At 38.6% G+C, this 72,089-nt stretch overlaps 1 protein-coding gene across 2 annotated transcripts; it reads left to right on the top strand.

Moving 5' to 3' along the window:
- Positions 1–14,855: 14,855 nt before the first annotated feature.
- LOC121984370 (probable inactive receptor kinase At5g58300) lies at positions 14,856–55,997 on the top strand. 2 transcript variants are annotated; one of them, XM_042537271.1, is made up of 3 exons: positions 14,856–15,011; positions 16,910–18,257; positions 54,991–55,997. In XM_042537271.1, exons 1-3 carry the CDS (start codon positions 15,006–15,008, stop codon positions 55,599–55,601), a joined length of 1,965 nt encoding a protein of 654 aa, XP_042393205.1. In that variant the 5' UTR covers positions 14,856–15,005; the 3' UTR covers positions 55,602–55,997. The 2 variants fall into 2 exon arrangements, with proteins under 2 accessions (XP_042393205.1, XP_042393206.1); XM_042537272.1 differs by lacking the exon at positions 14,856–15,011 and adding an exon at positions 16,615–16,632.
- The last annotated feature ends 16,092 nt before the right edge of the window (positions 55,998–72,089 follow it).

Below are 72,089 nucleotides of genomic sequence, written 5' to 3'. Positions count from 1 at the left end.
GTGTCTTGTTGTAAGTTTCGTGGTTCGTGTGGTTGAGGCTTAATCAATGGTAAAACATGGTGATCGATGGATCCCAAGCCCATATTCTCGTTGGTATAGCGGGGTGTGGAACCTCATAGACTTCTGGCATAGCTATTTTTTCGATGATTAGCTGAGCAATATATTGTTGTGATGATATAAATATTGGAAGGTTAGTTCTATTGAATAAAAGAACCTGTACCTCCCCTCGAAAATCTGAATCTATTACTCCAGCTCCGACCTCAATTCCGTTCTTCCATGCTAATCCAGATCGTGATGCTATCCGGCCATAATAACCGTATGGAATCTCTATCCGAAGTCCAATATGTATAAGATCCCTCCCGTGTGGTTCAATAATAGAGGCATGGCTTGCTGCTATATAGTTACTGAAGCTCAGTGATATTCATCCATCCATCATAGTCTGACTATTTACTTCAGCTGGCTGCATAGGAATTGCTATTTGAGTTGGATTGATGGTCCAATTTAAACCTTGAAGTCTGCTTGTTGAAAAGCTTCTTCCGGGTAGGGCTTTAACTCCATGAGATGTTAAATAATCTACGACACCTTGAATTTCATAAGCAAAACCAACATTAGGTGTGTTTGAAAGCCTACCTACCAGTCCTCTGGTGATTAGCAGATTAGCTTCACTATTCTGCCAGGCTTCATATCCTCTTGTGAGAATGGATATTTGGATATTTCGATAGAAATCTCCAATTGTCATCTTAATTTCTGGAATAACATAAATCATCTGACTTCCATGAGTCAGATCTACCTCCATTGTTACCAGAATTGCTTGGTCGCCTTGCCATCTATTGTCTCGAAAGACAATAAGTGCCATCGTTCCTTCTCATTGTCTATGCAGTATTTGTATTTGTACCTGAAGAACTCCCAGGTGGATATATTGCATTCCGCTGCGTCGTAATTGATTAAAGCTTTCTTCTGAATAAAGCTTCTGTCCGCTTGGTGGTTGTCAGTAACAAGCATGGCTTCTTCCGATCTATGCATATATACTCTGTGGTGAGCATCATCTCTTCGTTAATGGTAGAGTACTTCTGCAGGTACTATAGAGGCTCGTTCCTACATAGATAATTGTAATTGTGCCTCTGGTTCTATTTGTTGCTCAAGAGTATGTCTTGTGGAAGTACCACCAGTAAGTGCTTGCCCAACGCGTCTTGTCGCCTGCTGCGCGTTATATAATCTTCGCTGATTTCTTCTGTACCCTCTTTTTGATCTTCAAATAAAGGTGTTGTGGTTACTTGTTGCTGTTCTGTTCTTGTGGCTGCCATGATCCCTTTAATTTCTCCTGTTCTTCCTTCAAGATTTTATAAGGATCTTTGAAAACACGAAGTTTGCCAGGTTTTTCCTTGAGTTTGGAAGGTGAAATAGATAGGTTTTGGAGTTTGGCAATTAGGTCTTGTGGGAAAGGGGTAGGGTTTTGCTTTTGTAAAGTGGACTGAATTTCTTTCAAGGTTTCAGCTATTTGGATGAGAAGTTGAATTTGAGTGTTATTTTGCTTAATGATTGTTGCTATACTAGGTGTAGTTCCCTGGTAATCACTTGGTTTGGCAAATCCAGTAGAAGGGGGTTCTATAGAATCAGTTGTAGAAATAGCTTCTCTATAAGAGGAAGTGTTTCTTGAAATAATATAATTATTCATAAAAGGATCAGAACTTATAGGGATTCCTGAAGCTCGGGCGAGGGCAATTCCTTCCCTGAGAATCTCATATAGATGTGACCTTGGTTTTCTTTCAGGCCTCCTTGCCTTCTTTAACCAAGTTAAGATCTATCCTTTTTCTTCTCAAAGTTGCTTAATACCAACAAGCCCAAACGATCAGAAATATGTATAGGCTCTGATACCAATGAGGTTGCGCAGAATATGAAGAATAAGAATATATCAAGAAAACACAACACACTTTCATAAAATTAGGGAACACAAACTTCATAAAAGTAGGGAACACACAATACTAAGCAAGCAGAACACTCAAGTAAGGTTCAGGTTATGCGTGAATTCCTTGCAAGAGTTCTTCTTATAGATGATGTTGGGTGCTCATTGGGCCCCATCATCACGTTCATCAGTAAGAAGATAAGAAGGAATTTAGATAATTATTGTTACATGTCTACTAAAGCTACTTTCATAAAAGTAGCTTTACTTAAAGTAAAGCTGACAGCTTGTAATGATTCTTCTTCTTTATGTCATTCATTGGGTCCACCATGTTGCTGCATCAAACTTTAAAGTTTCTCATCCGAGATACGCAATCTTGCAGTAGGTATGCTGCTTGTGAAAGCTGATCATCACACTGTTTGATAGCTGGCGGTGGTGAATGATCCCATACCCAAGAAGGACTAGTGCCTCGCCATGCAGTCCTGGAAGCCAATTTTGGAAATTAATATTTAATTGAATTTATAACATAGGTGGATTTGGATCAATAATGTTAAGCATCGTTTGCGATCCAAATCTAAACCATTAAGAACAGATAAGTTAAATTTGGAATCAATAATGTTAAGTTCCGTTTGTGATTCCTAATTTAATTTCTAAAGAACACAATAGGTTGTTTAGGAAAGGTTAAACACTTGTACAAAATTTTTGTACAGTGGAACCGGTATGATCTTCCTAGGACCAACCAACAGTTAAGTCTTCCGCTGTGCATGTTTATGAAATATATTTTTAGTACACACCGCATCGGTATGTTCTAACAGTCATATCAGAGCCCGATCGTGCTTTGACTTGATCGTAAAATTATTTTATAATTTGTAATTACTATTATAATTAATATTTTGGATATTTTATAGAATAATTAAGATTTTTTATTTTTGGAAGTTTCCTAGATTGTTAGGAAATTCTACTTTTAGAATGTTTCTAAAATTATTTTATAAAATTAAATTTAGAAATATTTTATTAATTTAGAAATTATCATTTCTAAAATTTTAAGAAATATTCTATTTTTTTTAAAAAAAATCTACTTAGTTAGGTAATACAAAATTTAGAAAGATTCTAAAATTCTTTAAAAATCTAGATTTGAGATATTATGAATTAAATTATAAACATTATTATTTTCTAAAATTTTAGATTTATTAAAATATTCTATTTTTGGAAAGTTTCCTAAATTATTAAAGTATCAAATTTAGAAAAAAATGTAGATTTGAATTATTCGTAATAAATGAACATCGATTAGATTGTTGAACAGTCTGCACTTGTTTTTTTGCTTCCAAGGTACTTACAGCTTCATATAGGAATGTTTATTAAATTTTGAATGCCTGACCGAGCACATGTAGACACTTTGATGTTCGCTCGGCCTTCGCTCGGCCAATAGTATACTACAAACTTCTATAAGGCTAAATGCCTTTATGCTCGGTCGGACTTTACCCGACTGAGCGTGTGCAGGCACCTTGATGCTCGCTCGTGTTAGCTAGAGCCCTAGAGCCAATCATTTGATGATTGTATTTTGGACTTGTTGTATCATATTCTATATAAATAAAGGCATTTGGTTTTTGGTTATTATACTTACTTGTAATGGTGTCAAATAAACTAAGTATAATAACGTCCTTGAGTGAGGTTATTCCTATATTAATCGGTTAGTTGAACCGATAGTGAGATGATATAGGGAACACTACTCTTAATCATTCCTAGTCGAGTATTAACATTCAGGGATAATGTTAATGCAATAAGACTAGCATGTAGGTCAACTCGATGACTTGATCTCACAAGTCATGGATATAGAGATATTAAGTTGACACATGGGTATGCATTGGAGAATGTATACTGAATGACCCGCCATGAGAAAGTATCATGGATCGTTATATGAGTGTCATATACTTTCTCATGTGGCTATTAGTATGACTACTAGTCCTTAGACCTGAAGTCACCATGGATCCCTACATAAGGAGTTATATACTTTGGTTTCGTCAAACGTCACCCGTAACTGGGTGGACTATAAAGGCGATTACTGGGTATGTATCGAATTATGCAGAGGGATGTGAGTGATGTAGATGGGATCTATCCCTCCTATATTACGGGAGCGACATCGATATTCTTGATAGAGTGAGACCACGAAGTGCATGTCCATGCCCAAATGAGTCACTATAGGATATTGAGCTCATTTGATTGAGTGAGTCTACTTGGAGTTTAAGATTTAGATTGATTAGAGGATGACACGGTCTATGCCTCACATTGATCAATCTAGATGTCTAGGATAGAAGGACACTTGTCATATTTTGTGAGGAGTCACAATTAGTAGTCACAAGGTGATGTTGGATCTCAACATTCTTGTATCTTGGGTAGTAATGATGTGTTGCTAGATACCGCTCATTACTTATGCTCCTAAATGGGTTTAGGGGTATTGTCAATGTTACAAGAACTTATAGGGTCACACACTAAGGGCAATTAGATGGAAATTAGGTTCATTAGATGAACCTAAATGATTACGTTCATATGATGAACCAAATCGGATTAAGAGTAATCCAAAGTAGGCTAATTGAGTTGGACTCAATTTGGTTCATGTGTTAAGTGAGTCTAATTTGGATTTAGACTCATTTAATTAATTTAATTCAATGAATAGAGATTCATTAAATTAAAATTGACTTGAACCAATGGTTAGATTAGATCAACCAAGGGAGAGAAGTGGTCAAGTTTGACTTGACTTAAGTAGGAAGATGAAGAGTCAAGTTTTGACTTGACTTTGACTTGACCAATGCCACATCATCAAGGCTTCTTCATTTGGTCAAGTTTGACTTGACCAAATGCCACCTCATGGAGGAGATCAAGAGACTTGACTCTTGATATTCCATGGGGGTTACATGCCTTGAAGTGGCCGGCCACTTTTAGGTGGAATGAAAAATTGATTTTTCATTCAAGTGGTTGTAACTTCATCTTCTTCTTCCTCTTGAGTTTTTCTTCTTGCTCTCCCTCTCCTCCCTACTGATCTCTAAGGTTGCTAGCACATCCTTAGAGATTTTTCTCCATCTCTTGCTTGTGTGGATACACATAGAGAAGTGTCTACTTTGACACTTTCGAGATCCGGCGAACCGAGGACAAGCGGGATTGCGAAGGGCTTCGCATCAAGGGTATATTCTTTCTTCATGTAGATCTAGGAGTAGATCTAAGTTGTAAACTCGTATTCGTAAATTTTGTTCTATATTCTTCGCACGAGATCCGTTGGCTAGGGTGATTCGGGGTTTCCGCGACGCGAAAAAGCGATTTTCGCGGCCCGAAAAACCCAACAGTGGTATCAGAGCCACGTGCGAAGCGAGTACGAGTTTAGATTCATATTTTTATGAAAAATATAGATCTGTAAACTTTTTGTAAATTCATGTTTTTATAGTTTTAATGGGTATTTTTCTCGTAGAAGCGAAGCTCAAGTGTTTAGACACTTGTAGGCTTCGACTACCGAGAAGAAATTTCTGAAACGGCAATGTTTGGCCCCAAATTTTTTGGGACAGCGGGCTTAGGCGCTGTTAGATCGCAAAGGAACCCTCGCGATGGTTAGATCGCGGGTAGGAGTGCTGCCCCTAGCCCCGCAAGGGGATTCGTTCTGCGATTGCGCCCGAAAATGCTAAACGAGACCGTCGGGAAAAATTTACTCATAAAATTGTAAAAATTATGAAAATTACAGAAAATTATGAAAAAATATATAATTTAGAATTTTATATTAATTTTGTGATAGTCATGGCCCAAACGACCCAATATGATTGGAATTGTGTTGTAATTCATATTACGGCCTGCGTGGGTTATTTGTGTGCTGTCTTTGTTTTTATTTTATTTTATTTTCACGACCTGCGCGTCGTGCCTTTCTCTTATATTCTGGTTGTAAATTAGATTTAGACTCGAATGTAACTCGAGTTTCAAAATTGTAATGTAAATTTTGAAGCGGTGGAAGGTCCACACGAGACGGAGTTACGAGGAGGGCACGAGCAACACGAGGTGGTCAACGGAAGGAGCTTGAGAAGCTGTTGACCTTAGGTTGACCATCAGATCTTCTCATTGGCTTGAGAAGATGTAGTAGGGCCATGACTAAATCACAAATTAATTTAATTAATTGTTTTTGTGTGTATGTGATGCATGCTAGTTAATTAAGTAATTAATTAGTGCCTAACGATTAGATTAGATCTAAGTCGTGCACATGATGCACCCTTCGATTAGATTAGATCTATCGAGTATATGATACGCATCATCGTTTAGATTAGATCTAAATCACGTCAACTCGAAATGCCTACCATGTCGTGATACCTACCACTACCTCGATCGCATGTAGTTGTTGAATCTGCCAAAGCAGAGCAACACATACTATCTTGGTAGGGTACGGAGGGACAATCTTGGTTCCGCCTATCAACGCATGGGTGAGTACAACTCAATTAGATTGAGTATTCCTAGTTAACTTGGTTGGATCGAGTATAACTATAGGCATTCTTCCAACGGTTGGAAAGTTAGGTCAAAATCACATATATATTAACTCTCGGGTGTATTAGCCAAAGTTAACTCGAGTTTTAATATAAATGCGGATTTTGATTCTATAAACAAGAGTTGCATAGAGATGTAATTGGTAATTGTTACCTACCGATAATACTAAGTCTTGGGTGTATTAGCCAAAGCTAACTCAAGGGTTAGTATGATGTGGATCTTGTCCCACATGAATTATAGAATTCAGTGGGAGCACCATTTAGTTAAAGGCCTAATTAAATGATTAAGAATATGATATTTATTTCTGCTTTTATTTTTGTTGTAGATTACCATGACGTCGAATACGAACACCTTCTCCCTGCGATCTGTCCTCGAGAAGGACAAGCTCAACGGAGCAAACTTTCTGGACTGGTACAGGAACCTGAGAATAGTTCTCACCCAAGAACGTAAACTGTACGTTCTGGAGCAGCCCACCACTGCCCCGCGAGCTGACCGAGATGCTTTCAAGAAGCATCAAGATGACGCATTAGATGTGTCTTGTCTAATGCTCGCGACCATGAACTCTGAGCTTCAGAAGCAACACGAGTTAATGGGCGCTTACGATATGGTTGAACATCTTCGTCAACTGTATCAAGGTCAAGCGAGGCATGAGAGATTTGAGATCTCAAGGGCACTATTTCAGTGCAAGATGTCAGACGGGGCTCCAGTAGGCCCATATGTACTCAAAATGATTGGGTACATAGAGAACCTACAAAGGTTGGGGTTCCCTCTTGGCCAAGAGCTGGCTACTGACCTAATCTTGCAATCCTTGCCGGATAGCTACAGTCAATTCGTTCTAAACTACAATATGAATGAGATTGACAAGCCACTGCCCGAGCTGCTTAGCATGTTAAGAACTGCTGAGCTAAACCTTAAGAAGGCTAAACCCAACACTGTTCTGATAGTTCAGAAACATAAGGGCAAGGGCAAGCCCAAAGGCATGGGAAAGTCCCAAACCAAGGGCAAAGGTAAGGCACTGAAGCCTAAAGGAGGGGTCGCCAAGGATGCTACCTGCTTCCACTGCGGTCAGACCGGGCACTGGAAGAGGAACTGCAAGGTATACTTGGAGGATCTTAAGAAGAAGTGAAGTGAGACTTCCACTTCAGGTATATATGTTATAGAAGTCAATCTATCTATTTCTACATCATGGGTATTAGATACTAGATGTGCTTCTCACATTTGTACTGACGTGCAGGCGTTGAGAAATAGCAAGGCATTGACAAAGGGCGAGGTGGACCTACGAGTAGGCAATGGAGCACGGGTTGCTGCTGTTGCTGTAGGGACTTACTTTCTATCTCTGCCCTCTGGGCTTGTACTAGAGTTAGTCGATTGTTGTTATGTGCATGTATTAACTAAGAACATTATATCAGTTTCTTGTTTGGACAAGAAAGGTTTCTCGTTTACTATAAAGAACAAATGTTGTTCCGTCTATTTAAACGATATGTTCTATTGTAGTGCACCTCTGATAAACGGACTCTATATTCTAGATCTTGAGAGCCCTATCTATAACATAAATACCAAGAGGTTCAAGTCAAATGACATGAACCAAACCTACCTCTGACACTGTCGCTTAGTCATATAAATGGCAAGAGATTATCCCAGCTCCATAAGGATGGTTTGTTGGACTCATTTGATTTTGAATCATATGAGATATGCGAGTTATGCCTACGAGGCAAGATGACCAAGACTCCCTTTAGTGGGCATAGCGAGAGAGCAACTGATTTGTTAGGACTCATACATAGTGATGTATGTGGCCCTTTCAATGTCGCTGCTAGAGGTGCTTATAGGTACTTCATCACATTTACTGATGACTTCAGTAGATATGGTTATGTGTACTTGATGATACAAAAGTCTGAATCCTTTGAAAAGTTCAAAGAATTCAAGAATGAAGTACAGAACCAGCTTGGCAAGAGTATTAAGATACTTCGATCCGATCGAGGTGGAGAATACCTTAGCCATGAGTTCCGTGACTATCTAGCTGAGTGTGGGATTCTATCCCAACTCACTCCTCCTGGAACACCACAGTGGAATGGTGTATCCGAAAGGAGGAATCGTACTTTATTAGATATGGTACGATCTATGATGAGTCACACAGATCTTCCGGCATACCTTTGGGGCTATGCTTTAGACACGACAGCTTTTATACTCAACCGAGTTCCATCCAAGGCCGTGATAAAGACACCATATAGGATATGGACTGGGAGAGATGCCCAGGTGTCTTTCATGAGGATTTGGGGTTGTGAGGCTTACGTTCGACGTCAAGTCTCAGATAAATTAGGACCCAAATCTGAAAAGTGCTTTTTCATTGGATATCCAAGGAAACTAAGGGATATTACTTCTACATTCCCAGTCAACACAAGGTAGTTGTGGCAAAGACTGGGGTTTTTCTAGAAAGGGATTTTGTTTCTAGAAAGACTAGTGGGAGCGCGTTCGATCTTGAAGAAGTTCAAGATGCAAACAATAGCACTAATGCCTCGATGGAAATTGAACTGGAACCACAAAGTGTTGTGGATGATGTTGTTCCACAAGGAGTTGAGGAACAACAACCGGTTCAAGTAGACATACCTCTTCGCAGGTCTGATAGGGTACGTCGTCAGCCTGAGAGATACTCATTTCTCTTGTTTGACCATGATGACGTTATGCTCATAGAGGATGAGCCTACCACCTATCAGGAAGCTGTGATGAGACCAGATTCCGAGAAATGGCTAGAAGCCATGAGATCCGAAATGGAATCCATGTACACCAACCAAGTATGGACTTTGGTTGATCCACCTGAAGGGGTAAAACCCATTGGGTGCAAGTGGGTCTTTAAGAGAAAGACTGACATGGATGGACTTATCTATAAGGGTCGCTTGGTAGCTAAAGGTTTCAAGCAGATTCATGGTATTGACTATGATGAAACCTTTTCTCCAGTAGCGATGTTTAAGTCCATTCGGATCATGCTTGCTATTGCAGCCTACCATGACTATGAGATATGGCAGATGGATGTCAAAACCGCGTTTCTGAATGGAAACCTGCTCGAGGATGTGTACATGACATAACCTGAGGGTTTTGTAGATCCACAGCATACTAGCAGAGTATGCAAGCTGCATAGGTCCATTTATGGACTAAAGCAAGCTTCTCGGAGCTGGAATCTTCGATTCGATGATGCAATTAAACAGTTTGGTTTCATCAAGAACGAAGATGAGCCTTGTGTCTACAAGAAGGTTGTAGGGGATATAGTTGTCTTCCTCATATTGTATGTGGATGACATACTACTCATTGGGAAGGACATCCCTATGCTTCAGTCTGTCAAGACCTGGCTAGGGAGTTACTTCTCAATGAAGGACTTAGGTGAGGTATCCCACATTCTAGGGATACAGATCTATAGAGATAGATCTAAGAGATTGCTTGGCCTAAGTCAGAGTACATACATTGACAAGGTACTCCTACGGTTTGCCATGCAGAACTCCAAGAAGGGATTTCTGCCGATGTCACATGGCGTGAGTCTTTCGAAGACTCAAGGTCCCTCTTCTAGAGAGGAGAGAGACCGCATGGATCAGATCCCTTATGCCTCAGCCATAGGATCGATCATGTACGCCATGCTATGTACTCGACCTGATGTCTCGTATGCTTTGAGCATGACGAGCAGATACCAGTCAGATCCAGGTGAAAGTCACTGGATAGCGGTCAAGAATATTCTTAAGTACTTAAGAAGGACTAAAGAATATTTCTTGATATATGGAGGCGATGATGAGCTAGTTGTAAAGGGTTACAGTGATGCTAGCTTCCAGACCGACCAGGATGACTATAGATCGCAGTCGGGGTTCGTATTTTGCATTAATGGTGGTGCTGTCAGCTGGAAGAGTTCGAAACAGGATACAGTAGCTGATTCTACAACAAGAGGCAGCAAAGGAGGTAATTTGGATCCGCAAGTTCATCACTGAACTTGGGGTGGTTCCTAGCATTGCTGACCCCATTGAGCTCTATTGTGACAACAATGGAGCTATAGCACAGGCGAAGGAACCTCTCTCACACCAGCGGACCAAACACATACTACGGCGCTTCCATCTCATTCGAGAGATCATCGAGAGAGGAGATGTGAAGATTTGCAGAGTACCTACAGAGGCTAACATCGCAGATCCCTTGACCAAGGTTTTGGCATAGAGGAAGCATGATGGTCACACTAGGTCATTGGGGCTTAGAGCCTACACTGATTGGCACTAGTGCTAGTGGGAGATTGTTAGCTAGAGCCCTAGAGCCAATCATTTAATGATTGTATTTTGGACTTGTTGTATCATATTCTATATAAATAAAGACATTTGGTTTTTGGTTATTATACTTACTTGTATTGGTGCCAAATAAACTAAGTATAATAACGTCCTTGAGTAGACGGTTCTCGCCTATATTAATCGGTTAGTTGAACCGATAGTGAGATGATATAGGGAACACTACTCTTAATCATTCCTAGTCGAGTATTAACATTCAGGGACAATGTTAATGCAATAAGACTAGCATGTAGGTCAACTCGATGACTTGATCTCACAAGTCATGGATATAGAGATATCAAGTTGACACATGGGTATGCATTGGAGAATGTATACTGAATGACCCGCCATGAGAAAGTATCATGGATCGTTATATGAGTGTCATATACTTTCTCATGTGGCTATTAGTATGACTACTAGTCCTTAGACCTGAAGTCACCATGGATCCCTACATAAGGAGTTATGTACTTTGGTTTCGTCAAACGTCACCCGTAACTGGGTGGACTATAAAGGCGATTACTGGGTATGTATCGAATTATGCAGAGGGATGTGAGTGATGTAGATGAGATCTATCCCTCCTATATTACGGGAGCGACATCGATATTCTTGATAGAGTGAGACCACGAAGTGCATGGCCATACCCAAATAAGTCACTATAGGATATTGAGCTCATTTGATTGAGTGAGTCTACTTGGAGTTCAAGATTTAGATTGATTAGAGGATGACACGGTCTATGCCTCACATTGATCAATCTAGATGTCTAGGATAGAAGGACACTTGTCATATTTTGTGAGGAGTCACAATTAGTAGTCACAAGGTGATGTTGGATCTCAATATTCTTGTAACTTGGGTAGTAATGATGTGTTGCTAGATACCGCTCATTACTTATGCTCCTAAATGGGTTTAGGGGCATTGTCAATGTTACAAGAACCTATAGGGTCACACACTAAGGGCAATTAGATGGAGATTAGGTTCATTAGATGAACCTAAATGATTACGTTCATATGATGAACCAAATCGGATTAAGAGTAATCCAAAGTAGGCTAATTGAGTTGGACTCAATTTGGTTCATGTGTTAAGTGAGTCTAATTTGGACTTAGACTCATTTAATTAATTTAATTCAATGAATAGAGATTCATTAAATTAAAATTGACTTGAACCAATGGTTAGATTAGATCAACCAAGGGAGAGAAGTGGTCAAGTTTGACTTGACTTAAGTAGGAAGATGAAGAGTCAAGTTTTGACTTGACTTTGACTTGACCAATGCCACATCATCAAGGCTTCTTCATTTGGTCAAGTTTGACTTGACCAAATGCCACCTCATGGAGGAGATCAAGAGACTTGACTCTTGATATTCCATGGGGGTTACATGCCTTGAAGTGGCCGGCCACTTTTAGGTGGAATGAAAATTGATTTTTCATTCAAGTGGTTGTAACTCCATCTTCTTCTTCCTCTTGAGTTTTCTTCTTGCTCTCCCTCTCCTCCCTACTGATCTCTAAGGTTGCTAGCACATCCTTAGAGATTTTTCTCCATCTCTTGCTTGTGTGGATACACATAGAGAAGTGTCTACTTTGACACTTTCGAGATCCGGCGAACCGAGGACAAGCGGGATTGCGAAGGGCTTCGCATCAAGGGTATATTCTTTCTTCATGTAGATCTAGGAGTAGATCTAAGTTGTAAACTCGTATTCGTAAATTTTTGTTCTATATTCTTCGCACGAGATCTGTTGGCTAGGGTGATTCGGGGTTTCTGCTACGCGAAAAAGCGGTTTTCGCGGCCCGAAAAACCCAACAGCTCGTCCTTCGCACGATTGGTAATATACTACGAGCTTCTATAAGGCTAAATGTCTTTACACTCGGTCGGGCTTTGCCTGACCGAATGTGTGCAGACATTCATTGGTACTCGCTCGACCTTCGCTCGGCTGGTAATATACTAAGAATTTCCCTAAAGCTAAATGTCTTTACGCTCGGTCGAGCTTTGCCTGACTGAGCACGTGCAGGTACCTTGATGCTCACTCGACTTTCGCTCGGCCGATAGTATACTACGAGCTTTTTTAAGGCTAAATGTCTTTATGCTCGATCGGACTTTGCCTGACTGAGCGCGTGTAGACACCTTGATGCTCGCTCGGCCTTCGCTTGACCGGTAGTATACTACGGGCTTCTATAAGGCTAAATGTCTTTACGCTCGATCGGAGCCTGACTGAGCGCGTGCAGACACCTTGATGCTTGCTTGCCTTTCGCTCGGCCCGTAGTATACTACGAGCTTTTATAAGGCTAAATGTCTTTACGCTTGATCGGGCTTTGCCTGACCGAGCACGTGCAGGTACTCATTAGTGCCCAGTCGGGCTTCACTCGGCCGATAATATACTAAGAATTTTCCTAAGGCTAAATGACTTTATGCTCGGTCGGACTTTGACCGACCGAGCGCCCTCAAAAAAACCTTTTATTTAGTCATTCATTATTAATTATACATTTGCCTGGCTATATACTTCTCCCATCTTTCTCAATTCTAACTCCCTCTTCATTTAATAGGTTGACCTATCATAACCCGTATCGTGTCAATCAATTAATTGTAATTTGATATCCTCAGTACGCTAATGGGATGCCAAGGTATACGAATGTGAGAGTACTCTCTTGGAATCCAGAAATCTACGTCAAACTAGTTCTATCATCCACCTCAGCCATGAAGATCTTGGACTTGAGTTAGTTGGCGTGCAGTCCTGCTATGTTGCAAAACTGCCTCAAACAATGAACCAAAATGCCCGCACATGAAGTCTCATCTCTGACAAACAAAAACAAGTCATTAATATATGTAAGGCGTGTCATCCACAAGGTAGCACATTTGGAATGATAATAGAATGCTGAATCTGAAGTGGCCTGATATAGTAAGCATGAGAATACCTCCATGCATAGTCCAAACAATATCACCTTGCCTTAGCCCTAAGCCTCCTATGAAGTTTCCATGAATCACTCTATTGACATCCATTGAGAAAGCTGTGGTGATGACACACTCCATGATCCATGCAACAAATTGATATGGAAACCCAAATCCAATCAATGCTTCATGTTAAAAATCCCAATCCACTGAGTCGAATGCGTTTTGAAGATCAATCTTGAAGATGCGTAGAAGGAATATTCTCTTTCTTATATACCTTCTTAGTAGCTCTGTGGTAAATGGATGTTATCAACAATAGATTTGTCATGAACAAAAGCAATTTGTGCTTGATGAAGTATGCGTCCCAATAAATCTCCCAATCTCAGGACTAATATGATGAGTGTGTGGATAAACTTCCATTTGTTGCACGCACATGTTAACTTTCTTGAACATAGACAGCTGTGGGGGCAATTTTGCAAGTAATTGTTCGCTTCAATTTAAAATTCGAAATTTAAATGTGTTTTTTTTTTCATAAAAATATTTCGGTAAATTAGAGAAAAATCCTCAATCATAATGTTAACTTTGCATGCAATCTCCATGTTCAAAAAACTTTGTTTCCACTCCCTGCATGCAAAGTATTACTTGTTTCAACTCCCTCATGCAAATATTGATACCTAAATTGCCCCTCAGATTTTTTAGTACAAAAATTTCAAAATTGACTACAAAAAGTCCAAAAATGAGTATAATTCTTCTTAAAGTCAGTACTTTATATTAAAAATCGAGTATATTTTCTATCAAAATTGTTCCTCTTATTTTTTAGGATTTAGGGTTTAGGGTTTAGGGTTTAGGGTTTAGGGTTAGGGTTTACGGTTTAGGGTTTAGGGTTTAGGGTTAGGGTTTAGGGTTTAGGGTTTAGGGTTTAGGGTTTAGGGTTTAGAATCGTACTCAATTTGATAGAAAATATACTAGATTCTAAGTTAATATACTCAATTTAAGAGGATTTATACTGATTTTTAGACTTTTTTACCTAAAACTATCATGGGCAATTTGATAAAGATGCTTAACTGGGGAGTGAAAACAATGATTTTAATGGGTGGAAACTACATGCAAAGATTTATTTGTCAATAGGGATTACATGTAAAATTTCCCAAAATATTTTGCCTGATCATTTTTTTCTGACAGCTCTGATCCAACCATCAGAATCCACGTCACAGCGACCATCGTAATTAAGGCGAAACGCGGACGTCATTTCCTTTTCACTGACTGCTCTTCCTTGTTCTGTCGCGCTCCATCCGCCGGCACACTCGCCACTCCAAAGCAAGTCATCGGACTACTCCCAGTCCCTACTTTAATTCCTTCTCCGTAGCACAACGAGGCAAGTTCTACGAGCAGAGGCGTCACGCTCAAAGCTCACTTTGTGGGTTATCTAAGGAATGCTGGTACTATTTTGCTAAGAAATTAGTGCCGTTGTTCATTGCTTGGGTTGAGCAACAATGCCAGCCCCTTTCGCTGCAAATGTGGTGCTTAGCGAGTATTCTTGCGTTGCGCCTTCTAGGTCGATGTTTACTTTAATATTCTCCATCTCGGAGGATGCTGTGGGATTAGCCGCTGTCCTAAGTCCTAGGGAAATGTTGTAATGCTTAAGCGCCGTGTGCTGGGAAGGCGTATGGTAGTAGTAGTAGTGCCCTTTTCTGACCTGGGTTTTTTATTGTGCTTTATTGTCGTTCAATTTTGATTCGTAGCGAGCTTTTGAGACTGAGACTTTTTCTGTTCTCGGGTAACCTTTTTATTTCAATTTTGATTTTGACCTCTCTTTGTATTCCACATAATTATCTGCTGCCTCTTAGAGTTTCGGGATCAGATTCTTTTTCCTGTCATGAGGTAACAATTTGGTTTTTTTTTTTTTAGTATTTCCGTTCCAACTTAGAGTTTAGAGCAGAGGTCTTCAATTAGTAAAGGACAGAAGCAGGTTTATTTAGGGTTTTTTTTCTTACTTTTAGCCGCTTATAATCTTGCAAATGTTACTTGCGATCACTTGATTCTGTTAATTAATTGTTTTCTTTTTTGTCATCTAGTCTTTCTTTCTTTATTCTTTTGATGGGGAACATGTTCTTGCTTTTATTTTGCTTCGTGGATGGCCTTGGGCCGCATTTAATCTTTTGGCAGACTTTATTTCAAGCTGCTTCATTTAAATACGAGAAAAAGTAGATAATGTAGCATTCTGTGCCGTTCCTCTTTATGGAAAAAGTTGCTGAGTTGTTCTTATCTCGCTCCACTTAGAACTAATAAGCATCTAATTCCTTCTAATCCATGTCTTAAGTGCTATTGTTCTTTTTATAAACCGTGCCTTTCATAAAGCATCCCGCTTTCTTTTAGTAGGGAAAGTAGGGTGTGTAGATTGAAAGGAAGAGAGAAAATTAAGAGGGAGAAATTTTGATGTTGCTTATTTGAGTCGAGAGACAAGTGAGAATATAAAAAACCTGAAATAATTAAAAGCCAATTTTATCTAATATAATTCTAAAATAAAGTCAAAAGTAAAAAAGGAGAAAGATGATGAGGCAAATGCCATTTGGAATGATTTCCTTGATTTTCTTCCTGATTTTAGGAACGTTGATTTAGGTGACAACGAGATATTTTGATCTTCCCACGTTTTTTCCCTCCTATTTTCTCTCCAAGTAAATCTTTTCTACTTAAAATCTTACTTACTTTCAATCACCTCTACACCCCTCAGTAAACAGGCCCTGCTGAGTGTAATTTCCTTGAGAAACTCCTGAGCTAACTATTACAACTATCAAATTTTGCCAGCATTTTCACCCAAGTGCCCTAGATTTGCCTTCACAATGAGTTCTTATTTGATATAACTTTAGCATAAAGTTTGTACAAGTGCTTGGAATTTTTAAACATAATTTAAGTCAAGACAGTGTTAAAAGAATCATCTCCTATATCAATATTACATTGAGGAAGCAACAGATGTAATGGCCCCTACCTAACCATATTGAGTAAATATATTCTCCGTGATTCTGAATTATAATTGCATCTTTCCTAGTTCAAGTTTACTAGGTCTGTATAGATTTTACTCCAACTCAAGATTTCTAACTATAGATTTTTATAACTGCATTGTTCTTCTGTTATCTAGGATTCTTGCTATTTTGGTTTTGTCTTTTCCTTATTACAGGGAAAACTCTTAGCCTTTTTAATGTTTTACTGCCATTGTTTTTCTTGTGCTTTGCCCATGCTTGTCAGAGATGCAGGAGATGCTTTTGTATCATAGCATATACGCACACAACTCTTTCTTTGTTCTTTGCAACTAATACTTGCTCTTCTGTCATTGAAACAGCCAAGGGAGTTTGAGGCCAGCTCCATGTCTCTGTTCAAAACAGCTACGCTCGAGAATAGATGCTTTCCACTGTCATCCCTTCACTTGGTTTTCATCATCCTGTGTGTTCTCAGTGGTGCCAAAGCTGATTTGAGTTCAGATAAGCAAGCTCTTCTTGCTTTTGCTAATTCAATTCACCATGGAAGCAAGCTTAATTGGAATTCCAGCATCTTGATCTGTTCTACATGGGTTGGTGTTTCATGTTCACCAGATCAAAGTCATGTTCTCTCCCTCCGGCTTCCTGGGATTGGGCTTTTGGGCTCAATTCCTGAAAACACACTTGGCCAGCTTGATCATCTCAGAGTCTTAAGCCTTCGGTCCAATCGCCTGACTGGAAATCTTCCATCTGATATCTTCTCCCTTGCCTCTCTGAAGTTTCTCTTTCTTCAACACAATAACTTCTCTGGGAAAATACCAGCTTCAGTCTCTTTGAGCCTTAACTCTCTTGATCTTTCATATAACTTATTAACTGGGGAGATTCCTACAGGAATTCTTCATATCTCTCAGCTTTCTGTCTTGAATCTGGAGAGCAACCTTCTGTCTGGACCTATCCCTGATCTGAATCTTCCTAGGCTGAAACATTTGAATTTATGCAACAACAATCTGAATGGTTCAATCCCATCTTCTCTTCAAAACTTCTCTAAATTTTCGTTCTTAGGAAATTCTCACCTTTGTGGGCCGCCTCTATCCAAATGCTCCACAATTCTTCCTTCACCATCACCTTTTTACCTTGTTTTGACACCCCCACCGACAATACCTGAGAATCAAGAGAACAATCTTAGGAGGAAAATAAATGCAGGGTTCATTACCGCAATTGCTACTGGAGGATTGGCTGTATTTGTTCTATTAGTAGTTGTTCTTTTTGTATGCTTCACCAGAAAGACAGATAGAGGAGGTGGTGATGGAGATTCAAAAGAGATGGGTCCGAGTGGTGGAAGGGGTGCAAAGCCAAAAGAGGATTATAGTAGTGGGGTTCAAGCTGCTGAAAGGAATAAGCTTGTTTTCTTTGAAGGATGCACCTATAACTTTGATTTGGAAGATTTGCTGCGAGCTTCAGCTGAAGTTCTGGGCAAGGGGAGTTATGCAACTGCATACAAGGCTTCCTTAGAGGATGGAACTACTGTTGTAGTCAAGAGGTTGAAGGAGGTGGTGGCAGGAAAAAAGGAATTTGAGCAACAGATGGAACTGATTGGGAAGGCTGGGCAGCATCCAAACCTTAATCCTCTTCGTGCTTATTACTACTCCAAGGATGAGAAGCTTCTTGTTTATGACTATGTTCCAAGTGGCAGTTTCTCAGCCCACTTACATGGTATGCTCTGAATCTCTACTCTCCAATTTGTGCATAAACATAACTCTAGCATTGTCTCCTAAGTTGATGATGAAATTAGAAAGTAAAGCCTAATTCATGATTTTCATGATATGATAACTATTAAAAATTATGCATATATTTGGATGAAGTTAGCTGAGAGGATTAAGCCATTTGACCAAGCACCACGGTTAGTTAACATTCGGCCATATGTTTTTATTTTAAACATAAAAAGAGGCTTTTCCTTCCATTGTCTGAACAATAACACAGTTATAGTACAATTAGCTATCACTTGTGTTATTTTTTTCACAGTAGAAAATAGATTATTCGTTTTGTATCAATATGGTTAGATATATACTTAGATGATCAATAAATGTTTTTGTTAGGTGATGTGAACGTATCACAATTATGCACATCAAACGAGGAAGATAAAAAAAACTTGGTTAGCAATAATAAAATAAAATTTATTTAAATATAGATGATGATATAGTAGGGAATAAAGCCCAATAACGTAAAAGGGGCCAATATAGTAGCGCAATATCAAGGTTAGTATGATAATAATAAAGTATTCACAAAATTGAAAAATTATGTGGAAAATACCAAAAATGTAGGATCGAAAAGAGTGTTAGAGGGGGGGGGGGGGATGAATAGCGTGTGTTGCTTTTTTACTTTTTCAAAAACTTGTTTCTCTCATTTTAGAGTTAACAACGGAAATAAAAACAAAACACAGCATTAACACACTTCGTTTTTACTTGGTTCACTGCCTATGCGGCTAGACCAAGGCCTGAGTCGTTGATCGCGTCTGATGGACAATCCACTAAAAATCTACTCCGAATAACGACTCGGAGATTTGTCTTTTTACAAAGATGAGGAATGGTAACAAGTTTACCGTTCTTTAAAAATCAAGCATGAAAAAGACGGGAAAAAAAATATGATGCCGATAATGAAATGAGATCTGAATTAGAGTATCAATGTCGGGGCAGCATTTTGGCATCGTAACGATGTTTCTGGAGTGTGGAGAACTTGACAGAAGAGTTGTCGAATGCTGCTATGCAGTTCTTCTTTTATTGACCATTTTGAGAGCGCTTGGATCAACCTTGAGCGCCCCAACTGAGTCTCATCCGATCCAACTACGTTGCAGATTATCCTCCTCTGGACGCTTGGATCCCTTCCGGGTTCCTAGACTATTGACGTAGCGCGATTCGGACGAAGCTCTATATGACTCCTTCAGCCACGACTTTATCCTCTTCCGGGCGCTTGGATCTCTTTCGAGTGCCTGGTTGCTGACGTGTGCCGCCCAATCAGAGTGTGCCACCTCATCTGGATGTGGGGCTAAGTTTCGGGCCATCTGGGCGCCTGGATGAATTATTCGGGCGGCTAGAGTGCACTGTTTTCAGCCAACCTCCAAAATCAATTCCCTGTGTCGATGCCTGGATCTCCGGTCTCTTGGAATTATTCGGGCTTCCGGAGTGCACTATTTCTGACCAACCTCCAAAATCAATTCCCTGCATCACAATATTAGCACAATAACAATAGTATTAGCAAATGGACAATTACACCTGTTTCGATCTCGACTTAGGATTTCCAGTGAAATCCTTCGGTTGGATCAACTCCTACTGTTCCCCAACAGGAATCCATTCTCACCATTCTTCCTTTTCAGAAGAATCTCTCCATTCAAGAGAGTTTACTAGACTTGCGAAACATCTAATGCTCCAGACGTGTTTGGACTTCCTGATTAGCATCCAATCCTCTAACCCTAGGGCTTCCTTCAATGTTCGGTCCTCGCTGACCCATCGACTAGCTAGACGTCTGATCCACTGACTCGTTTAGACTTTCCACCTGGTGTCCTCGATTTACCAAGTCTTCTGCCTAATATTCAGTCCAACTGACCTAGGGCTTCCACTTGCCTAGTATCCGGTCTTGACCTACTAGGTCTTTCTTGATAGTGCTACTTGCATACTTAGTCAATCTTTTTATATCACAACACAATTTAATTTTGAACTTTTATCAATATCAAAAGCAAGTTCGATTATTTGGTGCTTCTTGCACTAACAAAAAAGTCATTTTTATTCAGGTTGATCCGGTTATCTGGGTTCAGGTCGGATTCGGGTTGGGATTTTTTTTTATAAAATCTTTGTTTCAACCCGACCTAAACCCACCCAACCCACCCGAATTGACATCCCTAGTAGTCTATTATGGTTGACCCTAAAGATCTTTTAATAATTAAGTAAATGATTTTGGTAGCGAAAACAAAGTGGGGCAACTAAGTATTGGTTCAGCACCCATGTCTTAGCTACAAGTTTCATTTTTCCTCGTTCTCTTGCTATTAGGCTAAAATAGGATTTTTCTTTCTTGAGTCACTTAAGCCCAAATTGTTTTTGCTTAAGTTCACCCTTTGACAACTTGTTAACATGTTAAACAATTGGTGGACCAATGGTAATTTTTTCTAATGCCATTTTTCCTCGGGACCCCGCATGGTGGGAGCTTCGTGTACCGGGCTGTCTCTTTTTTTTTTGTTAGTTTCTAATTTAATTCTTCAATCCTAATGTCATGCAATTTATCACAAGGTACCACACTAGTCAAAATTGCTAGAAGCACCAATAGAATTATGTTGTTAACCTCAATATCCTCTAATGAGGAGCTTATTTCATCCCATGTGGGCCTTCAGGTTCCTCTTTTGATGTTTCTTCTTCAATTTTAGTTTATTTTTGAATTCACTCCTTAGCTTACCACGCATCCTTCACGCTCGCTATCCTCCTCCAAGGTATATTCCTTGGAATTTAAGGATGTGCTTTCCATTTCTTTTCCTTTTCTTTACTAACTAGTGCTAGTTAATATTGAGTGTATGCTTGCTCCTCTACATTAGGGGTCGTTGGAGGCATCTAATTCTAATTTTGAAAATAACTCATCTAAAGTATATCCTGTGCGTTGGGATAGTTGTTGACGGCTAAGCTCCAGTACTGTGATATAACTATCAATTCATGAACAATCTTGTTCTCCCTTTAGCATTGTGAATGAGTTCAGTTTTGTGCATAGGAGGTTTACTCGTGCAAACTTCCTCTCTTAAGGTCATGATTCTTTCCCATAGCTCCTTGGAAGTCGTGTACTTTCTGTTCATCTCCTGCTTGGATAATACTTATTCCAGCACGAATTTTGCATTCATTTTGCGACCACCTCTTCCTTTTGTTTCTTCGTCAACTTGGAAAGAGGTAACAACTCATACCTTCTTCTATGCCTTTCGCCATGTTGATGTCGAATTTGAAGAAGAAAGTCTCCTTTTCCAATAACTAAAATTGCCCTCTATCTCCAATTGTTGTATCTCTAGCCATTGTACCAAGTGTTGGTTTCAAATTTGCAGATCCTATAGCTCCCTTTTGCTCGAAAACTCTTTTAGAGCGTGCTTACTTTGATTCCACATATTAGATCGTATTGTTGATGGTAGGGAGCTAAATACTAATTCTTGCGAGTATTCTAAAAGTATATATGCAACGGAAAGTAAATAAAGAACTTAAAAACAATCAAACTCGTCTCCGTAATTTAACGTGGTCGGACAGCCTAGGCTTCTACTCAACCTATGATCTGTCTAGTGGATCACTCTTGAGAACACCACTATATTTTCTTCTTCTCGTCAGTATCGGATTTGGAGAAACTTCTTACAAATGCAGTTTCAACAAGTATAAATGAGAAGAAAATAAGAAGAATTGAAGCTTTGTTGGAGGCAGTGTATGAATGTTGATATCACTTAATAGATTTTTCCATTTTGCAGCTCCTGGAGCAGCTTTTATAGTCTTTTATCCTTGAATCTTGTCGTTTTGCCAATGTGACGACCAACTATTAATCGATTGTTTGCCACCTATCAATTGATTGTATGTCACCCATCAGTTGATTGATCCATATCTTATCTGAATCCTACCTGTGAACTATTGAGCTACTTTAGGTCCAATTAAGAGTCATTTTATTTGTTAGCTTAGCTTTTAAGCATGTTATGGGTTATGACATATAATCATTTTGTTGATTCCAATTAATATCGTATGTATTAAAGCAGTGATATTGAGCTAGTAATAATATGTCATGGAAGTTGAGCAGTTTCTAAGAATAGGAAATCTAAGCATAACATATGTCATTAAGGTTTAAGTATAAGCAAGGAGTAAGCATGATGTATACGTACATGTATAAAGGAAGCATAGTAAGATTCAATGGAAAAAATGATTAAAACAAATAGCTATGAGTAAAAAGGGTCAAAAGGGTTCATCCTTCACTGACTTATGGTGTCCATCATGACCCTTGACTTTCCACCTCCAAAAATAATATAATAATCTACCAACTTAATGCTATTATTATGCCATTGAGGTTAGGAACTTGTTTATCACCTACATAACACTCCAAAACAAAATAACCAAACCAAGGGCATGTTGTTCCATTATCGTACAACTGCTAGGGACTTTAACAAGCCATGAAAACACCATACTTTGCCCTTAAATCATAGTGCTATATACTATTAAATACCCCTTAAAATCACCACTTAGAAGGAGAGCCTTAACGCAATGATAAAGTTACTATCGTGTGACCTAGAGATTACGGATTTGAGTTTTGAAAACAACCTCTTGCTAAGTAGGATAAGACTGCATACAATAAATCTTTTCTCAAGATCCCGTATTATCGGAAGCTTTGTGCACCGGGCTACCTTTGAAACCATCACCACAGAGAACCTATTTATCTCAAAATATGATATTTGAAGTTAGAGAGCCTATTTGTCTCAAAGTGTAGTATTTAAAGTTTGAGATCTTATTTGTCTCAAAATGTATTATCTGAAGTTATAGGGCAAGAGAAACATAACAGTGTAGTAGTCCTTTTTTTAAGATCACCACAATAATACCCTACAAGAGTGCTCCCAAGGCATTGATAACTTATTGGAATTATACTTAGCCAACATAAGGATAGTCATATTTGTTTTTGTTTCAAATATAGGACAGCAACACGACTCCCACGTAAGAACTTGAAATAAGGAAAAGAAGCATATTGTGGATATAATTAAGGTTCTAATTCCTTAACAAGGGTCCGAAGTCAACCAGATAGCGTCGAGCCCTTGTTGCCCTGGTACGTGGTTATAGCAGTTGAAATTCCAAGTAAAACATTCCTAAAGCTGTGTAATTCATCTTAGGATTTAACCGGCTCATGTTTTACAACCACAAAGTAGGGGGAAATGATTTCCTCATAATATATACTCTTAGTGATGCTCCTAAATCAGCGGAGGAAGGGCCTTAAAGGTGAGGAAAGGATCCTACCTCTTTGAAGACTGTTTTATTGTCAAAACACCGAGCAATCTTTGATGCAACTACTGCCCTAAACTAAAGGGTTAAGGCCATTAGGGAAACTTTACAAAAGGAAAAAGGAACAAAAACAATACCAATTTATAATTCTCACTTAGCTTACCAAACATTTGCTTGATCCAAATGAGGAAAGCAGCTTTCCTACCACTGCAAAAGTGGGTCAATTGTTGCCAATCCTCCGACACTCACTGTCCCAACATGTGGCAAAAAGACGATTCGCTCGTCCCCAGCGCCCCCGTCAATCCGTCCCTAGGCCAACACGGAGGAGGTAAATCACGGGTGACTACTAGCCATTAGTGCAAATGGCCAAGACGGGGGAGGTTATGCTCGGTCACGCCGAGTTTCGACCCAAGACCTCATGTGGCAACTCCCCATGTCTTAACCATCGCACCGCCCCGAGGGGACACTCACTGTCCCAACATGAAGTAAGAAGATTGGAAGGTGCGAGAGAATTTATTCTCAATGATAGACAAAAGAATACAATGTACAAATTATATGTCAATACAGTGGAGCTATTCTAAGAAACTAAATCAATGGAGCTATTCTAGGAAACTAAATCAATCAATAATCAATTAAAATGATACATACAATTAATAGAATATTGTGAAGTATTTTGTATATAATATCATATCTTTTGACACTCTCCCTCAAGTTGACTTGTAGATGTCTTCCATAGCTAGCTTGTCTACTAGAGCCTCAAACTACTTTTTGTGCAACCCTTTGGTGAGTATATCAGCTACCTATTGAGTGGTTGGTACATATGAAACATAGATTAAGCCACACTCAATTTCTCCTTGATGAAGTGTTTGTCAACTTCAACATACGTCGTTCTATCATGTAAAACGGGATTATGAAGAATTGAAATCTCTGCTTTGTTATCACCATAAACTTTCATTGGTAACGCAAACGATATCTTCAAGTCATCTAGTAATCTCTTTATCCAAATTGCCTCACAAATTCCATGTGCAAGAGATTTACATTCTGCCTCCGCACTACTTCGAGCGACAACACTTTGTTTTTTTACTTCGCCATGTAACAAGGTTCCCCCCAAAGAATGTACAATAGCTTGAAGTTGATTGTCAGTAGTACTACTAGCCCAATCCGCATCAGTATAGACTTCTAGTTGTAGGTTGTCGTGCTTTCTAAACATCAAACCTTTCCTAGGGGTTCCTTTGAGATACCTTAATATTTTGTATATAGCATCAAAGTGTTCCCGTCCTAGTGAATGCATAAATTGGCTTACTATGCCTACTACAAATGTTATGTCAGGATGAGTATGTGATAGGTAGATTAATTTCCCTACCAGCCTTTGAAATTTTCTCTTTCAATCACATCTTCAGGTTTAGCAGGATTAAGTTTTAGATTATCTTCAATTGGAGTTTCAACAACTTTGCATCCTAGAAACCCCGTCTCTTTGAGTAGATTTAAAATGTATTTTCTTTGGTTCATAAAGATTCCTTCTTGAGACCTTGCAAATTCCATACCTAGAAAATACTTTAGTGGTCCTAGGTCTTTAATCTCAAAATCTCGTACCATCTTTCTCTTCAGATGTATCAATTCTTCAATATCATCTCTTGTTAAGATAATGTCATCCACATAGACAACAAAGATGGAAATTTTACCTTTATCAGAGGTTTTATAGAACATTGTATGGTCAACTTGGCTTTGAAAGGATCCATAGCTTTTTACAGCTTTCGTAAAACATTCGAACCAGACTCTTAGAGATTGTTTAAGGCCATATCAAGACTTTCTTAGTTTGCAAACTTTTTCGCGGCCGAGACACTTCAAATCTTGGTGACAAGTTCATAAACACCTCCTCTTCTAACACTCCATTTAGAAAGATGTTCTTGACATCTAACTGATATAAGGGCCCGTTACAATTGGTAGCTACAAATAATAATACACGAATGAAGTTGATTTTTGTAACTGGAGTGAAGGTCCCTTGGTAGTCCAATCCATATGTTTGTGTAAATCCTTTGGCCATAAGTCTTGCTTTGTATCTTTCTACTTCTCCATCTGCTCTCAATTTTACTATGAACACCCACTTTTCTGACCATTTTATAATCACTAGGTGGATCTACAATTTCCATGTTCCAGTTTTCTTTAGAGCATTCATCTCTTCCATTACTGCTGATTTCTAGTTTGGATGATTGACCGTTTCCTGAATGTTCCTTGGTACAAACAAGTCAATAATTTAGATATAAAGGTTGTGTCTTTTTGATAGCTTACCATAGGATAAATATTTGGAAATTAGATAGTCAATACACAAGCATTTTCCGTTCCGATTAGCTATGGGAATATTAAGATCGATAGACGGGTTATTAGGACTAGAAACATTATCAGAAATAGATAATTTATCTCAACTAGGAATATTTGTTGAAGAAGAAGTGTTTAGAGTACTTAAATCTTCTCCAGGTTCATTACCCAAGGTATTAGATTGATTCTGTGCTAAAGGAGTAGGCTCTCTACTCTTTTGATGATTCTTTCTCCTCGTATAGGCATGGAACTCTGTATTATGTTCCTTTGGAACTTCATATAGTACTTCTCCCCCTGTGGTAGAATGAGAAATGCTAGGCAAAATGGAACTAGGGACAGTAATTTCATTTCTATTCTCACAATGAATAGGTTTTGATAGAGGTAAAGTAGTGGGAATAATATCCCAAAAATTTTCTTCTCATTGGTTCTCCCCCAAAAGAGAAATTTTGTGGAAATAAGGTTGATGTTCAATAAAAGTAACATCCATAGTTACTTTAGTCTTCCTAGTGTTTGGATTAAAACACTTATAACCTTTCATATTTAAAGCATAACCAATAAAAACACATTTTTCAGCCCCGTTGGATCTAATTTGGATCATCCTTTACTAGATAAGTAGACATAAATCGTGCATCCAAATACTTTAGAAGGGAGAGTAGATATAATACGTGTTTCTGGAAAAATAAGTCCTTGAAAAATGATATTATTTGTGTAACGCCCGCCCTTCTTACCCAACCAAAGGTGGCGCTACGTTCTTATACTACTTACGTACATGCTTTAGTTATAACAGCGGAAGAATAAAAACTTTAAAGAATTTAATTTATTAAGCATAATATCACATATTCTGATTTGTTCAAAGGTGCATATGTTGATTCTATAACTAATCATATTAATTTGTCCGGATCGTTCTTTGCCGAGCCACCACCACACACATCCCTATCTGCTCCTCCTGTTGCTCCTCTAGCTCATCCAGCTTCTTTATCTGCGGTACAAGGAAAGTAAGCTATGAGCACTCATGGCTCAGTAAGTTCCTTTCCTACTCACTAAACCGAATTCATATCATTGCATATCAATATCATGCGAGGTATCATAAGCATACGACATATAAGGGTATCATATTCATAGTCATATCATAATATCACGTGCCATAATATCTAATCATCAGATAATTCAAGCACATATGTAGGCAATGCATCATGAATTTGAAAACTTATACTTATAAGTACTTGAAATTAATATCATCATCATTTGGGATCCCGGTTTGTACCACATACATAATGCGCGCGCTTCTTAAGTAGGTCCAAGGTAGCAAGTCTTGAACCCTACCATACATACATACTAGGTCCGAGTCTTACTCCATCGACCTAGGGCATTCAGAAGCCCATTTCTGACGAGGCCCGAGTCTTATTCCATCAACCCCGGGGCGTTTACGGAGCCCACCCTTGGTACAAACCATACAAAAATAATTTATCATGCATAACTATCATATCATATCCCTAACAATCTTTCATGCATTTTAATTTTTTCATTCTTTTCATTATGTATAGCATTTCCTATGCTATCACATATCATGGCATTTACATAACATAAATTTCATTCTTTTCTCATTATGTATAGCATTTCTTATGCTATCACATATCATGACATATACATAACATAAATTTCATTCTTTTCTCATTATGTATAGCATTTCCTATGCTATCACATATCATGACATATACATAACATAAATTTCATTCTTTTCTCATTATGTATAGCATTTCCTATGCTATCACATATCATGGTATAGAAAATCTATCATGTAGTGTAGACTTAGTTACACCTCACTAGATTTCGAAGCTCTTCTTAACCGAATTTTCTCAAACTTGTTTCTAGGTTTTAAAATCCTCATAAAATCTGAAAAATATATATAAAGCCTTGTACCACAGGTGAGGGGAAGCTTACCTTCTTCGCTTAAGTTTCCTAGAGTTGAGAACTTGCTTGTGAACCTTTCTTCCTTGCTTGCTTTGCTCGGCACCAATGGAGGAGAGGAGTGGCTAAGTCTTTTGGTGGAGAGGAGGAGGAAGAAGAGGCTTCTCTTCCTCTTGTGTTGCTCGGCAACAATAAGAAAGAAAAGAGGGGGAGAGTGAGGAGGAAGAAGGTGTTCTTCCTCTTGTGTTGCTCGGCAACAAGAAGAAAAGAGAGGGAGAGGGAGGTCTCGGCACAAAGGGAGGAGAGGAGGATGAGTGGGTTGAGGATGAAGTTGAAGTCCCCCCTCCATGCCTATTTATACTAAGATGAGGGGAGGAAACTTGACTTGATTCATCCTCCCTATTCATTTCTCCCCTTAAATGACAAGAATATTCTAGAGAGATGCCTTTTGAGTTCTCTCTTTTCTTTCCCCTAATTTCTCTCTTTTCTCTCCTTTAATAAAATTTTCTATCTCTCCTCTTACAATATCCTCTTCTATCCCACTTGGTTAACACATGCATGCATCCACAAGAGAACCAAGGATCAAAACTTGGTTATGCATATTTTTACTTCTTTTTACTTCCTTTTCTTTTAAGTAAAAAGAATCCTTTCTTATTCTTAACTACTTAGTCCTTTCTCTCCTTATCAATAATTCTCCTATCCCCTTTGGTATCCTATACATGTTCCTTACAAGAGATCCAAGGTTCAATCTCTCTTCTAACGTTTTATTTTCTTTTGTACATAATAATTCATATATTACCCTATTATGCATTATGCATAAATATTTCATACATGTATTCATATTTCTTCCTTTTGTCTACATTAATTCCATACATTATAAATCATGCATAGATGATTTATATTCTCAACTTTATTTTCTTTCATAATCATCTAAATCCATCTTAATATGGAATATTTACATCTTCTTTTCATTCGTACTCTTATTGCCCTTACTTTATCTAGGCTTTCTAGGGGTGTTACAATTTGCCTTGAAGAAAAATTAGAATCCATGTGTTCTAAGGACAATGATGTGTATGCTTCTTCTACAAATTCAAATGATTCATGTTTAGTAGACGAAAATAAGATTTTTAGGGAAAAGGTAGAATACCTTACCAATGCCCTTAGAAAATTTGAAATTGGATCCAAAACCCTAATTATGATAATTGGGAGCTAAAGGGCAAGTTTCAACAAAAAGGGTTTAGGGTATAAGGAATCTAACAATGGAAAAGCCTATCATTGTCTAATTGCTAGGGGGCAACCCAAGACAAAGACCATAGATAGGAAATGGATTCCTAAGGAATATTTGGTAAACCCAATTAAGAAGAATCTCTATTGGGTACCAAAATCAATTCTCAAAGGTTAGAGGATTTTACGTCAAGTCAACCATGGAAATCATAATTCCAATTTGTTGTGGTTGACTTGAGACCTTAAGGGGGAACACTTAGCCTTGATAGAAATTCATGATAAAGAGGGCTAAGTAGAGGTTACCTTTATCTCATCTCACAATGACTTGCATTATTTTCTAAATATAAATGTGAGATGATAGGATGATACTAATAATTCACTTATGCAGTTATGCTTATGGCATTTTGATGAGTTATAAAATGTATCAAATTTTTTAGTAATCATAGACCAACTATGGGGAAAACAAATGTTTAATTAATGGACATATTGTCCATAGATCATAGTTGGACATTTCAAATGTTTTGAAAACAATTCTATATTTTATTTACAGTGAATAGTTATTTTGAAACATATGAATTCAAAACTAGGGTTTAATTTGATATAAATTTGCATGTTTTTTTTTATGATTTTTGAGATTTGGTCAAAATTTCAAAAATACTTTGACTTTTCATGAAAACATATTTTTCCTAGTTAAAAGACATTTCAACAAATATGTTGCCCAAATTTCATGATTTTTCAAATTTTCTGGAATTTTTTTATGAATTTCTGAAGTTGGCTTCAAAAGGTTGAAATTCGAGCTGCTTGTGTACCAGTCGACTGCATCAGTTACCAATCAATTGGTACCAACCTTCCAGCATTATGTTGCTTTCTGAAATCAATTTTTTGGTCAAAATTTGGTCATTCTTGATGCCATATACTGTATAATTGCTTGGTACAATCTTTTTGATGGTGTCAAAGGGGGAGAAATGGATAGGTTTAAGTTAGAAACCTTTATTTCCATACTTGTGTGCAAAACTTGAAAATTAAATATGTCACGCCCCGGAGGAGTCTCTGTCCGAAGAAATTTCGGCAGCATCTCCCCTGTACGACAGATAATCTGAAACTTTCTACATATCCACATATACCTCAGCCACATGCGGCTGAAATAATAACATGTAAATAAACCATCACCACGCAGTTTATATAAATATAAGCAAACCAAAGCAGTAATACCATGACTCAAAATCAACCCTACTCAACTACACTCGTAAAGCTCAAATCCGATAAACTCACCTCTTCTGCCGTCCAGGCAGGCATGTAGTAGAATAAATCTAAACCATACGAAAATCCATCGATCATAAGAATCCATGCAATATCCAAATCCTCAAACATAATAAGTCTAACACAGTCTAAATAACAAACCAAAAGATAAAAACAGCTTGTGGTTTGCAGGGACTAGCAATTGGAACTCTCTCCTGACAGCATCAACCTGAAAAATAATAACAATGGAGGCGGGGTGAGTCCAACACTCAGCAGGTACGATTGATATACAAAGTAAGGAAATAACACCTAGCACTAATCATGCGTACAGTCTCTTGATATAAGAAGGATAAAAATGCATCTGAAGTAAACAGGGAGAAACTGTACTAACCAGGACCTGGGTATAAGGACAAACAGTCCGAGTGATATGGAAATCCTGTATGCATGTCAAACATAGGTATCCAAACAATATGCAGCATATAAATGCAGCAAACACAAACACAAGCAATAAATGCATCATGCATATGATGCCAATGATGCGTCCTGATCACCCCTGACGCCAGTCGATCATCTCACACAATAGTGAGGCCGAGTGGGTAAGGCTGTGACAACCGTGCACTCTGTCGTCACTACTCCTGATGAGTGATCGAGTGGACGGGATGCTGTCGGAGTACACCTATCCTCCTACCCCAAATCATAAATAGGGGAGCGCAATGCTCTCAACTCCCGGTACACGATGACGGGGAGGAATCCCTGCCGGATAACACGTTGTGTCACACTACCCATGAGCGGACTAACGGTGCCTAACAGAGTCCCTGCTGCAACACACTCTGCCTGAATCGACCACTAACCCATGAGTGGTGGTGTGTGCAGATCCATGTAACTGGCGATGTGTTCAACAATAATGGAGCAGACTATCACACAGCATGCAATCATGCAAATGGTGCATGACACTAACCACAAAATATCCTGACCTAATCCATATATATATATAAGTGCATCATAGGTCAACGAATCAAGTCAAATCAAAGGTACACAAGAGGTATAAAATCTAGGTCCTGAACATGATAAAACATGGTATATCACTACCCCTATAAGCATGTATCAACAGGTAAGGAATACATGAGATGCAAGACAAATAATTAATCAATCATGTAACAATTATCGGGTAGTGATTAACCGGAATAAATAAGAACATAATTAATGCAACTTGTTATATTCACTACTATATATATCAAATGACATAAGTCAAAAGTACCCGCCTCCAATAGAATAAAGGTCCAATCCGATATCGAGATACTCGTCTCGCGTCAAGGTCCTGTAATACCAATCATACATTTTTATTTAGCTACAAATTAAACGAATAGCTAAATAAAAATCCTTAAGAACAATTTTAGGGAAAAACCCTAAACCATAAATCTCAATCTACCAAATTAAATCCAACGGTTAATTAGGGTTAGTTTCCCTTAACCCTAATAATACCATTTAGATTTAATTCTATACTTAAATCAATTCTAATAACAATTCATGTTTCATCCAACTACTTAGACCTAAATCAACATAATTTAAGTCTCTTACCTCAAACGCACAGCCTTGATTGTTGATCCACACAAGGATTATTGCTGCTGGTAATCAAAAACAACACACAGTACAATACTACCCTCGTGCTCACTAATCCACCGAACCCTACACCTGTGAAGCATATCAGAAGGGAACATCAATTGTGCCACCAAGTATATATCACGTTAAAAATCACATCCAATAATAGCTAGCATAAGGGGCAACACCAATAAGGAGCATTAAATCGAAACAGAATGACCTCCTCACCAAGGTCATCAGAGGCACAAGGGAGGAGAGTCGGCGTGCTCCTGTGGTCGGAGTGGCTCGGGAGGAAGTGTCGGCTAGGGCACAGGGAAGGGCTCGGCAGTGGCTCTCGTCGTCGGTGGCAGAAGTAGGGCACAGAATCAGATGCTGGTGAGGCCAGGGCACAGAGTGCTGCTGTTGGGCGCGAAGAGAATCGGCGATGCTCTGTCGGATGAGCGGACACAGACTCGGTAATGTGGCTCGGATCGAGGGCAGAGGAAGGGTGGTCGGCACTCTCCGTTCGACGGCGGTAGAGGATCGACAGCAAGGGAAGAGGATCGGCTCGGCGCTTCTCCAGGCGGCGTCAGTTGTGGCTAGGGCACCAGTGGCCGGTGCTAGGAACTCCACGGCAAGGGCTACGGCAGAGGAGAAGTAGGCCGGGGCTGGCTAGGGCACAGATGAGAAGAGATCGGCGCCGAGTGAGAAGAGAGGAAGAAAGGGGAACTGCTCGGTATCGGGGAAATAGGGCACGCGGGGGGTCTTGGCGAGGAAGAAAACGGAAAAAAGAAAATAAAGGAAAAGAAATAAGAAAAGAAAAAGGAAAAGAAAATAAAACTTTTCCTCATTAAAACAGGGTAGCCTAAACAGGCTTTTCCGGGCCCCGTTTTTTTATCCCCGTTAACTCGTCCATACGAGCTCCGAAAAATTCCCGAAAAAGATCCAAAAATTCCAGAAAATTCCCTTATTAATATTCGTCTATTTTCGGTATTTTACATTCTCCCCCACTAATAAAAATTTGGTCCCCAAATTTCGTTATCTACCATCAGCAAGTACTAACAATAGATAGAAAGTATAAATGCTGAACGATAAACAAATCACATACCTCAAGTAAAAAGATGGGGGTATCGAGCTCGGATCGTATCCTCGAGCTCCCAAGTAACTTCCTCGTCTGAATGATAATGTCATCCGACCTTAACCAGCCAAATAGTCTTGTTCCGCATCTGACGCTCTTTCCGGTCTACAATCCATACCAGAACCTCCTCATAGGTGACGTCAGACTAAATGGGAACTGAGATTATCAGACAACACGTGAGCTGGGTCTACTATGTATCTCCTCAGTATAGATACACGAAATATGTCGTGAACACCTGTCCGGATCGGTGGTAGTGCCAGACTGTAAGCTACTGCTCTAATTTTTTTTTTTTTACCCGAGATCCGGAAAAGTCCAATGTACCGCGGAGCTAGCTTACCTCTGAGGCCAATCTCTTCACCACTTCCATGGGTGAAACTCGCAGAAATACATGATCGCAAATGGAGAATGCTAGGAGTCTGCGTCTCCGACCAACATAACACTTCTGGCAATCCTGCGCCTCTAACATCCTCCGTCTGATAATACGGATCAACTCTGTCTCATGCTGAGCTCTATGAGGTCCCAACAACTGGGCCTCACAGATTCTCGTCCTGATCGACGACTGAGCAACTATGGTAATAAGAATACCCTGCTCAGTCTGTCGCTGCTCCTCAAGGTCTAACTCGGAGAAACCCTGAATCAAGTCTGTGACCACAACTCGATGGCAGGCTAAAGTCCCTCTGGACTTCTGGCTAAGTGCATCGGCAACCACATTAGCTTTTCCCGGATGATAGCTAATGGTACAATCATAATTCTTCAGGAACTCCATCCATCTCCTCTGTCAAAGATTAAGTTCTTTCTGAATGAACGGATATTTGAAACTCTGATGGTCAGTGCGAATCTCAATGTAATATTATACAGGTATTACCGCCAAATCTTCAGGGCAAAAATAATAGCGGCCAACTCCAGATCATGAGCTGAGTATTTCTTCTCATGCTCCTTCCACTATCGAGAAGCATATGAGAATACTCTACCGTACTGCATCAGAACAGTACCCATACCCTGTAGAAACGCGTCAGTGTAGAGGACAAATTCGTCCTCTCCAGAAGGTAAAAACTAAAAATCGAAGCCGACACTAGTCTCCGCTTCAGCTCCTAGAAGTTGATCTTGAAATCCTCAGTCCAAGTAAACTTCACGCCTTTCATGGTCAGGCGTGTAAGTAGCATGGCAATCCATGAGAAACCCTCAACGTATCTCCGGAAATATCGAGCCAAACACAAGAAGTTACAAGCCTCCTCTATAAACTCTCTCTACTCCCAACGGTAACAACCTCGATCCCATGTGAAACCATGGTATACTCCTATTGATGACCGTGTGTCCCAAAAATCTCACAGAAGAACAAACCCAAAACGCACTACTGAACTTCACATATAGATGTTCCCATCGAAACATCTCTAGACTATGCAAAGATGATGTGCATGACTCACCGCGGATCCTATATAGATCACAACATCGTCAACAAAGACAATGAAAACCGATCCAAACATCCTCGACATACCAGGATCATCGAGTCCCTGAGAACATCTAAGGCACTATAAGCCTATATGACAAAAACAAAGACACATAATGTTCGTATCACAGACATTTCTATCCATAAGATCTCAGATAATAAATCGAAAATCTGATCATCAACAACATAAATCACCAAGAATAAATCCTCCAGTGTGAGAGCAACGCTCCATCACAGGAAATACCACATATGTGGGAGCAACTCTCTACCACAAGAAATCCTTAATATGTGGGAGCAACACTCGACCACAAATAATCTGAAATATGTATCTGCAATAAATATAGGAGCAATGCTCCGCTGCCATCAATCCGTAATATGTGGGAGCAACACCCCACCACAAAACAATATATAAGTGCCCCAAAGCACCTAACTATCCAGCTAAAGACTGCACGAGATCTCTCTACCACAAATCACTGTGGTTAGCCTAGGGTATAACAACCTAGTAAGCTAATCAAGTCCATCATCAACTCTATCAGCATCCCAGTGGGTCATCCACTGATAGGAGAATTAGTTGACGGGTTAATCCAACAAATGACATAATACAGACACTCCACATCCTGCATTCAACATAAGTAGAATCATCATGCTGCTACCAATAATACACCTGACACACGTGCTCACACAATATATGTATGGTCGACATAATCCTCCAATTAGTACACACCAAACACACACAACTCAGGTATATTCAGTTTGATACTTCCAACAATACATACCGAACACGTGTGCAAAATCAATGTAGATAAAATCAACAATACACCTCAAACAACACTCACATGTCATATATACACCTATGCCAAGAGAATAACCAACATATACTTCCAATAAAGCATACTAAACCCAGGTGCACTCACAAATCAAACATAATAAAAAAGATACCTCAGATACCACACCAAACACATATGTACATATCACGACTCAGATTAAATCGACAAGATACCTCAATCAAAACACCACATATGTACTTATACCACAACTCGGATTTAATCGACAAGATATCTTCTATAATACATTCAGATACATACATCGAACTACATAACCATGATCCACAAGGAACCTACAAACCATATCAGAACATGGATACATATACTACTCGCAAATGGGCAGTCTACCATAGGATTCCTACAACACATAACAATCATAATATACATGCAACATAGACATGCAAAATCAGTATACCAGCTCAATCAAAGAGACCAACCTTATGCTACCAACACTCATGATTTACGGGAATATCTAAACAAAATTCATGCATAAGTATCAAGCATGAATACATCAATCAAAAGCAACCCAAAAGTCGCGGAAACCCCGAATCACCCTAGCCAACGGATCTCGTGCGAAGAAGAATTCGAAAACATACGAGTACGAGTTACAAAACTTCTAGATCTACATGATGAAGATCTTTACCCTTGTTGCGTGCCCTTTTGCGTATCCCGCTCGTCCTCGGTACGCCGGATCTCGAAGTTGTCAATGTAGACAATTCTCTACACGTATCCACACGAACACACTAGGTGGAGGTGACCAAAAACCAAGGTGTGCTAGCACCTATGTGGTTCGGCCAAGGAAGGAGGAGAGGGAGAGCTTGAGAGGAAGAAGATGCAAAATTCCACACTTGAATGAATAATGAAAATCAATTCACACCCCATTCAAAATGTGGCCGACCACCTTTCTCATGTGTAACTCCCCTCATTAATGCATTAAGTTGTCATCAAGGAGAGAATGTAACCTCCATGAGGTGGCACTCACTAGTAACTCCCATGAGGTGGCAACCATGATGATGTGGAGTAACATCATTAGTCCACATCAATGTCAACTCACCAATGAGGTGGCATAAAGTCAAGTCAAACTAGACTTTTAATCTTCCTCTCAAGTCAAGTCAAACTTGACCAAATCTCTTCCATGGTTGATCTAATCTAACCATTTGATTCAAGCCAATTTAATATATAATGAATCTAATTCATTAAATTAAATTGATTCAATGAGTGATAATCTAAATTAGACTCATTGAACACATGAATCAACTTGAGTCCAACTCAAGTTAGCCCAATTAGGATTACTCTTAATCCAATTTGATTCATCAAATGAATCTAATCCTCATGGTTCATCATATGAACCTAATCTCCATCTAATTGTCCTTAGTGTGTGACCCTATAGGTTCTTGTAACGTTGGTAATGCCCTAAACCCATTTAGGAGCATAAGTAATGAGCGGTATCTAGCAACACATCATTACTACCCAAGTTACAAGAATGTCGAGATCCGACATCACCTTGTGACTATTAATTGTGACTCCTCACAAAATATGACAAGTGTCCTTCTATCCTAGACATCTAGATTGATCAATGTGAGGCATAGACCGTGTCATCCTCTGACCAATCTAAATCTTGAACTCCAAGTAGACTCACTAAATCAAATGAGCTCAATATCTTATATTGACTCATTTGGGCATGGCCATGCACTTCGTGGTCTCACTCTATCAAGAATACCGATGTCTCTCCCATCATATAGGAGGGATAGATCTCATCTATATCACTCACATCCCTCTGCATAATTTGTTATATACCAGTAATCGCCTTTATAGTCCATCCAGTTACGGGTGACGTTTGACGAAAATAAAGTACATAACTCCTTATGTAGGGAACCATGGTGACTTCAGGTCTAAGGACTAGTAGTCATACTAATAGCCACATGAGAAAGTATATGACACTCATATAACGATCCATGATACTTTCTCATGGCGGGTCATTCAGTATACATTCTCCAATGCATACCCATGTGTCAACTTGATATCTCTATATCCACGACTGTGAGATCAAGTCATCGAGTTGACCTACATGCTAGTCTTATTGCATTAACATTGTCCCAGAATGTTAATACTCGACTAGGAATGATTAAGAGTAGTGTTCTCTATATCATCTCACTATTCAACTAACCGATTGATATAGGTGAGAACCATCTACTCGAGGACATTATTATACTTAGTTTATTTGGCACCAATACAACTAAGTATAATAACCAAAAATCAAATGCCTTTATTTATATAGAATATGATACAATAAGTCCAAAATACAATCATCAAATGATTGGCTCTAGGGCTCTAGCTAACAATCTCCCACTAGCACTAGTGTCAATCAGGATAGGCTCTAAGCCCAAATGACCTACTGTGACTATCATGCTTCCTCGGTGCCAAAGCCTTGGTCAAGGGATCTGCGATGTTAGCCTCTGTGGGTACTCTCTAATCTTCACATCTCCTCTCGATAATCTCTCGAATTAGATGGAAGCGCCGTAGTATGTGTTTGGTCCGCTGGTGTGAACGAGGTTCCTTCGCCTGTGCTATAGCTCCATTGTTGTCACAATAGAGCTCAATAGGGTCAGCAATGCTAGGAACCACCCCAAGTTCAGTAATGAACTTGCGGATCCAAACTGCCTCCTTTGCTGCCTCTGATGCAGCAATGTACTCGGCTTCTGTTGTAGAATCAGCTACTGTATCCTGCTTCGAACTCTTCCAGCTAACAGCACCACCATTAATGCAAAATACGAACCCCGACTGCGATCTATAGTCATCCTGATCAGTCTGGAAGCTAGCATCACTGTAACCCTTTACAGCTAGCTCATCATTGCCTCCATATATCAAGAAATATTCTTTAGTTCTTCTTAAGTACTTAAGAATATTCTTGACCGCTATCCAGTGACTTTCACCTGGATCTGACTGGTATCTGCTCGTCATGCTCAAAGCATACGAGACATCAGGTCGAGTACATAGCATGGCGTACATGATCGATCCTATGGCTGAGGCATAAAGAATCTGATCCATGCGGTCTCTCTCCTCTTTAGAAGAGGGACCTTGAGTCTTCGAAAGACTCACGCCATGGCATAAATCCCTTCTTGGAGTTCTGCATGGCAAACCGAAGGAGTACCTTGTCAATGTATGTACTCTGACTTAGGCCAAGCAATCTCTTAGATCTATCTCTTTAGATCTGTATTCCTAGAATACGGGATGCCTCACCTAAGTCCTTCATTGAGAAGCAACTCCCTAGCCAGGTCTTGATAGACTGAAGCATAGGGATGTCCTTCCCAATGAGTAGTAAGTCATCCACATACAATATGAGGAAGACAACTATATCCCCTACAACCTTCTTGTAGACACAAGGCTCATCTTCGTTCTTGATGAAACCAAACTGTTTGAGTGCATCATCGAATCGAAGATTCCAGCTCAAGAAGCTTGCTTTAGTCCATAAATGGACCTATGCAGCTCTGCTAGTATGTTGTGGATCTACAAAACCCTCAGGTTGTGTCATGTACACATCCTCGAGCAGGTTTCTATTCAGAAACGCGGTTTTGACATCCATCTGCCATATCTCATAGTCATGGTAGGCTGCAATAGCAAGCATGATCCGAATGAACTTAAACATCGCTACTGGAGAAAAGGTCTCATCATAGTCAATACCATGAATCTGTTTGAAACCTTTAGTTACCAAACGACCCTTATAAATAAGTCCATCCATGTCAGTCTTTCTCTTAAAGACCCACTTGCACCCTATGGGTTTTACCCCTTCAGGTGGATCAACCAAAGTCCAAACTTGGTTGGTGTACATGGATCCTCTGGCCATTTCTCGGAATCTGGTCTCATCACAACTTCCTGATAGGTGGTAGGCTCATCCTCTATGAGCACAATGTCATTATGGTCAGACAAGAGAAATGAGTATCTCTCAGGCTGACGAAGTACCCTATCAGATCTGCGAAGAAGTATGTCTACTTGAACTGGTTGTTGTTTCTCAACTCCTTGTGGAACATCATCCACAACACTTTGTGGTTCCAGTTCAATTTCCATCGAGGCATCAGTGCTATTGTTCGCATCTTGAACTTCTTCAAGATCGAACGCGCTCCCACTAGTCTTTCTAGAAACAAAGTCCCTTTCTAATATACATCCTAACACTGCTGACTGGGAATGTAGAAGTAATATCCCTTAGTTTCCTTGGGATATCCTATAAAGTAGCACTTGTCGGATTTGCGTCCTAATTTGTCTGAGACTTGACGTCTTACGTAAGCCTTACAACCCCAAATCCTCATGAAAGACACCTGGGCATCTCTCCCAGTCCATATCCTATATGGTGTCTTTATCACGGCCTTGGATGGAACTCGGTTGAGTATAAAAGCTGCCGTGTCTAAAGCATAGCCCCATAGGTATCTCGGAAGATCTGTGTGACTCATCATCGATCGTACCATATCTAATAGGGTACGATTCCTCCTTTCGGATACACCATTCCACTGTGGTGTTCCAGGAGGAGTGAGTTGGGATAGAATCCCACACTCAGCTAGGTAGTCACGGAACTCATGGCTAAGGTATTCTCCACCTCGATCTGATCGAAGTATCTTAATATTCTTGCCAAGCTGGTTCTGTACTTCATTCTTGAATTCTTTGAACTTTTCAAAGGATTCTGACTTATGTGTCATCAAGTACACATAACCATATCTACTGAAGTCATCAGTAAATGTGATGAAGTACCTATAACCGTCTCTAGCAGCGACATTGAAAGGGCCACATACATCACTATGTATGAGTCCTAACAAATCAGTCGCTCTTTCGCTGTGCCCACTAAAGGGAGTCTTGGTCATCTTGCCTCGTAGGCATGACTCGCATATCTCATAAGATTCAGAATCAAATGAGTCCAGCAAACCATCCTTATGGAGCTGGGATAAGCGCTTGTCATTTATATGACCTAAGCGACAGTGCCAGAGATAGGTTTGGTTCATGTCACTTGACTTGAACCTCTTGGTACTAATGTTATAGATAGGACTCCTAATGTCTAGAATATAGAGTCCATTTATCAGAGGTGCACTACAATAGAACATTTCGTTTAAATAGACGGAACAACATTTCTTCTTTATTATAAACGAAAAACCTTTCTTGTCCAAACAAGAAACAGATATAATGTTCTTAGTTAAAGCAGGCACATAACAACAATCATCTAATTCTAGTACAAGCCCAGAAGGCAGAGATAGATGGTAAGTTCCTACAGCAATAACAGCAACCCGTACTCTATTGCCTACTCGTAGGTCTATCTCACCCTTCGTCAATGCCCTGCTATTTCTCAGCGCTTGTACATTAGTACAAATGTGCGAAGCACATCCAGTATCTAATACCCACGATGAAGAAATAGAGAGGTTGACTTCTATAACATGTATACCTGAAATAGAAATCTTATTTCTCTTCTTCTTAAGATCTTCCAGGTATTCTTTGGAGTTCCTCTTCCAGTGCCTTGCTTGTCCTTGATATAGGTGACAAAGATGTTCAACCATATCGTAAGCGCTCATCAACTCATATTGCTTCTGAAGCTCAGAGTTCATGGTCACGAGCATAAGACAGGACACATCTAATGCGTCATCTTGATGCTTCTTGTAAGCATCTCGGTCTGCTCGCGTGGCAGTGGCAGGAGGAGCCTCCGGAATGGGCTGCTCCAGAACGAACAGTTTACGTTCTTGGGTGATAACTATTCTCAGGTTCCTGTACCAGTCCAGGAAATTTGCTCCGTTGAGCTTGTCCTTCTTAAGGACAGATCGCAGAGAGAAGGTGTTCGTATTCGACGTCATGGTAATCTACAACAGAAATAAATGCAGAAATAAATATCATATTCTTAATAATTTAATTAGGCCTTTAACTAAATGATGCTCCCACTGAATTCTATAATTCATGTGGGACAAGATCCACATCATACTAATCCTTGAGTTAGCTTTGGCTAATATGCCCAAGACTTAGTATGATCGGTAGGTAACGATTACCAATTACATCTCTATGCAACTCTTGTTTATAGGATAAAATCCGCATTTATATTAAAACTCGAGTTAGCTTTGGCTAATACGCTCGAGAGTTAATATATATGTGATTTTGACCTATCTTTCCAACCGTTGGAAGAATGCCTATAGTTATACTCGATCCAACCGAGTTAACTAAGAATACTCAATCTAATTGAGTTGTACTCACCCATGCGTTGATAGGCGGGACCAAGATTGTCCCTCCGTACCCTACCAAGATAGTATGTGTTGCTCTGCTTTGGCAGATTCAACAACAACATGCGATCGAGGTAGTGGTAGATATCACGGCATGGTAGGCATTACGAGTTGACGTGATTTAGATCTAATCTAAAAGATGATGCGTATCATATACTCGATAGATCTAATCTAATCGAAAGAGTGCATCTTGTACACGATGTAGATCTAATCTAATCGTAAGGGTGCATCTTGTGCACGATTTAGATCTAATCTTAATCACTAGGCACTAATTAATTACTTAATTAAACATGCATCATATACACAAGTAATTAACTAAGTTTTGTGATTAGTCATGGCCCTACTATGATCTTTTCAAGCCAATGAGAAGATCGGATGGTCAACCTAAGGTCAACTTCTCAAGCGCCTTCCTTTTGACCACCTTGTATTGCTCGCGCCTTCCTCGTAACTCCGTCTCGAGTGGACCTTCCACAGCTCCAATTTTGTACATTATAATTTTGAAACTCGAGTTATATTCGAGTCTAAATCTAATTTACAACCAGAATAAAAGAAAGGCACGACGCGCAGGTCGCAAAAAATAAACTAAAAATAAAATAAAATATAACACGCACATCACATCACGACGCGCAGGCCGTATTATGAATTACAACACAAATTGTCTAATCAAATTGGGTCTTTGGGCCATGACTATCACAAAATTAATATATAATTCAAAATTATATACTTTTCATAATTTTCTGTAATTTTTCATAATTTTACAAATTTTTGAGTAAAATTTTCCCGGCAGTCCCGATTAGCGATTTCGGACGCAATCGCGGAGCAAATCCCCTTGCGGGGTTAGGGGCAGTACCCCTACCCGCGATCTAACCATCGCGAGTTGCTCCTAAGCGATCCTATAGCGCCTAAGTCCACTGTCCCAAAACGATTTGGGTCGAAACATTGCCGTTTCGGAAAATTCTTCTCGGTAGTCGAAGCCTACAAGTGTAAAAACACTTGTGCTTCGCTTCTACGAGAAAAATACCCATAAAATCATAAAAATTAGGAAATTCACAGAATGTTACAGTATGCATATTTTTCATAAAAATACGAATCTAAACTCGTACTCGCTTCGCACGTGGCTCTGATACCACTGTTGGATTTTTCGGGCCGCGAAAACCACTTTTTCGCGTCGCGGAAACCCCGAATCACCCTAGCCAACGAATCGCGTGAGAAGAAAAATTCGAAAACATACGAGTACGAGTTACAAAACTTCTAGATCTACATGATGAAGATCTTTACCCTTGTTGCGTGCCCTTTTGCGTATCCCGCTCGTCCTCGGTACGCCGGATCTCGAAGTTGTCAATGTAGACAACTCTCTACACGTATCCACACGAACACACTAGGTGGAGGTGACCAAAAACCAAGGTGTGCTAGCACCTATGTGGTTCGGCCAAGGAAGGAGGAGAGGGAGAGCTTGAGAGGAAGAAGATGCAAAATTCCACACTTGAATGAATAATGAAAATCAATTCACACCCCATTCAAAATGTGGCCGACCACCTTTCTCATGTGTAACTCCCCTCATTAATGCATTAAGTTGTCATCAAGGAGAGAATGTAACCTCCATGAGGTGGCACTCACTAGTAACTCCCATGAGGTGGCAACCATGATGATGTGGAGTAACATCATTAGTCCACATCAATGCCAACTCACCAATGAGGTGGCATAAAGTCAAGTCAAACTAGACTTTTAATCTTCCTCTCAAGTCAAGTCAAACTTGACCAAATCTCTTCCATGGTTGATCTAATCTAACCATTTGATTCAAGCCAATTTAATATATAATGAATCTAATTCATTAAATTAAATTGATTCAATGAGTCATAATCTAAATTAGACTCATTGAACACATGAATCAACTTGAGTCCAACTCAAGTTAGCCCAATTAGGATTACTCTTAATCCAATTTGATTCATCAAATGAATCTAATCCTCTTGGTTCATCATATGAACCTAATCTCCATCTAATTGTCCTTAGTGTGTGACCCTATAGGTTCTTGTAACGTTGGCAATGCCCTAAACCCATTTAGGAGCATAAGTAATGAGCGGTATCTAGCAACACATCATTACTACCCAAGTTACAAGAATGTCGAGATCCGACATCACCTTGTGACTACTAATTGTGACTCCTCACAAAATATGACAAGTGTCCTTCTATCCTAGACATCTAGATTGATCAATGTGAGGCATAGACCGTGTCATCCTCTGACCAATCTAAATCTTGAACTCCAAGTAGACTCACTAAATCAAATGAGCTCAATATCCTTTATTGACTCATTTGGGCATGGCCATGCACTTCGTGGTCTCACTCTATCAAGAATACCGATGTCTCTCCCGTCATATAGGAGGGATAGATCCCATCTACATCACTCACATCCCTCTGCATAATTTGATATATACTCAGTAATCGCCTTTATAGTCCACCCAGTTACGGGTGACGTTTGAGGAAACCAAAGTACATAACTCCTTATGTAGGGATCTATGGTGACTTCAGGTCTAAGGACTAGTAGTCATACTAATAGCCACATGAGAAAATATATGACACTCATATAACGATCCATGATACTTTCTCATGGCGGGTCATTCAGTGTACATTCTCTAATGTATACCCATGTGTCAACTTGATATCTCTATATCCATGACTTGTGAGATCAAGTTATCGAGTTGACCTACATGCTAGTCTTATTACATTAACATTGTCCCTGAATGTTAATACTCGACTAGGAATGATTAACAGTAGTGTTCCCTATATCATCTCACTATCGGTTCAACTAACCGATTGATATAGGTGAGAACCATCTACTCAAGGACATTATTATACTTAGTTTATTTGGCACCAATACAAGTAAGTATAATAACCAAAATCCAAATGCCTTTATTTATATAGAATATGATACAATAAGTCCAAAAATACAATCATCAAATGATTGGCTCTAGGGCTCTAGCTAACAAAAGCAACCCAAAATAAAGCAGCCTAATCATCCAGTAACAACCCTGCTCTAGATTCAAAGGAACTAATATCGGACAAGAAAGATATACACACCATGGTATAACATTGCAAGTCAATGTCGTACACTACCAAGACTATATCTAATGGGGAAAATTTTATCATCTTAAATCCAAATGTACTCTCCCAGTATACACTAGTAACAATTGTATCCCATAAGTGTTAAGCAATTAGCTCTACACTTTCTTACATCAGCGGGGTCACATATCCCAATGCACTTTCTGAGTCATCCAACCGGATATATATAGTCCATGGTTAAAGTCTTCATGGAATAGGATACATCGATCCTCTATAAACTATCCAAGCCGACAATGGTATATGGCTAAATCAGTCCTTTCCACGTCAGTACAAAACATGTACTCAAATGTGCTCTAGACACATAACTAAGCACAAATAACCTAAAGGTTCGAACCTCTAAAATTAGAGTATGGAAATCCTCTACTGATCAACCAACAAAACTAAATTATTCATCTACTAACTAATCAAGAATACCTTAATCCTCCACAAGCAACTAAGGTATATCAAACCACGACTACCCAACTCGACAAACGTAAATCAGTCTTCTACTGACCGATCTAATAAGAGTAAATCAATATTTACTGATAAAAATTAACTAAGATAAAATGATATACTACATTGTTAAATAACTAAATCAGTTCATGGGTCAATTCAACACTAATTACATCAACTCAAACTAGAGAATGTCAACCCACATAATACCATATGTATAAATGTGTACGACCCAAAATAAAAAGTCAGAATTCAAGATCATCAAGACACCCTCATTTTTTTTTCCAAAAATATCAGCCCACATAATATCAGATGAATAAGTCTCTACTCCCCATAAGAGCAAGTTAACATTCAAAACATCAAATCATTATTTATCCACATAGTCTATTATCAAAGAAAGCAAATATCAACTTTATCATCCTGTTAACTAACCACAACTAACCAGATTTATTAAAATTTATAGGTACACTCAACCGTAAACTCTCTAACACCCGATTTATAATCTGATCACCAACTATAATCATCCAACCTGTGAATATCATACATGACACTCACTATGTCACCATCAACGACAAGCCAAATAATAGATCATCAAAATAATTATCTACTAATAGATCATCAAAACAAATATCTAGTAATAGATCATCAGACAACCACATAACATTTACTCTCATAAATCATTAGAAATCAACACATCACAATATCTGATCTCACAATATTCCTCAACCTCAAATCATTCTCAACAATGATCAAACATGATAACTCCCCAAATGACCAATTTTCATCGTTTCGGATACCCTAATATCCAAAAGATATTAATATAAAAACTCTACTGGATAAGTCAACAGGAATATGTAGGTATCATCCATTAGCCAGCTAACAATAGCAGAGGCTGGTATGTGCCTCCATCTCCTACTAGTAGTAACAAAAGCTAAAACTACTGATGGTATGAAATGAAAAATCACCAAAGACTATAATCCTTGATCTCTATTAAGGTCAATCATGCTCAATGGCTAACCCATCACATGTAATATGTGCTACAACAACCAAACATGTACTACATAAAGAATGTTAATACCTATCATAAACTATAAAATTAAACATCATACCTATATGCCGTCTGGAGATGTTCCATCGTTGTCCAATCCCCAACTTCTGACCTCAAAATTCCGAACATGAAAATCACCGGAAATCCATATAAATCCGAAACGGAAGTCCAAAATATATACATAATGGAAAATCCGTGCAATCCAAATAACTACCCAGTTTGCCTCGCAAACTTGGGCTAATCCAAAAATCCAGAATACCAAAAGCAGGTATCATAACCCACTCTGATACCAATAAATTGGTATGAGCCAAATCTCGAAAATCCGTAACACGAAAAATCAAACAAGTATCGCCAAACTTTGGCACTCTGATACCAATAAATTGGTATCAGGTTATCTCCAATATCCAAAATACAAAAACAAACGATCGTAAAACTTAAGCTCTGATACCAAATAAATTGTCACGCCCCGGAGGAGTCTCTGTCCGAAGAAATTTCGGCAGCATCTCCCCTGTACGGCGGACAATTTGAAACTTTCTACATATCCACATATACCTCAGCCACATACGGTTGGAATAATAACATGTAAATAAACCATCACCACGCAATTTATATAAATATAAGCAAACCAAAGCAGTAATACCATGACTCAAAATCAACCCTACTCAACTACACTCGTAAAGCTCAAATCCGATGAACTCACCTCTTCTGCCGTCCAGACAGGCATGTAGTAGAATAAATCTAAACCATACGAAAATCCATCGATCATAAAAATCCATACAATAACCAAATCCTCAAACATAATAAGTCTAACACAGTCTAAATAACAAACCAAAAGATAAAAACAGCTTGTGGTCTGCAGGGACTAGCAACTGGAACTATGAAAAATAATAACAATGGAGGCGGGTGAGTCCAACACTCGGCAACGATTGATATACAAAGTAAGGAAATAACACCTAGCACTAATCATGCGTGATCTCTTGATATAAGAAGGATAAAATGCATCTGAAGTAACAGGAGAATGCACTAACCAGGACCAGGTATAAGGACAAACAATCAGAGTGATATGGAAATCACAGTATGCGTATCAAACATAGGTATCGAACAATATGCAGATATAAATGCGTGAAACACAAACCTGACAATAAATGCGTCATGCGTATGATGCGATGATCGTCTGATCACCCCTAAGCGACCGATCATCTCACACAATAGTGAGGCCGAGTGGGTAAGGCTGTGACACTCTGTAGTCACTACTCCCGATGAGTGACCGAGTGGACGGGATCCTGGAGTACACTATCCTCCTACCCCAAATCATAAATGGGGGAGCGCAATGCTCTCAACTCCCGGTACACGATGACGGGGAGGAATCCCTGCCGGATAACACGTTGTGTCACACTACCCATGAGCGGACCAACGGTGCCTAACAGAGTCCCTGCTACAACACACTCTGCCTGAATCGACCACTAATCCATGAGTGGTGGTGTGTGCAGATCCATGTAATTGGCGATGTGCTCAACAATAATGGAGCGGACTATCGCACAGCATGCAATCATGCAAATGGTGCATGGTACTAACCACAAAATATCCTGACCTAATCCATATATATATATATATATATATATATATATATATAAGTGCATTATAGGTCAACGAATCAAGTCAAATCAAAGGTACACAGAAGGTATAAAACCTAGGTCCTGAACATGGTAAAACATGGTATACCACTACCCCTATAAGCATGTATCAACAGGTAAGGAATACATGAGATGCAAAACAAACAATCAATCAATCATGTAACAATTATCGGGTAGTGATTAACCGGAATAAATAAGAACATAATTAATGCAACTTGTTATATTCACTACTATGTATATCAAATGACATAAGTCAAAAGTACCCGCCTCCAATAGAATAAAGGTCCAATCCGATATCGAGATACTCGTCTCGCGTCAAGGTCCTGTAATACCAATCATACATTTTTATTTAGCTACAAATTAAACGAATAGCTAAATAAAAATCTTTAAGAACAATTTAGGGAAAAACCCTAAACCATAAATCTCAATCTACCAAATTAAATCCAACGGTTAATTAGGGTTAGTTTCCCTTAACCCTAATAATACCATTTAGATTTAATTCTATACTTAAATCAATTCAAATAACAATTCATGTTTCATCCAACTACTTAGACCTAAATCAACATAATTTAAGTCTCTTACCTCAAACGCACAGCCTTGATTGTTGATCCACACAAGGATTATTGCTGCTGGTAACCAAAAACAACACATAGTACAATACTACCCTCGTGCTCACTAATCCACCGAATCCTACACCTGCGAATCATATCAGAAGGGAACATCAATTGTGCCACCAAGCATATATCACGTTAAAAATCACATCCAATAATAGCCAGCATAAGGGGCAACACTAATAAGGAGCATTAAATCGAAACAGAATGACCTCCTCACCAGCAGAGGCACGAGGAAGAGTCGGTGGTGGTCGGAGTGGCTCGGGAGGAAGAGTCGGCTGGGGCACTGGGAAGGCTCGGCAGTGGCTCTCGTCGTCGGCGGCAAGTGGTGGCACCAGAATCTCCACAGCGAGGGAAAAAGAGGAAGAGTCGGCGCTAGGGCTCGGTTGCCGGCACAGAGGATCGGCCGAGAAGAGTTGGTCGGCTCTGTGAGTTGCGACGGCGCGTCACTCGGCAATGTGGCTCGGCTCGAGGGCAGAGGAAGGGTGGCCGGCACTCTCCGTTCGACGACGACAGAGGATCGGCAGCAGGGGAAGAGGATCGGCTCGGCGCTTCTCCAGGCGGCGTCGATTGTGGCTACGGCAGAGGAGAAGTAGGCCGGGGCTGGCTAGGGCACAGATGAGAAGAGATCGGCGCCGAGTGAGAAGAGAGGAAGAAAGGGGAACTGCTCGGGATCGGGGAAATAGGGCACGCGGGGGGTCTCGGCGAGGAAGAAAACGGAAAAAAGAAAATAAAGGAAAAGAAATAAGAAAAGAAAAAGGAAAAGAAAATAAAACTTTTCCTCATTAAAACAGGGTAGCCTAAACAGACTTTTCCGGGTCCCATTTTTTTATCCCCGTTAACTCGTCCATACGAGCTCCGAAAAATTCCCGAAAAATATCCAAAAATTCCGGAAAATTCCCTTATTAATATTCGCCTATTTTCGGTATTTTACAAAATATGAGAGCTTATGTTTAGGGGGAGCTTGGTTTTATGCTTTATGTTTACATATTGCTTGTAATTTTCAAAGTTATTATTTGTGCCTAACTTAAACATGTTACCACACATCAAAAAGGGGGAGATTGTTGGTGCAATCGACTCAAGTTTGATCGGTATGATCATGGTTTTGATGTGTGTGTCAAAGAGTTTAAGTTAGACTTTCATATGTATTTGATATGTATTTGAGTCTTACAGGACTTGGTGAAACACATAAGGAACTTGGTGTGACCAAGTTCGGGAAGCTCATCCAAGGGCTCGGATCCTTGAGTCGGTGAAGGATGGTGTGGAAGATATTCGAGGGACCGTCGGACGAGGAGCAATGGAGTGGAGCCGAGGGAAGCGGACTTCAAGGCAACATGAAGGATGGCACGGAGAGGAGCCGTGGGCTCGGGTGCATCTGAGGGACGAAGGCCAAGGAAGAGGGCTTCAAAGGCGACTCCGGAAAGGATGAGTGTGAGTAAGCTAAGGTACCAGTCGACTAGTACTTTGACCAGTCGACTGGTCCAAATTCACGAAGAGCACAGAATGCTTCTGTGCTTGTCGGTTATGGGGATCAGTCGACTGGTATATAGACGTTGGCAGGATCGCGGATTCTGCGGAGTGTCGTTGATTGTGTCCAACGGTCACACCAGTCGACTGATGCATGGATCAGTCGACTGGTGTCGGGGTTTAGTTGATATAATGATCAACTCTCTCCTCTTATTTATAGGTAGCTTTGGGGCATAAAGGAGGTTACTCATGTTTGTTGAATAACTCCTAAGTCTGTGCCCAAAGCTTCCAAGTCCACTCTTTCTCTCCAAACCTAAGTTCCATCTTGTAAGAGGAAGAGAGTTTTGTGAGAGGTTGTACTCCATTGAGAAGGAGTAAGATCTAGCCGGAGATTGCCGGGGACTGATCCACCGAAGGATCAAGGGTTCGTCCACCTCAAGGGCACGCCGTGGAGTAGGAGCAAGCAATCTCCGAACCACGTAAAGGAATCGTGTTAGCGTTTGTATTCTCTCTTGTTTGCTTTCATTGTTTTAGTTTTCGTGTTTCCGCTACGCACTAATCTTTTGTAGAGAAGAAATCGAAGTCGGGGGTGACCTAGGTATCCAACCCCCCTTCTAGCCGGTCACCGATCACGTACACGTCTCCCTTATTCTTATATAAAGGAACTAGAGTACTTATTATCTATTGATCAGGTATTTTTTTCATTTTTAATATCATGTTAAATTTGTAAGTTATTCAATACCTTGTTCCCTAGGCACTTCCATATCTCTATCGGAATATTATCTGGTCCAATGAATTTTCCATTGTGCATCTCATTTAAAGTTTGTTCTACTTCTAAAGTTTGAATTTTACGATAAAAATTAAAATTTCTATACTCATTTGACCTACTTAAATTACGTTAGTTAAGTTGGTCATCTAAACTTTCATTAACAAGTTGATAAAAATACCTCTTCCACCGCTCTTTTATTTCTCCATCGTTTACTAATACCTGATTACATTTATCTTTAATATATTTTATTTGGATAAGATTTCTTGTTTTCCTTTCTCTCACTTTAGCTATTCTATAAATGTCTCTTTCCCTTTTTTTTTATCCAATTTTTGATATAATCGTTCAAAAGTTTCATTTTTTGCTTCACTCACTACTTTCTTAGCTATTGTATATTTGTTTAAGTTTTCCTTATTCTCACAAATATATAATTCCTTATAATCTATTCATTTTTCCTTCACTTTCTCTTGTACTTTCTCATTCCACTATCAAGATTCTTCACTTAGTGGTGCATGTCCCTTTAACTCACCGAGTACACTCTTAGCTACTATTTTCAACTTTGATACCATCTTATCCCATATTATATTAAAGTCATTGTATATTTTACCTAATGCTTGAACTTCTACCTTCCCCTTAAATATATTTTACTTCTCATCCTTTAACTTCCACCACTTAATTCTAAGAATCGTGTATATTTTCTTTCTATTGATACTATATTTGAGCCGTATGTCCAACACTTCTAACCTATGTTGGGTAGTTAAGCTTTTTCCAGGGATGACTTTGCAATCTTTACAAATCTTTCTATTATTCTTCCTAAGCATAAGAAAGTCAATTTGCGATTTATTATTCCCACTTTTGAATGTGACTAAGTGTTCTTCTCTTTTCTTAAAAACGTATTAGCTAATATAAGGTCATATGCTATCGCAAAATCTAATATAGTTTTTCTTCCTCGTTTCTCGTTTCAAACCCATTACTCCCATATACCCTCTCATATTCCTCATTTTTCACCCCGACATGCCTATTTAGATCGTCTCCTATTAAAATTATTTCATTTGTTGGAATATTTTATAATATTTCATCTAAGTCAATCCAAAACTTTGATTTGGTAGCTTCATCTAATCCTACTTGCGGTGCATATACGCTAATTATGTTCATAGTTTCTTTCACCACTATTATCTTAAGGGCTATAATTCTATCCCTTTTTTTAACTACTCCTACAACTTCATCCTTTAACAAACTATCTATAATAATACCTACTCTATTTCTTGCTTTACTCTTTCCAGTGTACTATAACTTAAAACCCGAGTTTTCTATCATTTTCGCCTTCTCACCTACCCATTTTGTCCCTTGTACACACAAAATATTAATTCTTCTCCTAATTATCGTATCTACTACCTCTATTAATTTACCAGTGAGAGTTCCTATGTTCCATATTCCAAATATTAGATTATTAGTTTTCCTATCATATTTATTCTTATCCAACCTATAGTGTGAGAACTCTTGCCTATTTAACACTACACCCAAATTCTCATAGAGATGTAGCGGTCCTTGCTGAGACATTATAGTCGGACCCTGTAATGCGAACTCTTATATATTTAGCACTACACCTAAGTTTTGGAGATGTAGCGGTCCTTGTTGAGATGTTACAGTCGAACCCTGCAACACATTCCTTCCTAGGAATAACCTAGCATTAGCACAATAGTTTAATGGATCCATTCATTGAATATTTGCCATAGTTTTATTCGGTCGTCATGGGTGGAGTTAGTCTAGAGAAATTATATGGAGAATTTTAGAAAAGAGAGGTGTTAACGTAACATATATTGAACTAATTAAGGATATATATAAGGATGTAACGGCCAGAGTAAAGATTTCAGGCGGAGTAACTGAAGCATTTCAAATAAAAATAGGGTTACATCTGTTGGTGCAGTAAACATCCGACGATCGAACCTCAGTTTTGATAATGGCAAAGGGATTCAAAGTTAAGATTTCTTGTTATCTAACGTGGTTAAATAAGGTTTCAGGAAAGTCCTAACTGCGGTTAGGCAGGGGAAAATCCTAAGGGGGGGTAACCTTAGGTCCTAGGGGGTGGTAACCCTAGGTGAAGGAAAATCCTAAGGGGGGTGAACTTAGGGTCTAGGGGGAGGTAACCCTAGGGGCAGGAAAATCCTAAAGGGGGGCCACCTTAGGTCCTGGGGCGGTAACCCTAGGTGGAGGAAACCCTAAGGGATGGCAACCTTAGGGGGTGGTAACCTTAGGTGGAGAAAAACCCTAGGGGGCGGTAACCCTAGGTCCTAGGGGGTGGTAACCCTAGGCGAAAAGTTCAGTCGATCTGGAGGATCGCACTGGCAACAGGTAAATCTCCTGAGTGGAGTAGGTGAAGATGCGTTCCTCGTAGAGGGAACAGTAGGCGTCGGGTCGACCTAGGGTTTCCGGTTGGAAATCCGAAGTCAGACCCGGACAGTCTGGAGACTGTCATAAACATTCTTTTATTATTCATACTGTTATTTTGTGCTAATTTTGTGTTGCAGGATATTGTTTGGGACTAACAAGTCTTGCAGGTACAAAATAAGGTAGTTTTCCCTCGGAGCTTGGAGGCGCCTCGGGTGCAAAGGATGAGCTGGCTGCGAAGCACCATTGGAGGCGCCTTGAAGAAGGTAGAAGGCGCCTTGGAAGGCGCCTTGAGTGAGGTTTAAGGTGCCTTGAATGGATGAAATTCGACCAGGTCAGATTTGATCCACGCGGAAGACCAGGCAGCATGGAGGCGCCTTGAACAGCCTTCAAGGCGCCTTGAACACCCTTTATAAGGGGGTTTCGACCAGCACTTCATAACAACGCTCTCCGAATAATCTCTTGCTGCGTGCTGCGAACCTGACGACCCAAAAGTGCTGCGACGCGACACCAACGACCCAGAACTACGCTTCTCCATCTTTAGTTGTCGGTATAAAGTTTATGAGCTGTAAATTCCTATAATTGTACAAATTATCGTGCTTATAGTTGTTGCCCACCGAAAGCGATCAAGGATCGCGGGCCTTCGAGTAGGAGTCGATCTAGGCTCCGAACGAAGTAAATAGTTTGCCTCTTTGTGTGATTGTTTTTATTTCCGCTGCATTTACTCGAACAGTTTTACGATTCCGAAAAAGTGAAAGCCACGAGCGCTATTCACCCCCCCTCTAGCGCGATCTCGATCCAACAACATCAAGGATCAGCTCTAAGTCCCTATCTTTTTATAATAATTATGGACAAACTCACTGCACACATTCAAGACACAGTACCGTGATGGATGTTGTTTGCAGATGATATTATTTCGATAGATGAAATACGTGAAGGAGTAAATGATAAACTAGAATCTTGGCGGAAAATACTAGAAGGGAAAGGTTTTAGACTTAGTAGAATAAAGACAAAATATATAGAATTTAAATTTAACAATATTAGGCGTAATGAGACAATTGTTAAGATAGGAGATGACGAATTGTTCGGAAGCAAGAGGTTTAAATATTTAGGATTATTTTTGTAAAACGATGGAGGGATCGAGAGAGATGTCTTATATAGAATACAAGCAGGATTGTTGAAATAGAGGAGAGGGTCGGGTATTTTATGTGACTGTAAAGTACCTCTAAAACTTAAAGGAAAGTTCTACAAAATCATGGTTAGACCTACTATGTTATATGAAATTGAATGTTTGGCTATGACTCGAGCATATGAGTAGAAGATGAGAGTTGCAGAGATGAGGATGTTAACATGGATATGCAAACATACGAGGATGGAAAGAATAAGAAATGAGAGCATTAGAGAGAAAGTTGGAGTTGCATCTATTGAGGGAAACCTTCGAGAGACGTTTAAGATGGTATGAGTATGTACTTAGACGACCAATAAATGTTATGACAAACACGCATATCAAATAAGGAAAAGGAAGACAAAAAAAACTTGGTTAGTAATAATAAAACAATATAAAATTTATTTAAGTATAGACGATGATATAGTAGAAGATAGAACTCAATGGTGTAAAAGGATTCATATAACCAACCTCACCTAGTGGGATAAGGCTTGGTTGTTATTTTGTAATTATCTATTAAAAAAGGAAAAAATATTTTTTATTTTTATAAATGTTCTTTTAATTTTAATTTTTTATTAATCTTATTTTGTATTTTTTAATTAAAACTCTAAAATTTTAAAAAATATGAATAAATTAGGCTTGGTTGCTATTTTGTATTTAAGTTTAATGACTTTTTTTTTAAAAAAAAAATTGAGTTTTTTAGGGTAGTTTTGTATGAAACACTTTGATTAAATAATTAATTTTTTTTTTTCTTGATTTGATTCTATTCGGTTTAAATAAAATAATTAGTAAAACGTGCGAGTAGAACTCTTATCTCCCAATTTCTTGAGGTTTAGGAAAATAAATGTAAAGCATGAGATGCTTGTAGGTTTGTATCTAAAACCTTTTCTTTTGTTGTTTCATTGTAAATAATGATCAACAGGGGCCAGTGGCACTGAGAAGGCCTTGCTGGACTGGGATTCCAGAATGAAAATCATACTAGGAACAGCTTATGGCATGGCACACATACACTCTGAAGGTGGTGGAAAGCTGGCTCATGGAAACATCAAATCTACCAACATCCTCCTCGATCAAGATCTTAAGCCTGTTGTCTCAGATTATGGCCTCACTGTACTAACAAATCTTCCTGCTAATACTTCTCGAATTGTTGTGGGGTACTGTGCCCCTGAGACTATTGAGACACGAAAGACCACACAGAAGTCTGACATCTACAGCTTTGGGGTTCTCCTCCTAGAGATGCTTACTGGGAAGGCTCCACTCCAGTCTCATGGACATGATGATGTGGCAGACCTGTTAAGGTGGGTCCAATCTGTGGTGCGAGAGGAGTGGACTGCCGAAGTATTTGACAAGGAACTCATGAGAAGTCAACAGACTGAGGAGGAGATGGTGGAGATGCTCCAGGTTGCAATGGCATGTGTTGTTAAGTCTCCTGATCAACGCCCGAGAATGGAAGAGGTGATTAGAAAGATTGAAGAGATACGGCAGTTTGGCTTAGAGGACAAGCACAAGGAGTCAGAGGACAGAACACCATGATAGCTTAACTATGGAACAAGTATTTCACTGATGGCCACTGGAAGATAGTAGCTAGAGTCCTTTTTTCTAAACAAAGAATTTCATAGGAAGGAGCATCAACCAACCCCTGCATATTTCGTCATCTTATCTTTCGACCTCGGTTTGTCTTAGTTTGTTAGAGCTTTGCATTTGTTTAAGTGACAGGAAATGTGTGCATGTTTATGCTTTAAGTTGACTCTGTGCACAACTTGTGTAGTGTTGCCATAGCTAAAACTCAGATGCCGAGGTTAAAACATTTTCATGTTATCGTGGACTAATTGTACTCTCACGATAGGCTGGTTGTAATGTATGACTGGCTAGGTCTTGAATGTATTTGTCTAGCTGTTAAATCATGATTACTCTGCTGAGCGTTCCAAATTTCTTTTGAATTATATTTGCTGAGACATTAAAGCATCACAAATGCCTACTTGTGAGAGAATACAACGATTTTTAGATGGGCACAGTTATATTAGGTAGTTGCCAGTAGAAGGTGCACACTCAGGTGCTAAATGTGTTAAATGATGCTGATGCAGCGGAAATCTATCACCCATTGAAGATCGATGACAAAGCTTCTTCTCGTGACATGATTGGACTTACATAGATTAACATGCGAAGTCATTTCAGCAAAACTCCTCCAATGCTTAAGCCATCTTGGGATCGAGGAAAAATAACAAGGCAGTAATGAAGAAGAAGAAAAAAATAATAAAGTCAAATTAGAGTTAGATATCATAGATATCTCATGCTACCATTAGCTACGTTATTTTTAGAGAATCATGCCTTCAAACCCTAGTAAATTATTGATCTTGGGGGTTGCGGATTGCAGTTCGTGCCTGGGAGGGATATTATTAACGAGGGTATCATTAGTCCTTCTGCCAGTCACACTTAAGAACAGGGTCGACTAAAGTTCAATTAAAAGAGCTTGGGATGTTGTCCTATACATATAGAGTGTCAGGTGCTCAGGCTATAGAGCTATAATTGTGACTTGGAAGGTGGGGGAGCCTAGTCACTGAGCTGGATGAGTTACTTGTGATGTTGAGTACTCGAGTGACTCGAGATGTCACATAGTGGGAGTGACTCAGGAGGTTTGAATTGTACTGAGACATGATCTCTCCACTCCACTTTAGAAGTTTATCTCAATTTATCTGTCAAACATATGATCCTTTAGACATTTTTTTAATTTTCTTCGCTTAGTGTCTGATCGTCCTAATCTATTATAACTTTCCTGCAAACTAGATTAGCATAATAACAAATAATAGTAATGCAAAATAGTGTTTAGCAACACTATACTTAGGTTTACTTGCTTGAAATTCACTTTTCTAAGACTTCTGACTACCTAGGATTTGCTCCCCTAAGATTTTTTCTTTGCTTGGAGTTCACGCCTCCAAAACTTCTCACCTACCAAACTCCAATTAGGACTTTCCTTTACTTAACCTCTAGTTAGGACTAATCACTTAATAAACTTCTCACCTGGAGGAAGACTTCCCCTTACCTAAACTCCAGTTAAGACTTCTCACATACCTAACTTCCAGTTAAGATTTTTCCTTGCCTAACCTTCAGTTAAGACTAGTCACTCGATATACTTTTTACCCTTGCTAGACATCTGGTTACCTTGGCCTGTCTGAACTTGCTAGTCACTTGGTAGACTTCTTATCCTTACTAGTCATTCGATCAACCATGACCTAACTGGACTTCATTAAATATATTATCAAACAAATATCAAAATCATAAAGGTCGATTGTACTAACAAACTTGAGAGTAATCAGATATGCTAAAAATTTCACCAATAAAAAAAATAAGGAAGAAAATAAAGAAAAATAAAAAATAATCCTAAGATTATCAAACACCGTTAACATTCCCCAACAACGATGTCATTTTGATCAGACCGTATTGTTGTGATATGATATCAAATAAATTACCGAACCCTTCTATACTAATGCAAACTAGGATGACTCAGAGCGTCTCTACCAAGGAATATAGCATGTGGATGATAATCTCAAGATTAGATATTATTATTTTGGGAGTTTGGATTTTTGATCTTGTTAATGTGATTTTGTGGTTCAAATGCTAAATCTAATAAATGGGAAAGCAATGCAACTAATACAAATGTGAGCATGCTAAACTACAATAAGTAAAGCTTGATAAACTACATCATAAAGGAATTCATGGAATCATAAGGCAAAACATGCTAATCTAATTTAACTGTTGGTTGCTATTGGGAATATTATACCGGTTCCCCTGTACAAAAATTTTATACAAGTCCTGAACCTTTCCTAACAACCTATTGTGTTCTTTAGAAATTAAACTTGGAATCGCAAACAGAATTTAACATTATTGATTCCAAATTTAATTTATCTGTTCTTAGAGGTTTAGACTTGGATCACAAACGATGCTTAATATTATTGATCCAAATCCACCCATGTTACAAATTTGATTAAATATTTATTTCAGAGATTGGCTCCCAGGTCAAACATGGCAAAACACTAGAGCTTCTTGGGTATGAGATTATACACCACTGCCTCGACAAAGCCTTTCAAATATTCAATATTTAATCTCCTTATAGTAACCCTAGGTTTAACCAAAAGGAACAATCGAATCACAAATTCGAAAAACAAAAGAAACATAAAATTGAAAACATAAATTCGATTACCTAGATTCATTAGCCTTTTTGGTATTTCAAGATTTAAATAAAAGGACGAACTAGTTATGATGCAGAAACTAATAACTAGTTATACCTTTTATAGCTTATAGACCTTACGATCTTCTATCGTATTCCTCTTCTTATCTCGGACGTCGTGTGGGCGACGATCTACCGAGACGAGAATCCACCCAAACTTCCTTCTTCTCCAAGCAAGTTTCGGCCACCATAAGAACTCCAAGAGAAGATGAGGTTCAACCACCACCACCAAGCTCCAAGGGATGCTAGAAACAAAACCTCCTATCTCTCATTCTTCCTCTTCAAGATCCAGCCACCACCAAGCTCCTTGAGATGAGATGCCGCCAACCACCAAGGAAGAAGAATAGGAGAAGATGAAGGATGAGAGGGCCAGCCACACCACCAAGGAATAGAAGAGAGGAATACTAGATTATATGTTATCAGGTGAGGCACGTCTACCCTCTCTTTTATATTCCTTGGTCTTGACAAATAAGGAAAGTTTTATAAATAAAATTTCCTTATATTCCTTGCCCATGTTTATGAAGGAAAATTTAATTAAAATTTCCTTATCAAACCTCTAATGGCCGACCACCTTATTCCCTCAAAAAAGGAAAGTTTTAATTACAAAATTAAAACTTCCTAATTTATTTCCGGAAATTTTAAAATAAAAAATTTCTCTTTAAAAAATTCTCTTCATGGTTGGTTATAAAAGGAAACTTTTATAAATTAAAATATTTCTTTTAAAACATGTGGATGATTATAAAAAAGAAAGTTTTCTCAAAATTAAAATCTTTCTTTTCAATCTATAAATAAGGAAAGATATCAAATCTTTCTTTTAATCTTTTGTAGAAAGCTATAAAAGGAAAGATTTATAATTTTAAAACTCTCTTTTAAAATCATGAGGATGATTACAAAAAACGAAAGTTTTATCAAAAATTAAAATCTTCCTTTTAACTACAAATAAGGAAAGATATCAAACCTTTCTCTTAATCTTTTGTAGAAAGGTATAAAAGGAAAGATTTATAATTTTAAAACTCTCTTTTAAAACCACGAGGATGGTTATAAAAAAGGAAAGTTTTATCAAAAATTAAAATCTTCCTTTTAACTACAAATAAGGAAAGATATTAAACCTTTCTCTTAATCCTTTGTAGAAAGGTATAAAAGGAAAGATTTAAATTTTAAACTCTCTTTTAAAATCAGGACTTCCACATAAAAAAAGATTTTAAAAATTAAAATCCTTTTATTGTGTTGTGACCGGCCACCTTAGCTTGGGTTCAAGCTAGGGCCGGCCACCTCTTGAAACCAACTCACCTTGGTTTGGCCAGCCCTAGCTTGGGCTCCAAGCTAGGCTTGGCCAGCCACCTTAAGGTGGGTAAGAAAGTGGGTATAATACTTTATAAATAAGAGGCTACGATAGAGATCGAGAGGAGGAATTGGTTTTGGTCTCCCGATGAACTTGAGCTTCCCGTGTTCGCCCCGAACACTCAACTCGAGTTCATCAATAATAACTCATTCCACTAAAGAGTTATTATTGAACTACTGTACCAATCCCATATTACTATATGGGCTCATTCTTTTCACGAGTGTGTTAATCTCCCTGTGTTTAAGATATCAAATGTCCACTAATTAAATGAATTACTGACAACTCACTTAATTAATATCTAGCTCCAAGAGTAGTACCACTCAATCTTATTGTCATGTCGGACTCAGTCCACCTGCATGGTTCAACATGACAATTCTTATAAGCTCCTCTTGGGGACATTATCAACCTAGATTACTAGGACACAGTTTCATTCTATAATCAACAACACACCATATAAATAATATCATTTCCCAACTTATCGGGCCTATTGATTTATCGAACTAAATCGCATCCTTTGATAAGTTAAAGAAATGAATATTAAGTATATGCGCTTGTATATCATGATTAAGAGCACACACTTCCATAATAACAAATGTCTTGTTCTTTTATTCAGTCAGTATAAAAAGAACTTACCTTAAATGGCCCAGCTCATTACACTCTGAGTGTACTAGTGTAATTTTATAGTCAAGATAAATTAATACCAAATTACACCACGACTATTCCAATGATTTGTTCCTATCCATCTTAATCGTGAGCAACTGTTTATAATTTATAAAGAACTGATAACATGATCTTCTGTGTGTGACACCACACACCATGTTATCTACAATATAAATTAATTGAACAACTATACTTAGCATAAATGTAAATAGTTGACCAATGTGATTCTTATATATTTATACAAAAAATTAGACTTTTAATATACACTCTAACACTAACCTACTCACATTCCTACCAAACAACAACTATCACTAACATTCAACAAAACAAACTATTGCAAGAAATTAAAGGAACTTAAAGGCATCAACTAAAGTAGCACAAGTGTATTGGGAATTAAATCAAACACGTTCTAGTCAAAGAAGCTAAATGAAGACGAATGATCAGTTTAGTTGGGAGGACAGATTCAAAAATTGAGAAAAATTTTCTGTACGAAAAACTTGCCACTATTTATTTGGCAAGGAAGGATGAAATATTTATTCTTTATCAGACGGATGGATTTATGAATCCATCCACTGATCGATTTGTTAATAAATTAGGCGGAACACATTTCTTTCCTTCCCGTCGCAGTCAAAGAAGCTAAATGAAGATTGAAGATTAAGGTAATCTATCAAAAACCATTGACAACTAACATCAAGAACTCTTAAAACAATTAACCATGAAGACCAACACATCGAAGGGAGCTTGCGGACGGAGTGGAGATGTTGTGATGTTGTGGGCTTCAGATCCGGATGAGGGAACTGTGGACGAGTTGCTTCAGATGGGGGCTGTAGGAGAAGCTGTGAGATGGACAGAAGAGGAAGAGCTGCCGGCGGTTGGATGTGGATGGTGGCCTCTGATTAGGAAGGGGAACCCCTTTCCTCCGATGGAATGGAGGCATGCTTGTATGGAAGATGAGATCTCCGGCTACTTTTCGGTGATGGGAAACTCCAAAGTTTCGCTAAAGACAGCTTGTCGGCGGCTTCTGGTGTTGACGAAGGATATCGGTGAATGGTTGTGGATGGTATGTCGATTAAGAAGGGAATCCCCTTTTCTCTCTATGAGGTCGGCTGACGGTGTCTCCTGCAGATGGATGTGTATGGCCGGCGATGGGTGGCGACGTGGCATGGAGGAAGGTTACGGGTGAAGAAGGAGATCGTGATCCCAATCAAATTGAACCAACGAACGAACCAAAATTAAACGATAACCAAGCTCCCAATTGAACCGTGCTACGGTAAACCGACTTCTTCATAATCCTAATCTTGACTTCAATTGGTTGGATTCGAGTACAGCCATAAGCTCATCTTTAATTCCCTACTATTTTGTTTCACTTGTCCAATTAATTCATTGATTATAATTTTTAGACTCAACGAACTCCTACTCGAGGACCTATAATCTATTGACTCAAGATCCCATCAGTAGACTACTCAACAAATTAAGTGTTTTATTCTAACAAACACATATTTCTTTAATTGGCCTAAGATACTGTTAGTTGATTTGTTAGTTGATTGACCAGTCAACTAGCAAATAATATCAGTTGACTGACTAATCAAGTGGCATATAAGCAGAGGCAAACAATAAGTTTCTATTTCCTTTCCATTTACCTGAATCAATTGAAAACATATCCCAGTTGGCTAGAGCACTAATTAAGTCACTTCTAAGGCTTTAGTCCAAGCCTAATTAACCCTTGATTACCCCAAATAGAATGTGCACTCACATTCATCATTGCACTAAAAATAATTTGTCAAGTTCAAAGAAAACCCGTCTTTAGGACCCAAATTGCTTTGGGGGTTTTTTATGCTAAGCATCCAATCAACGACCTACCGTGATTTTAATTTGTCCCGTATCTAATCAACTTAATCTACTACAACTTTCATTTTTCAAACATCTATATGTTGGGACTTCCTCTATTGTCACTGCAATACTTATCATCAAATGACCCACACCTACACATTTGACACAAATCATCAAGTACCTGATCTAACTTAAACTTTTACTAAAACATTCATATTAATTGCATCAACAATCTCGACCTTACTAATATTTGAAAACCATGCAAGTTAGACCATAATGATAGACAAAATGATATCTCCCCCTTAAATTGAGATTAGCTTCTCCTTTAACTATCAAATTTATCTAACTTAACTTTCCATCTCCCCTTTTGTCATACATAAAATGACTTAGTGTACAAGTAGGATTAAGGTATGTTTTGATATTGATCCAACTGAGATAAGAGAATGGAAAGCCTCCTCTGTGCGTCCGGATCGAATCTTTCTAGCCAATCAGCTATTATCAGGTAAGTTGTTGTTGGGTTGGCTGTTGTCATGTGAACGACGATGAGGTTCTAAGGCCCTTGGTGTGAACAGATAAAACTTTGGCCAAGATTTCTGACTATGGAAAAAGTTGTAAGGAACTATAACGCTAAATATGCAGAAAGCGCAGCGGAAAACAAGTTCCTTCCAAAAGATCCATGCGAAGGAAAATCACATACTAAGTTTAATGAAGGGAGTTTATACCTTTGGTGCATGCTCTTCACAATCCCGACAGCAACGTTTCTTTAGGATGCAGATCTCAGCACGATCATCACGTTCGCGTCTCTACAGTATCCACATGAACATGTTCTCTGTCTGTCTCACGAACTCACGACTTAGAGAAGAAACAACAATTTGCATAGCTTTCGCACAAGATTATCGGCGGTGATCTCCTCGTCGTCTTCTGAGTCTGATTCATCTTCGGGCTAAGGTTTGGTTCAGCGCTTGACTTTTGGTTCCTTTGTCTTGTTTATAGCTGTGACAAAAGCAATACTTTTCTCGACCGAGGATGTATTAGTCTGTTCATATAATTCGAATTCTGAAAATAATTCATTAAGCCTAATTAAGGAAAGGTTCTTGGAGACTTTGTAAACATCTACCATGGATGCCCACAAATTGTTCCTTGGAAATGCATTTAGTGCTTATCTGATGATGTCGTGATTCTCCACCTTTTCACTGATTACGTGGAGACCATTGAGAAGGTCCTAAATCCGAGCATGAAGTTGGCCTGCCGATTCTCCATCCTGCATTTTTATGTTATATAGTTTATTTAAAATTAAATCCCTTTTGCTTACCTTAGTATTGGAGGTCCCTTCGTGTAACTCGATTAGCTTTTCCCACATATCTTTGACGCTTGAGAATGGGTCGACTCGGTTCAATTATTTTTTGGTTAAGCCGCATTGAAGAGTGCATATTGCTTTGGCGTTGGATTCGATCTTCTTCATCAGGCTTGCGTCCTAGTTCTCGCATGATACTGGTTTTCCAGCGCCGTCGAGTGGGAGTGTGAGGCCAGTTTGAATGATCATCCACATCTCGACTAGTGTCTTGAGGTGGTACTCCATTCGCCCCTTTCAGTAATCGAAATTCTCACCGGAGAAAAGAGACGGGTGTGCTGTGCTATAACCTTCTTGGTGGGCCATTGCTAAAAAGAAATCTAGCACACAAAAAAAATAAAAACCAATGTTCCAAGACTTGGTCTTGGATTAGTACTGTGGAAGAAAAATAAAAATAGTAATTCACTAATTTCAAGAAAAAATAATAAAATATTAATAAAACATTAGTAAAAAAATATTATTATTAATTTTGTTAAATGCAATATTTTGTCAACACTAGCCACTAGTGAAAAAATGAAAATAAAATTTTCAAAAATAATTTTGGAGGGAAAAAATGAAAGGCGTAAGAATATTTTAAAAACAAAAATGATATATAATTTTCTTTCAAAATGACCCCCTCTGCTCGATTGGTGGTTTCACCAATTCAGAGCGGCCTAGCTCTGATACCAATTGTAGGATTGTTAAGCTAGAGGGAGGTGAATAGTGCTCATTTTAAAATTAAACTCAGAGATAGGCAGCGGAATAAAGACACAACAAAACAATTGCAAACACCAAGAGTTACTTGATTCAGAGCTTGTGGTGACTCCTACTCCAAAGCTCGCACGTGAGAGTGCTTTTAATGGGCAATCACTAATCAATCAAAAGAAGTACAAGTAAAATAATTGATTACAAGTAATTATAAGACTTAAAGAATACCAACGACTCGGAAATAAAGATCTTCAGCACGGTGGTCATCAGGACAACTTTTGAGCGTCGAGGAAGCGTTTTCACAGCAACGCGAATAAGGGAAAGTTTCTTGAAATATTGTTTGTGCATGACATCCTTATAACCTTATATAGCTTGAGGACAAGCTTTAAGTGGAAGGTGCCTCTGATGTGCGTAGATTTTATACACTTATTTAAGCAGGTTTTGACACACATTCTTATATTTTATACATGCTTTAACTATGTACTTTCATGCTCCTTACTTTACTTTTGGAATAAATACTTTTCTTTATTCGGAGATCTGCTCTTGTGTGTTTTATGCTTTCAGGAGTCGAATTTGGAGAAGAATTGATATTCGTAGCCAATTCTACGATCAAATAAAGGAAAACGACTTTGGCAATGTGTGCCACATGGCCTTGCAACGGGGAATGACCCTGGCTGTATGGTGATGATAGGGTCGTATAGAATCAACAGCAAAGGAGAGTGCCTTGGCCGTGTGAAGCTTACACGGCCGTGCCACCTTTTCAAGCCAACCAGTATACGACCGTGCGTGCCACACAGCCGTGCAGCCTTTCTAGAGACAAAAAATGGCATGGCCGTGTGTGCCACACGACCTTGCAACACTTCCAGAGACAGAAATTGGCTAGGCCGTGTGGATGTACACGGCCGTGTAAGCAGACAGAAGCAGAACATGGCATGGCCGTGTGAGGGTCACACGACCGTGTGACCTTGGCCGAGAGGAGGAGGGCCCTAGCCATGTGAATCTCACACGGCCGTGTCCTGGGCCGTGTGGTGCCCAAATTCCCTCTTCTATATAAAGGGTTTCCCCCTCTTTGAAGGAGGAGGCTCTCCCTTTGGGGAGATCAGTTCTTGGGCGCGATCTCCACCTATTAGGAGGCGTTTTCTGTCCAAGATTTGACTCCAAGGGCGGTGGATTGGTTCCGGAGATCACTCGTTGTATCGAGATAAGCGTTCCTTTCTATTTTCTTGATTTGGATCGGAATGCCTTCAATCCTCCCGTCTTCAGTTCTTTTCCTATTTTTTATGGAGTAGATTCCTTTGTTCTAGGATGGAGGGAGTATTGGTGATGTAAATTGATGTAAGATTCATTGATTTGCCATCTTCTTAATTCAAGGATGTTGTTATGTTTTGTATCAATCAATCTTGTATGGATTGTTATGTTTTGTGCCCTAATACCATTCTTGATTGGTTGTTTATATTTCTTGTAGAGTCTTTTAGAAGAATTCTCTAGATTGTATTGCCGCGGGGCGTCGTGACAGGGCTGCCCCATTAAACGGACATTTAGGGGATTACTTTGAGGGGATGAAGCAGGGATTTACAAAGAAATAGGATAGATTGATATGCTGCATTCTATATCTTATTGTGGATTGATTAGTGATGATATTTCTATGTTGTATGGCCGTGGGGCGTCGTAACAGGGCTGCCCCATTAAACATGCTTCATAGGGATCATAACTATTTGATTGCTTAATGTTTAGATATGAGTCCTTGATTAGTGTTTTCTGCAGGAAATAACCGGTGACTTCTTGCAAACACATTTCAATTGAGGATAGGATTTGTAGATCGCTTTACATTAATGAGTATCACTAAGAAACCAAATCTCCTAGAACCTCCACAAAACTAAGTTTCTACATTTAACTTTGACTTCTAATCTTTAGTTGTTTCTTAAGACATATAATCTCTTCACAATTATTTATCTAATTCACTTTTGAGACATCTTTAGTGCTTATAACTAGTCCCTGTGGATTTGATATTCTTTTATTACTGACGATATAATCGTACACTTGCAGTGACGTAACAAGTTTTTGGCGCCGTTGCCGGGGATTGCGTCTATAACATTAGAGATTATCATTTGTGTTAGACTAAACTTTTCTTTTCTTTTCTTACATCTAACTTGTAACTAGTTTTCTAATTCTGTTTTGCATTCTCTCATTACATTCTTTCATTGCATCTATTTTTTTTCTTTCTCATTTCATTCATTTATTGCATTCATTGATCTTTAATTCTTTTTGTAAACTAAATTCTTTCTACTCTTTTCTTTTCTTTGAATCAAATTCTTTAATCTTATTCTTGTATGCGAAGATCTAACTTTGCAGGAGATCTACTTCCTTTTGATTCCGAGATTGATAGAACATTTCATAGAAGGAAAATTTTACAAAGACTTTAAGAAGAACATGAGCAACTGAAATATGACATTCATATCATTGAAAGATTATGGAGCCCCAAAGTCTGTTCTAGAACTAGGGCCAATTGTTCAACTAGAAATTAAAGCTAGAAATTTTATGCTTAGACCATCCTTCATCTAAAAAATTCAGCAGGATCAGTTTGGAGGATTGAAGATGGAGAACCCTTACTCACACCTCATGGAGTTCCACAGATATTGTAATACAATGAAATATGAGAAAGTTCCATCCGATGCTATACGGTTATTGGTTTTTCCCTTTAGTCTCAAAGATGCTACGAAGAGGTGGTTTAATACTTTGCAATGTCAGAGTATTAGAACTTGGGATGAGTTAGAGCAGAAGTTTCTAAACAAATATTTTCCATCACAAAAGACCATACAGTTGAGAAATCAAATTTTGAACTTTAAGCAACTTGATGGAGAGGAATTATATCAAGCTTGGGAGAGATATTTATCTCTTTTGCATTCATGCCCACATCATGGTATTGAGGAATGACTAATTGTACATTTATTTTATGTTGGTCTTTCTTTCAAAAATAAGCGTCAGTTGGATTTAGCATCTGGAGGATCTCTCATGAAGAGAAGCTTGGATGAAGCATATGAAATAATATATAGGATAACAGCAAATGTTAATGATTGGTCAGAGCAGAACTTAACAACTGTTTTGTTGAGTGTATGTGAAGATGAGCTTGAGGGAGGCATCACTTTAAATCAAGAGGATTTTCAAAATTTAGCTCCCTAGTGTCGTGAATCTCTATCAAAAATGTTGGGTAAAGGGATATCATCAAAAGAACCTTTTGAAAAGGCAGAATGTCTTGATGTTTATGAAGATGAGAAAAATATAGAGATGGATTTGGAAACTGAGGAGAGTCAAAACGAGGAAATAAAGATGGTAGAGCAAGACTTAACTTTGCCCGAAATTATACCACCACAGCTTGAGTTAAAGCCGTTGCCCCCCAACCTCAAATATGCATTCCTCGGACCAAATTCCACTTTTCCAATTATAATCAATGCAAATTTAACTAAGTTAGAAACACAAAGATTGCTTGAAGAGTTAAGATTGCATAGAAAAGACATTGGGTATACCATTGATGATATTAAAGGAATTAATCCCTCTCTTTGCATGCATAGAATTTTACTTGAAGAAGGATATAAAAATTCAATTTAACATCAAAAAAGGTTGAACCAAAATTTGAAAGAGGTGGTAAAGAAAGAGGTACTTAAACTTCTGGATGCTGGAATCATTTATCCTATTTCAGATAGTGAATAGGTGAGTTCAGTGCATGTAGTTCCAAAGAAAGGAGGAATGTGGCCAGAAATGAAAATAATAAATTAGTTCCAACACGAACAGTTATGGGGTGGCGAATGTGTATTGACTACAAAAAACTGAATAAAGAAACTAGGAAGGATCATTTTCCTTTACTGTTCATTGATGAGATGCTTGAAAGACTAGCAAAACATTCATACTTTTGTTAGTTGGATGGATATTTAGGTTTTTTCCAAATTCCAATTCACCCTTAAGATCAAGAGAAGACTACATTTACATGTCCTTTTGGAACTTTTGCTTATCGCTGTATGCCTTTGGATTTTGTAATGCCCCAGCTACTTTTCAAAGGTGTATGATGGTAATTTTTTCAGATTTAATAGAGAAAATCATGGAGGTATTTATGGATGACTTCTCAGTTTATGGGAATTATTTCGATTCTTGTCTACAAAATCTCTCTATAGTCCTTCAATGGTATGAAGATGAGAACTTAGTATTGAATTGGGAGAAATGTCACTTTATGGTTAAAGAAGGAATTGTTTTGGGGCATAAGATATCTGAGCGTGAGATTGAGGTAGATCAAGCCAAAGTGGAAGTAATAGAAAGGTTACCCCCACCAATCAATGTAAAAGGAGTAAGAAGTTTTTTGGGGCAAGCTGGATTTTACAGGCGATTTATTAAAGACTTCTAAAAAATTTCTAAGCCACTTACAAATTTGTTGAATAAAAATGTTGAATTTTGTTTTGATGATGATTATATTAAAGCTTTCAAAAAAATTAAAAGTGCTATTATCTCAGCTCCAGTAATCCAAGCACTAGATTGGGAGCTTCAATTTGAAATTATGTGTGATGCTAGTGATTTTGCAGTAGGAGTAGTTCTAGGGTAAAGAAAAAAAATAAGATTTTACATGCAATTAACTATGCAAGTAAGACACTTGATGCAGCTCAAGTAAATTACTCTACCACATAAAAGGAATTCCTTGTGGTAGTTTTTGCAATTGATAAGTTCAGATCCTATCTTGTTGGTTCAAAAGTGATAGTTTACAGTGATCATGTGGCCATTCGATATTTACTGGATAAGAAGGATGCTAAACCAAGACTTATCAGATGGATTTTACTTCTTCAAGAATTTAACTTGGAGATTAGAGATAAGAAAGGTGCAGAAAATGTAGTGGCAGATTATTTATCTAGAGTATGGCAGAATGAAGAAAAGAATATAGAGGATGATATACCCATTAATGATATTTTTTCAGATGAACACCTATTGACATTGACTTGTGTCAAAACACTTTGGTATGCAGACTTTGTAAATTATTTAGCAAGTGGAGTTCTTCCCCCAAATTTCTCTAGACAACAAAAGAAGAAATTTCTTTCGGATGTTAAAGATTATATTTGGGATGAGCCACTTCTTTATAAGAAATGTAATGATGTGATCTATAGAAGGTGCGTACCAGAGGATGAAGTTAAGGATATTTTGTTTCATTGTCATTCTTCATCATATGGAGGACATTTGGGATATTCAAAGACATCTGTAAAAATTTTACAAGCAGGATTTTACTGGCCTACTCTTTTCAAGGATACAAAGGATTTTGTGCAATCTTGCGATCAATGCCAAAGGATAGGAAACATTTCTAGAAGAAATGAAATGCCACTAAACTACATTCTTGAAGTTGAATTATTTGATGTTTGGGGAGTGAATTTCATGGGACCTTTTCCTTTTTCATATGGAAATAGGTTTATTCTAGTGGCAATAGATTATGTATCAAAGTGGGTGGAGGCTATTGCTTCACCTACAAGTGCTGCAAAAATTATCATTAATTTGTTTAAAAAGATAATCTTTCTACGGTTTGACGTACCAAAGGCAGTCATTAGTGATGGAGGATTACATTTTATAGAAAGACAGTTTGAAAACTTGCTCAAGAAATATAGAGTAAGCCACAAAGTAGCAACACTCTATCATCCACAAACCAATGAGCAAGCTGAGGAATCAAACCGTGAAATCAAGGCTATATTAGAAAAGACAATCTCCACCTCACGAAAAGTTGGTCATTAAAGTTAGACGATGCTTTATGGGCATACCGTACTGTTTATAAAACTCCCATTGGTATGACTCCATTTAGATTAGTTTATGGAAAGCCATATCATCTTCCAGTTGAATTGGAACATAAAGCTTATTGGACGATTACAAAACTAAATATGGATATCAGGTTGGCAGGAGAAAAAAGAAAACTCCAGTTAAATGAGCTTGATGAATTAAGGATGGATGCTTATGAACACGCCCGATCTTATAAGGAAAGAACAAAGAAATGACATGATCAACATATTTTACGAAGAGATTTTAAAGAGGGAGATTTAGTCTTACTATTCAATTCAAAGTTAAAACTTTTTCTAGGAAAACTTAGGTCACGATGAACGGGTCCATTCAAAGTAGAAAGGGTTTATCCTTTTGGAGCAATGGACATTTAGAATGAAGAGTTGGGAATTATTAAGGTTAATGGTCAACGTCTTAAGAGATATATACATTGTATGAGCTTAGAAGAGAAACAAAAATTGTTCTTCTCTGAACCTCGTCCTCTAGATCAAGAAGATCGGTCGAGCTAAAGACCTTAAACAAGCGCTTCTTGAGAGCCAACCCAAGGGTTCCTTTAGTATTTTTCAGTTTTAATTTTTCATTTCATTAGTAGTACTTTTAATTTGTGTTACATTTATTTTCAGGTTGTAATTTTACTTCCATGAGCTGGCCATGACTACTTCATGGGCATGGAAACGTTGGAGAAGTCGGGAAGGAGCAAGATTATCTAATACAGGGAAAAATAGAGCTCGGTCGTGTGTTATACACGGTCGTGTATGACTTGCAAAGAAGGAGGATGCATGGGCCGTGTTAATAAGACACGGCCATGTAAGGGCTCCCGAGAGGGAAAATTGCTTGGTCGTGTCTCACACACGGCTATGTGATGATTCCAGAAGAGGAGATGTACCCGGTCGTGTCCTAGATACGACTGTGTAAAAATCCAAAGAAGAAATATGCACTTCTTGTGCCATCTAGCACGACCGTGCAAAGTTACCCAAGAAGGAGAAGGATGGGGTCGTGCCTCACACATGATGGTGTGAACAAGACCGAGAGGAAGATTGTTGTGGCTGTTCAAATAAGCATGACTGTGTACATATACCCGAAGATGGGAATGTGTGGCCCGTGTAATTTTACATGGTCGTGTGAAGATTGAAGCACGACCCAACCCAAATTTTTAAAGAAGCTAGGGCACAGGGTGTGTGGCTCACACAGCAGTGCCCGCCGCACACCCTCCTCTTCTTCTCCCTCCTTTCTAATTTCCTTTTCCCTAGGGTTTCAAACTACTTTTTCTAATTTCCTCCTCTCATTATTCCTTTAAAGGATAAATCTTTCTAACCTCTACCATGTCAAATGTGATCAAGGAGATTTCATCTACAAGGAAAGGGAAGGAAAAGATGCTTGCCACAAAAGAAACTCTTATTTCAAAGGTATTTCTAATAACTTTGGTATTATCTTTCTAGCAATGAACAACAACTTAGATATTCTTCTTTAAGTAAACGTTCTCTCTTGAGTACCAAATTTGTGGATAATACAACTTTGGATACATTAGGGTTTAGGGATGATATAACTTGGTTATGACTTGATGAATATGAAATACCCTACTTACCCTAGAATTGTTTTCGAATTTTTAAGTTCTATAATAGTTGACAATGTTCAAGGTGGGGGGAAACTAAAATTTCGCCTATTAAATGAAGATTATGAATGGACATTAAGTGATTTTAATACTTATTATGATTTGCCAAAGAATGATGTGTGTACGATCTTACCTGAATTTGAAAATTCACACTTTTGGCAACAAATTTCTAAACAATCACATTTTAACCCTCACAATTCTAGAGCTTCTCACATTATTAATCCCATTTTCAGATATGTTTATTTATTCATGAAAAACACTATATTTGGGAGAGAGGACAAAGAAGGATTAGTAAGACTTATGGATTTGTATTATCTATGGGTAATGGTTGAAAATGTTACAATTAATTTTGGTTATTTTTTTCTTAAACATTTAGTAAAATTGGGAAAATCAGATTCTACCACACCTATTATTTTAGGAGGGTTGTTAACTCAGATAGCTTTAGTGTTAGGGTGTGATCTAGATGAATTGGAGATGATTGATAATTCTTGTAGATTAGACTTGAATTCATGTTTAGCAAT

Source organism: Zingiber officinale, chromosome 5B (assembly GCF_018446385.1).
Source record: "Zingiber officinale cultivar Zhangliang chromosome 5B, Zo_v1.1, whole genome shotgun sequence".
Taxonomy (NCBI): domain Eukaryota; kingdom Viridiplantae; phylum Streptophyta; class Magnoliopsida; order Zingiberales; family Zingiberaceae; genus Zingiber; species Zingiber officinale.
The sequence above is the reverse complement of the archived record's forward strand: the minus strand, read 5'-3'. Positions and strand labels throughout refer to the sequence as shown.

Coding starts and splice junctions, on each gene's coding strand:
- LOC121984370 (XM_042537271.1), top strand. Junction 18,258..54,990: donor TTTCTCAGCCCACTTACATG/GTATGCTCTGAA, acceptor AATGATCAACAG/GGGCCAGTGGCACTGAGAAG.